This window comes from Rhinatrema bivittatum, chromosome 10 (genome assembly GCF_901001135.1).
Source record: "Rhinatrema bivittatum chromosome 10, aRhiBiv1.1, whole genome shotgun sequence".
In the NCBI taxonomy this organism is placed as follows: domain Eukaryota; kingdom Metazoa; phylum Chordata; class Amphibia; order Gymnophiona; family Rhinatrematidae; genus Rhinatrema; species Rhinatrema bivittatum.
Genome location: NC_042624.1, coordinates 8,367,257 through 8,439,345, shown reverse-complemented (window position 1 = coordinate 8,439,345; position 72,089 = coordinate 8,367,257). Strand labels below are relative to the sequence as shown.

Sequence of the window (72,089 nt, the reverse complement as noted above, 5' to 3'; positions counted from 1 at the left end):
CAACACACAATTAAACTCTGGAATTTGTTGCCAGAGGATGTGGTTAGTGCAGTTAGTATAGCTGTGTTTAAAAAAGGATTGGATAAGTTCTTGGAGGAGAAGTCCATTACCTGCTATTAATTAAGATGACTTAGAAAATAGCCACTGCTATTATTAGCAATGGTAACATGGCATAGATTTAGTTTTTGGGTACTTGCCAGGTTCTTATGGCCTGGATTGGCCACTGTTGGAAACAGGATGCTGGGCTTGATGGACCCTTGGTCTGACCCAGTATGGCATGTTCTTATGCACACGTATGCAGCAGACACCAAGAAAGCCACAGACATCACACAACTAGCTTTTATATACAGTATATCTTAAAATCAGCCAGACTAGGATGAGGGAGAGCTGGGCTTTAAAATTTAAAAGCAGCTTCAAGAAGATGGGTTTTTAGGCAGTGCTTTAATATGGCCAGAGGGAGTCTGACATGGCAGCACAATTAGACTTCACTAATAGCAGCACTGAGAGGTTTTCATTCATTAGCTGTTGCCAGAAACCAAAATAGAAAGTCTTGCATGGCACCTCCCCAATGAGCAGCTGAAATAGGTACCAATCTGGTGCTAAACTCCAGGAGGACTCCTATACAGCAACCCTGTTTTTAGTTGCATTAAAAACAGAACCATGGGGCAGGTAAAAGACGACCTTCCCCACTGCACACATGTATTATAATGTTAGAATAATAGTTTTAAAGGTTCTCAGCAATAAGGCAGTGGTGGAGAACACAACGCAGGCAGTAGCAATGCCCCTTCCTCAAAGAGTTTACAGCCTAAAAAGTGAATTTTAAAAGCCCGGGAGATATGTGAATATGTTGGGCTGGTGTGCGCCGAGCGGATTTTAAACGCCGCCCGGGTAAGCGTATCTCCCGCTGTGTGCACAAAAATATTTTTCCAAAAGAAGGGGCGGGGTGTCAGCGTGGTCTGGATGGGGCATGGCCTGTTCCTGGATTTCTCATTGAAACCAACGCGTAAATATTTATGGACACAAGTGCACGCTCGGGTCCCCTGCCACGTATACTTCTGCTATGAATGGCGTGTAAGTCATAAAAAAAAAAATACAAAGATCATTGAGATTTTAAGGGTTGGAGCTAATAGGGGAGAAGGGAGGTGATTTAACTAGGGGGGTTAGGAAGTCTGACTGAGAACGAACTGGGAAAATGACCAATTACGTCGGCGCATGTGGTTTCTAAAATCCCGATCAAAACCAATGGGAACTCCAAATTTATATGTTAGTAAAGCTGCCTAAATAGGCTTTACTAAGATATAAATTTGGAGTTGCCATTGGTTTTGATTGGGTTGCTTGGGTAACTTTAGGACTCTTCTTGATTTTGAGTTTTTAAAATCCCCCCCATTTACACAGTCGAAATGGCATTGGTACACATAGGCGTGCGCCCACTTAAAATCGCACGCACATGTGCGCGTGTTCAGGCTATTTTACAAGCTGGGCGCCTATACGCGCATATGTTATAAAATGGCTGCGTCCCAGGCCATGGGCCGAAGAAGGCGCGCACACGTGCGCCCACGCGCCTGTTTAAAAGTTACCGTCTAAACCGTTATCAACGTGCCCCACAGTCAATACAGCTATTGGTACTAATGGTTCCTACTGGGCTGTTCCAAGCTGGATAGCTGTTTCCCGGTACCGCCTTTACCTAGCCATGCACCATTGTTTCTTAAGATCACAGTTCACTAATGCTGCAGCAAGCACAGGATTTTTTTTCCCTCTGTTTGAAAATGCTTCAGCGCCAGATTGCTAAGAAAAAAAACCCAATTGTAATTGGTAACAAACAAGGGGCTGGAAATTCCTAAAAATAATTGTTTGCTGGTCTCGGTGTCTAGGTTGCAGAATGTTTTTTCCATACTTCAGACATGCATTCCATTACGCAGCAACTGAGCTTGCGTTTGCCAACATTTCCAGCGCTCTTAAGTGCAAGATAAGACTAATATTAGACTGCGATATAGCTTTAAAACATCACTTTTTTGTACCTCTCAGTGACTTAGCCTTCTGATTTGTAAAAGGTGGCTCAGTCTATGGTGACGCTGCTTCTCTCACTCAAGCATCATTTTATTTGATGCCCTTTGTACTGACTCAGTGGAAAGGAGAAGCTTTTTTTTGCAGTACAAAAACATGCAGCAGACCCAGTTATTTTCAGCTGTGTACAGCAACCTTTAAATGAATTAGTTTGTGCTGAACATAGACTGCTGGTGGATCAAGGACAGCTGCTGCACGTGTCTTGACCCAGCGTGAGTGCCAACAGTTTCTCTGGAGAATTTGTTATTTTTATATTTTGAAACCTTATAACCAGGTACTTATCCTATAGACTGCTGCTGAAATGAAATCTGAAAGCATGGTAGAGCATGATCTAGTGGCCAACTGCTACCCATTTGCATCTGTAACCTAATATTATTTCATTACTTCCTATTGTTTCTAGAACAAATTGTTTGCGTTTCTCTAGCATCATTTGTAGGTGTTTGGCCAACTGCCTTTTACTGAAGTGCATGGCTAAGAAATAGGGTGACCAACTGCCCGGTTTTGGACTGGACAGCCTGATTTTGCAGCCTGTTGTGTGGTGTAAAACACGGTCAAGCAAAGGCTGTTCGATCCCTGACTATTTACCAATCAATGGTGGCTGCGTAGCACCAATCAGCTGCCTGCTAACTTGTATTTGGCGACTGGTGCAGCTGCAAAAGAGAGAGGAGAGAAGCCCGCACCTACAAACACGATTTTAAGCTGCCCGGTGGTCGCAAATGGAGCCCATCCCATTCATGGCTGAAGACAGAGGAGGCCCCCGTGGGCCATGAACGGAACCCATTTCATTTGTGGCTGAATACGAGGGAGGCCCCAGTGAGCCACAAACGGAGCTCATCCCGTTCGCAGCTGAAGACGAGGGAAGCTCCAGTGGGCTGCGAGCAGAATGCCGCAAAGTGGAAGGAGGCCCCATCCCGCTAACGGCTGAAGATGAGGAGGGCGCCAGTGGGCCACAGCCGAGGAGGAGTAAGCAGCTAATGACCTCGATGCGGCCTGAGTATGCGTGTGTGTGCGCCGAATGACAGGCACAGTGACAGGACTGTGTGTGTGTGTGTGATTTAGAGGCTTTGTGCATGAGTGAGGGTGTGTGAGCGAGGGATTTTGTTAGGGTGTGTGTTTGTGTGTGAGAGAGAGAGGCAACCTGTGTAAGGGGTGTGTGTTTGAGAGAAGGAGAGAGGGAGCCTGCGAGGGGGTAGGGTGACCGACTGTGTTAGAGCAAGCCTGCTTGTCAGTGCATCCATTGAGAGAGAATAATTGAAAATCAAAAGTTCCCAGGTATAGAGATTTGGAGGTTTTTAAATCCTTAACTATTTGCTGTTTTTAAATATTTTATTTGTGGTTCGGAAATTTTATAAAAAGTTTTTAAGTTGAAATGAGCTTTTAAATATTGAAGGTTCTGCTCTTCAGATGTTTTGAATTATTTACTATATTTATTAATATGGTTTTACTATTACAATTGATGTTTTATATGACTTGATTTATTAGTAATTTTATGAAAAATTGTGATGTTTCCGTTTTTCCATTATTGCACTGGATATAGAGTTGCATTTCCAGTTCAGTTCCTGTCATATGTTTTTATTTATACTGTGGTCTCTTTATTCTGTTTTTGGCAAGTGTCTGACTCTGCATGTGTGTGACGGAGGTGAGGTAGCTAGCATGTTAGCATGTAGTTTCTGTGTAGGAATCTATTGCATCTTGATTTGTTCTTTTTCCATAATAGGAAGTATATTGGTGTTTTAGGTGTACTGTAATGTTTATAGTGTTGCCTTTTTATGAGTAAGGTTGTTACTGTTTGAATGCTGGCAATTCATCCTGCTTTTGTTTACCATTTTGTAAGAGTAATTTAATTTATTAATGGCTTTCTGAGGGCTTAGCCTACAAACAATGCATGTTACAATAGGCCTCATACCATGAGATCAAGGAGGATGCCCCTTTGCCCTTTCCATGTGACAGGGTATCCGTGCCATTGGCCGGCCCCTGTCACATGGTAGGAGCACTGGATGGCCGGCACCATCTTTAAAGATGGCGCCGGCCATCTTTACTCATTAGCCTCTCAAACAGCTGATGCCTGGGAACGGGAAATCTTTCCCCGAGGCCCCCCTGGATCTCTCCTCTCACCCCGAGGCCCCCCTGGATCTCTCCCCGAGAACCCCGAGGCCCCCCTGGACCACCAGGTAATTTTAAAAGGTTTTGGGGGGGGTCGGGAGGGGGGGGGTCGATTTAAAGGGTCGGGTGGGTTGTTTTTTTTTAGCGGCGCGGGCCTCCCTAAAAAAAAATTAGCGATGTGAATTGGAATCGGAAACGATTCCAATTCACATATCTTAACGATCAGATTCCCCCCCCCCCCCCAGCCGAATCTGATCGTTAAGACGATCTGGCACACGATTCACATCTCTACTGTATAGCGCTCTATACAGTAAAATGGGTTGCGCGGGCCTAACACTTCACGGACACTTCTTACCGTAGACGCAGCTTGCATTTTTTAAAATTACTGTATAAAGAGCGTCACTCTTCTTTTTCAGTCAATCTGTGATTCTGTGAGCACATAAGCCCAAAAGGAAAGAGAATGCAAGCTTTGTTTTGTTCAGCAACTGCCCTATATATTGGTGATATAATTGGACATCTAGATTAATAAAATCTCATACAAATTGCTATAAGAAGGAAGGAATCAAATGAATCAGATTAGTCTGAGTTTCCTTTCTTCTGCATTCTCTCAAAGATCAACAAATGAATGGAGAAGAATGGATGGAAATGGACAATGTGCTCAACGCCCCGTTCTCTCAGGATTCAGTAACATCAGTGGTCATTTTCTAGGTTTGAGTCAGCAGCAGCCTCCACCTTTCAGTTTTTCCCAATGGAGAAAAGGAAGCAAGTTAAAAATGATCCCAGCAGGCAGAAGTAGTTGAATACAGGCACCGAGGCAGGGAGAGCTTGGCCATCCCCGGGATCATCCATGCAGAGGCTCACCCTAGACCAGCCAAGGTCTCAACCTGCGGTGACCGAGGGCTGGTATTGGCAAAGTTCCTGCTTGCCTCTGCTTCCCGTCCGGCATCACCTCCCGACGGTGAGGACCTGTGTGTGTGTGTGTGGGGGGGGGGGGTCCTCCCTCACGGGTAGCGCTAACCCCACCTCAGGCCAAGGGTCCACCTCCTCAACACAAAGTACCCCTGAGCAGCACAATAGAGGCGGTGATTGATTTAGATTCTTTTTCTGCCATCTTGTTTCCAGGTTTCTATGTGAGAATGAGCGTGTATGTGTCTGAGAGCGACTATGTGCGTGTGTCTGTGTGCGAGAGAGGAGAACGTTTGCGCATTCCTCCTGCCCCTTTCCCCTTTATCACCTTCCCACTAATTGCCAAAATCTCAGTGACTCCACATCAAAAGTTCCCAGGTATGAGCGAGGCAGAAAGCATGGAGTCAGGAGTTGGCAGAGGAGACGGCAATACAAAGGCACAAATTGCTGGGCAGTTTCATTATCATTAAAAATCAACTTTTCTTGTGATGTTTGTACAGCTTGAATTCTCTCCATATATCTTCTTGCTTTTAAATATTGCACTAATAAGTGACCACTTTTATTACTCTCAGAACAATACCTACCTTTTTAAGTAGATTTATTTGCCCCCTTGTTGACTACAGATGGTGTCACATTTGTATATCAGCTTCTGACATTGCAACAATAAAGGGTTATCTTTCTTGTTGACTTGTTGCGTCTTCGTGTTTGATATTTCTTTTCCAAATTATGAAGTTCCTGCTTCCTTAGTTTATTCTTTCCTTCACTAAAGTTTATAATCACTCCACTCTGAGCTGCTTTAAAAGCATCCTATTTAACAGCGGGCAAAGCTTCACATCAGTCATGGAGTGAAAAATATTCCACAATTGCCTTGCTAATCAGCCTTTCCAAATTTAGATCCTCCAGAAGAATAGAGCAGCTACCCTCCCGGTTTAAAGTGAAAGAGATTCCAGCATGAACACACATTATAGTACTATCGATCTCTTCTGGAACCACTGAAAGGCATATAAGCATTTTGGATATCAAGATATTGTCCGTGCTGGCATATTTTTGACGAGGAAAGGAAAAATGCATAATCTCAATCAGTAGGATGTAAAATGCTCCATAGGTCTTAATACTAGGGAAGTGCTGTTGATTGGAGAAAAAAAAAAAAGGAAATGTTTGTTTCGTTTTGCAAATGCCTCTAGGGGCTGATTATACGTTATTCCATTTACATTTACAGGCACATTGGTTCAAATGATTGTGTTTATTGTTGAGTCTGTTGTAATTGTGATTTTTTTTTTTATAAAATATTTGTGTGCAATTTTATTATTGAACTGTGCTTAGCATGAGGTTTTCTTTATAAGCGATTTAGAAATGTTGAGATATGTAAATATTGTTCTCTGTAAAGCTTATTTAGCTACACTTTTTGTTCACTGTAAACCGATGTGATGTTCCCAACGTGCATCGGTATATAAAAGCCTCCAAATAAATAAATAAATGTGGGTTCCACAAGACCCCTGGGGCATTTTGCGCATGTTGGGGTGTGTTGGGGGGGAGGGGGCTTTTTTTTCGGGCTGCTCTGGCTCTTTAACATGATGGCAGTCCCAGGTGATGCGTTATTTTTGTGAGCAGCCAAGCTATGGTATTTTTCCCAGCAGTACTTTACTGCTGAGAAAATATCCCGGGATTTACTAAACCACAGTACAAAACACCTCAGATTAGCAAGCCCCTGTGGCATTCTTCCCTCCAGGGAATACACCGAGGCTTAGTAAATGACCCCGCTTAGTTGTTGTCATTTGTATTTAGACTGATGCCTGTCTAGCACCAAGGACCTGATTACTAAGCATTGTTCCCATAGCCATAAAATGGGGACAAAGCCTTAGTAATTGGGCCCCAAATCTAGCTTGGGATATATCCGTAGTAGTGCAAACTGGAATAGCTGGGAAAACAGGGTAGGGTATTTGGTCTTTATCTGTCTCAACTACTATGAAGGTTGGGCTGCACTGTGATAAAGATCACAATTTCTAATTGGCTGGCAGAGTGCATCTCCCATTGTTATGTCCTGGCAAGGCTGAGTCGAAGGGCACCCAGACCCATGTGTGTCTTATGTTGGTATATTAATGGATAATTTGATTCTATGGCAAACACTTCAATACTTTCATGTCACATAATATAACATCAGTATAGACAGGATTAAAACCTGACGTGTATTTCACCCCCATCTCATAAGAACATAAGAACATGCCATACTGGGTCAGACCAAGGGTCCATCAAGCCCAGCATCCTGTTTCCAACAGTGGCCAATCCAGGCCATAAGAACCTGGCAAGTACCCAAAAACTAAGTCTATTCCATGTAACCATTGCTAATGGCAGTGACTATTCTCTAAGTGAACTTAATAGCAGGAAATGGACTTCTCCACCAAGAACTTATCCAATCCTTTTTTAAACAAGCCTCTGAAATGCTGGGAATGCCTTCCTGGGTTCTCAACATAGGAACAAAAATAAAAAATATATGAATACAAACAAAATGGAGTATCCTCCACAAAATATTCTTCTCCCCTGTTGGTAATTGTGTTGTCTTTCTCTTTTTTTGTTGGACGAGAACCCTTGGTTAGAGAGACCCATCAGCGTGACTACATTATTATTGCCTGAATAGGTTTTCTCTGATGACAGCAGAGCAATCATCAGCCTCTTCTTGGGATTTCGCTACATCTTTCTTTTTAAAGACTTAGCCAGGTAATAAAACTGAAGGGTCGTAGGGCCTGTGAGAATCGAGAAACTGCAATACATGCTCGAATAGCTTTCATCAAATGCCCCCGACAGGAGATAGACGTCATGTGATCAACCTGCAGGGCTCATTGCCCTGCGGTCATCAGGGAACACCCATTATTGAAAAGTATTTGTTTTAACTCAGACACATACGCACTTCTCCCTGGGATCAATCTCGCCTTTCTTGTACAGCTGCTGCACCTAAGATTGCACAGTTGCTACCTGAGAGGTGAGTACTGATGGAAAGACATATGGAGGAGAAACCTGGAACCATGCAGCCGCATTTATTACAGTAAATCCTGTCCAGTGCTAACATAATTAGCCTATTTATAGCCCTACACTTATTTTGCAGTATTATTTTTGAACTAGTCAGCTCAAGGCAACTTTTAATAAAGTAAAATCCAAACCCTGTAAATAGACAGTTTCTTAGTGCTTTTGAAGGACTGAAGGACATTAATTGAGCTCTAAAAACAGCATAAGATCTCAGCTTCAGGCTGGCAGGACCTGAATGAGAAATGTGCTGGCTCCTCCATGAATCATATAAGGATTAGACGGTGGTCTGTGTTTGCTCAATGCAATTCCAAAAATAAGGACAGTGAAAGCCAGAATTAGAACTGACTACTTAATAAGCACTTTCTTTTAAGATGTGTTTGTCCCACATGAAATAAAGCACCATTTACACTAGGAGAATAAATAGGAACTTTCCAAAGTGTTTAAGGAAAAGACAAAAACTTCAAGCCTTGATTTTTCTTGATTCGATGTTAATGACATTTTTCCTCAGTTTTGCTTAAAAAAAAAAAGGAACAGAACTCATTGCATGTAAAAAGAGAGCCTTTCTCTGGACTGGTCCTGTTGATCTGGACTGGTCCTGTTGATTTCCCTCTGGTTAGTTAAAATGTCAAGACATTATTGACCAGAATGTGGCAGTTCATTGTGTTTCCTCAGGGTCAGGAAATCATCTTAATTAACAATGTATTTGTTGCCAGAGATAGTACTGACCAGGTGGAAGAAGAACATGTAGATGGCAGAGATAGGAGGAATGGCCGATTTGGATTAGCAATACTTATAATTATGTTTACAGCGACAGTAGAAGCGAGAACATTCAATGAAATGCAATAACAACTATCAAAATGGTGGTAATGTTCTGACTAAAGGCAGCCACTACTATTTTATGCTATGCTATATTTGTATACCGGTTGCCTCAAACAAATGTTTGACTTGAAGCAGTTCACAACAACACAGTGGAATCAGTAAATAAATCATACATAGCATCACAATAAAATACAATATAATATAGCAGCAAAATACAAACAACAAAATGTAAACATTTCTAATGTATAAATACAGTATGACAACAAACCAGGCAAATATGTTTGGTTTGCTTATGTGTAACTCCTTTGGAATTACAATAGTTTACAACAAAAATAGCCACATTTTAAACTGTTGCAATTTGCATCAAAATCCATCATGCCCAGAACTGTTAGACTTCCCCGATTCTGCAACCCTGTGGGAGAAACCAAATAATTAGTCTGTTCACATAATTTAGAACCTGCCACATAATCAACAAACCTGAAGCTGCTCCACCTCCTAATTCAATCATCTGAAGAAAATGACAGGGTGCCTGCCTACAATCTCATATCTCTCTCTCTCTGCTTCCTGCTCCAGCCCTCTCCTCACAAGCAGCCCACAGGGTACAGAAGGGGAGGGGATGAGATTGAGGCTGGAGCAGCCAGAAGAGGCACCTTTTCCCTAATCCAGCTCTTCCTTTTGTTATTCCATACTCCTCCTACTGTCCTGAAGGGAAGAGGAGGGGAGGGGTAAAGTTGAGATGGATGGAGAAAGCAGTCCAAGTGTTTGATCCTTCAATTAAATCAAACCAAAGATGATTTTGATATAATTACTGGATGGGGTGATATCTGTTTTAAAAAAAATGTCATCTTTATACATAGGTTCTTGCACCTATATATCTGGCCAACTATATACTAGCTACAAAGACCTGGATGTATTTTGGATCTCTGCAACTGCTTGTGTCCTACAAATGGCAAAGAGGGTATTAATTTCAATTTATAAAAGCTTTGATAACTGGCACAGCTGTTGACAAGTTTCAAGCATGTATTAATTCAAACCTTTTTGTGTCTGTTATCATGTGTCCAATATACAAGCACATTTTTTTCTGTGTAATTAACAGCATGGCAAACTGCTGATGCGGAGGGCATTTTCAGCATACTTAAAACTCATATACTCAGAAAGGTGACAAGAACTTTCTCATGAAAATATAAAAGGGATGGTTGCACTGTATTTCATTTCAAATTAAAAATGACATTATCACCAAGAAGAGTGAGCTCTTAGACAATGGCACTACCTCAGGCGAGGCTCACAAGCATGTGCCGTGGGAGGCGAGTGTATCCAGGCAAGGACTGGTTTTGGAACATAGCTTGGACTTGGAACGTGGATCTCTCAGCCCTCCGCTGAACCTGTACACTTCAAGAGTGAAACCCAACAATGCAATGCTGATGTCTGGGGTAGCCCTCCAGCCACTTGAAAACCCTTTTGGACCTGCCACTTGGGAATGGCTTGGGCATCAGGACAAATAGAGGTCGAGGATGGAAGATGATTCTGGAGACTTGACGAAGGCCCTAAGACTTGGAACTAGATTTGGAATGAAGAACATCACTTAGAAGGAGGAACATAGAGATCCGCTGACTGGACAAGGTCCACGAGACCGGAACTAGGAACATAAGAACATAAGAAACGAGGGTGGCTTCTGAGGACTTGAACCGGAGAGACAGACTTGGAACTAGGAACATTGCTTGGAACTAGGAACATGGTGACTGTTGGCTGAACAAGCTCCACGAAGCTGGGAATCGGTAAAGTGGTCTCCAAGAAGTTGAACCTGCAGGAACAGACTAGACTCAAGGACAGGAGCAAGGAGGTCAGTTAGCTGGTCAAGCTCCACGAGGCTGGGAATCCGGAGTATCAGAAAGGTGGCCTCCGAGGACTTGAAGTTGCAGGACAGACCTGACTTGTAAACTTGGAAGCAGGCCTTGTGCAATGAGAGCCTTACATAGCCTGTGGACTGGTCACGGACTATGACGCTAGCATGCCTACAGGGACTTGGAACTAGGAATGAAGACTTGGACTGAGGCTAGAGAGATGAAGACTAGGGCTTGGAAGACTAGGGAGACTTGGCCCCAGGATGTGGGAAGCAACATGACCTACACAGCCCGCTGTAGGCTGATCATGGTGCATGTACTCACAGGACTTGGGTGTAGGGCTCTGAGGACTTGGAATACTTGGACGAGGTGAAGACTTGGAAGAGGCAAAGATGCTGGAGACTTGGAAGACGCTGGAGACTCAGGAATCATTGGAGACTTGGAACCAGGAACAAGAACCCAATGAGAGACCAGGAACAAGGAATGAAGAGATGGATATCCAACGAAGATCAGGAACATGAAACATGGAAGATGAAGACCCAATGCAAAGGTCCCGAGGAATGAACGAGGAGCCCTTTTATAGGGCTGGAAATGTGATGTTATCTGACAGCACCTGCGAGCTTTTCCTGCTGTGGGCCATTTAAATTCCAACAGCAGCTGTGTGTGCACGACTAGGGAGGGCGCCGCACTGAAGGAGGAAGCCGGTGGCGTCTAGGCCATACAGAAGCAGGAAGATGTGGCAGGAGCAGCAGCAGGCTGGAGCAGCAGGAGGCTGGTGAAGAGGCCACGAAGAGAGGCCAGCAGAGCAGTGTCCCGCTGCGATGGAAGCGGTGGAAGCAGCTTTGCTCCATCTCTATCTGCTGGTAGAGGTGCAGAACCCACTGGTATGGATTAACTTGTCTGAATGCCATGAAAATGTACATTTTGTTGTGTTTCTCCAAACTGGACATTATATTTTATTTCTTAAATCTAGGTTGCACTCCTATAAGCTAGTTGGTGAACTAGATTGGGTCATTTCAAAGATACCTGGTGCTCAATACAATATTCTAGAGGTACTGATACTTTAGAGAGAATGTTTTTACTCTTTCTGTAGACAATTTTAGCCAACAAATTTCTTACTAGACATGGAAGAAATAATAATATCATTAGAACTTGGAAACTTTTTCATCTTTGTTTAAATTAACATTAGGCTCTTACACCAGGGGAAAACATTGAAGTTACTACATGAAGCTTACATGGATAGAGATAAGGGGTACAAATTTAAATGTTTTAAGGTGAATATTAAAAGCTGGATGCGTGCCACAATCGGGACATGTGCTCGCATGTAAGACATGCACGTGTCTACCCAATTTTATAAGCCTTCCCCATGCGCGCGTATATTCCAATGCACGGATATCTCTTATTGGGAAAAAAGGGGCAGAATATGGGTGTTTTGGGGTGGGTCTAAGAGATACATGCACAAGTACCTTCATGCCTTCGTGCGTGCCCAGGTCCATTGCCGTATAAATTTACTTCTGCTGTGGAGAAGGTGTAAGTCTCAATAAAATTGTTTATAGGCATCTCAGAGGTGTTTGAGGGGTTTGGATTAATTGGGAGGGGGGGGGTACAACCTAATCAACCTGGGGTTTTCGAGGACGTAGCTGTAGACTGGGCAAACTGGTGTACAAATTGGTGAAATTGGTTATAGTGTGGACACGTGCTTCCTATAAAATTCCCTCACTTACACGGATTAAAGCTGATTTACACTGCTGGGCACACACAAGTTTAAAATTAAGCACACATATATGTACATCTAGGCTATTTTATAACAGGAAAAATAAAGTCCAATAGCAAGAAAAGAAAAATGCAAACAGTAGGAAATGCTACACAACACCCTGGCAAGTGAGCTTTCTTGGTCAGGCATGCCCTCTTTTTGGACACTTTGCCTTGTACTAGGGATGTGTACTCATTTTAAATGAATCTGAAAAATGTAATTTGTTTCATTCAGGGGACCACCAAATTAAACAAACCTTATTTGCTTAATTTATTTAAAACTTCTGGTCAGGGCCTCGTCTAGGGCATAGGCTGCGGCCCAAAGCAAGGGCCATGGCCTACGTGTTGCACCAGAGGTGGACCCTTGGGCCGAGGTGGGGTTGATGCTACCTGTAGCAGGGATCCTACGGGTCCCCACCGTCGGCAGGCGGAGTGGGCTGAAGGACGGAGGCCGACTAGCACTTCACCAATACCAGCCCTCGTTCCCCGCGAGTTGAGCCTTGGGTACCGGGGCCAGCTAGACTTAGGTAGGCCTCTGTATGCCGTCGTCGGTGGAAAGACGGAGAGATCAGCCCAGAGGCAGCAACAGTGGAATGGAGAAGTCTGTACTGGATGAGGTGGAGTCCTGGAGACCCGGGCATCAATAGAACAAAAGTCAGACAGGGGGCACCCGAGCAAGAACAGGCTGAAGCCTGAATAGGCCAAGTCCAGGACGTAGACTGAAGAGGCGTCATAAAGCAAGCTGGAGTCAGGACCGGCGGCAATCAAGAAGCAGTGGCAAGACAAGGCTGAGGTTTGGATGAGGAGAGAGTTGGTAGCATAGTCAGAAAATGCAGAGAGTCAACGGTGTAGTCAGGCAATGCAGAGGTCTGGGCTTGGAGACAGTCAATAGAGTAGTCAGGCAATACAGAGGTCCAGGCTTGGAGAGAGTCAATAGCGTAGTCAGGCAATGCAGAGGTCAGGGCTTGGAGAGAGTCAATGGCGTAGTCAGGCAATGCAGAGGTTTGGGCTTGGAGAGAGTCAATAGCGTAGTCAGGCAATTCAGAGTTTCAGGCTCGGAGAGAGCCAATGGCATAGTCAGGCAATGCAGAGGTCTGGGCTTGGAGAAAGTCAACGGCGTCGTCAGGCGATGAAGGCTAAGGAATCAGGAATGCAGGAATGAAGGAGAACAGGAACAGGAACTTGTGAGGATAAGGAACCTGGAATGCAGAAGAATCACCAGGAAGCAACGAGCACACAACCAGTGTGGAGACCTGTTGCAAAGGTGATCATTGGTACCTTAAGTACCGGAGCTCTAGCCACGTCATCATCCAGGGCCGCTGCCAAGTTCCCGCCACGGGCCCTTCATAAGAATTACTGATGTGCGCGTGTGCACCTAGGGAGGGGTGCAGCACTGGATGGTGGCGTCTCTCTGCAGGTCACGCGGAGAGGTCCGACGTGGAACACAGGAATCTGTAGCTGAAGCTGAGGCACCGGGGGTGGCCCGAGGACGGAGCCGGCGGTCCACCACCACCAGGGATGAGGAACCAGGCACTGGATTCGCCAGAGAGGTGAGGGGCTGGGCTGCGGGTCTCCCACGGCTGGCACACGTAACAGTACCCCCTTATGCCCCCCCTGGAGGTCTGGGTTTTCCCGGATGGGCACGATGAAATTGAAGGAGGAGGTTTTTATCCAGGATGTTATGAGCTGGTTTCCACGAATTCTGTTCGGGGCCTTAACCCTCCCTGGAAAGGAGGTATTCCCACCAGCGGCCCTACGGTGAACATCATGGACTTCATGAACCTTGTAGGTAGTTGTCTTTGCAACCAGCGGAGATGGTTCGGAAGCTTTTCGTGAAGGCCAAGATAGGACTACTGGCTTCAGAAGTGATATGTGGAATGTATTATGAATTCCTAATGTTGGTGGCAACCTAAGCTGGTAGGTAACTGGTCCAACACGACGAATAATTGGAAAAGGTTCAATGTACCTTGGTGCACACCTTTGGGAAGGTATCTTAAGCCGAATATATCGAGTGCTTAACCAGACTTTCTGGTCAGGAAGGAACTCAGGAGCCGAGTGTCAATGGATGTCCGCAGACTTCTTGGCCCGGGATGCGGCTTGGTGTAAGTGAAGATTTGTCTGATTCCAGAGTGCCTTGAGGGCATCAGCAGTAGCTTGTGCAGCAGGAGAGGGTACCGATAATGGTATGGGTAGTGGTGGTCGTGGTCGTGGTCATGGTTGCTTCCCATAAATGATAGAAAAGGGAGACATACCTGTGGCAGCAGCAATATGGGAGCTGTGGGAGAACTCCGCCCAAGGAAGGAGTTCAGACCAGTTGTCTTGACGGTCATTTATGTAGGCGCGAAGGAAGGATTTTAAGGAGTGATTCATTCGCTCAGCTTGTCCATTGGCCTGTGGATAGTACGCTGTTGTTAAACTGATGTTCATGCCAAATTTATTTCTGAGGGTGCGCCAGTATCGGGCAACAAATTTTGGACCCCTGCAGGAGACAATGTCCTTGGGCAAGCCGTGTAGACGAAATATATGGAGAAAGAGCAGGCTTGCCAATTCGGGAGCAGATGGTAGGCCCGGTAGTGGAACAAAATGGGGCATTTAAGAAAATCTATCTATGGTAACCCATATGACCGAGTGACCCTTGGATGGCAGCAAGTCCACAATGGAATCTGTGGAGAGATGTGTCCACGGTTCTTCAGGAGTTGGAAGTGGCTGGAGCAAACCCCATGATTGACTGACCGGGGTTTTCTGTTGAGCACAAGTATTGCAGGAAATGACGCACGCTTTAGCATCAGAGAACATAGTGGGACACCAGAAGAACCGCTGTAGCAACGCTAGAGTTCGCGCTTGCCCTGGGTGACCGGTGAACTTAGAGTCATGTGCCCACCGGAGGACTCTTTCACAGAGGCGACGGGGCACAACGGTCTTCCCAGTCTGAACTGGGTGAGTCGCAGACAAACAAATACAAGCTGGGTTAATAATGTGACCGGGTTCTTCAGGAGTATTTTCTGGTTCAAAGGACCGTGACAGGGCATCCGCCTGAATATTTTTTCCAGCTAGGCGATAGCAAACTTTGAAGTTGAATCTAGAAAAAAACAAGGCCATCGAGCTTGACGGGCATTAAGACACTGGGCACGGTTCAAATGTTCCAGATTCTTGTGATCTGTAAATATGGTGAATTTATGTTGAGCGCCCTCTAGCCAAGGGCACCATTCTTCTAGAGCTAATTTGATAGCAAGCAATTTGCGATCTCCAATGCTGTAGTTTGTTCCACAGAAGAGAATTTGCCTGAATAGAATGAGCCGGAACTAAGGATCCAGAAGTTGAACGTTGGCTCCGATAGCAGAGGCGTCCACCTCGACCTGGAAGGGGCGGTTTGGGTCTCGATGGTGGAGACAAGATCCAGCTAGGAAGGCCTTTTTTTGGTGTTGTAAGGCTGTAATGGCTTCTGGGGTCCAGTTCCAGGTATCTTGGCCCTTACGGGTCAATGTGGGAAGAGGAGCCGCCAGAGTTGAGTAATGAGGGATGAAATGGTGGTAATAATTCGTGAATCCTAGAAATCATTGTAGAGCTTTAAGACCCATGGACTGAGGCCAATCTTGGATTCCTTTGAGTTTTTCAGGGTCCATAGAGAATTCTTGTTGTGAAATTATATAACCAAGAAAGGGCAAACTGGATTTTTCAAACAGGCATTTATCCAATTTCGTGAATAGATGGTTTTCGTGGAGACTCTGATGGTAGGTGGAACCCCATTCCACCAGCTGGAGTGACCCCCAATCAAATTGGGGGGAATGACGTTGGAGCCAGGGTAGTCCTAAGACTGCCAGGTGGATAGATCTATAAATCTATAAATAAATAAAAATAAAATCTCTAAAATCAATAGCTCGATTTCTTTAGTATGAAGGGCGCCAGTAAGAAGTTGAACTGGCTCAGTGGTCAGGGAAATTCGGCCGGGTAATGGTTCTCTGTAAATTGAAGCAATGCACAAGGAGGTCTCCAGAGGATGGGTATTTATACAAAGAAGTTGAACTAGATCCTTGAGGATAAAATTTCCTCCTGCTCCAGAATCCACCAGAGCAAGGACTGGAAAGTACCGGAGCTCTAGCAATGTCATCATCCAGGGCCGTGGCCAAGTTCCCGCCACGGGCCCTTCATAATAGTTAGCGATGCACGCGCGTGTGCCTAGGTAAGGGCGCGGAGCTGGATGGCGGCGTCTCTCTACGGGCCACACGGAGAGGCCCAACGCGGAACACAGGAATCTGTAGCTGAAGCTGAGGCACCGGGGGCACCCCCGAGAACAGAGCCGGCAGCCCACCGCCACCAGGGATGAGGAACCAGGCACCTGATTTGCCAGAGAGAGGTGAGGGGGCCGGACCGCGGGTCTGCTGCGGCCGGCATACGTAACACTACGCCTGAACACAACACCTCATCTAGGGCATAGGTGGAGAACCAAAGCAGGGACATCAGCCTAGGCCTGAATGTGATGCCAGAATCTCGACCTAGGCCTAGGTTCTGTTGATGCCAGGGCCTCAGCTGAGTCCCAAGCAAAGGTTCAGACCACCCCTCCCAAAAAATTACTTACCTGATCCATTGGGTATCCAAAGCCACAGCCAGACCATGTCCTTATGGCTGGGCCTTGATCCAGGTCCAAGCTTGACACCGGGGCTCGGTCTGGAGGTTGGGTCCCAACCTGGGCCTCAGGCTAGGCCAGAGCCTGGGCCTCAGCATAGACCAGGACCCAGACCCAGGCCTGACGCCGGAACCTGGTCCAGGTGCTGTGTCCTGATACCTGTGCTTCGGCCAAGGCCGGAGCCAGGACCTGGCCAGATGCTGGGGCCTTGGCCTAGACCAGGGCCCAGATCCAGGCCTGGTGCTGGTTAGGTACAGTTGTCAGATTTGTGTTTTTTTGGATTGGTTGAATATACAAAATCCCAATCTAAGGTTCCTGCATACCATACATAGCACCCAGATTTCTCTTATGGATGTATTAGTCTCAGTGAAGGAGGGTGTCTTGACTGAATCAATATTTTGGAAATCCATACATAAGAACATGTTCCTTCCATACACTAGCTACCATTCATGTACACTTAGAAATAACATTCTGGCTGGACAGTTTTTGAGGCTTTGCCACCTCTGTTCTACCCTGTCTGATTACATTATATTACACAATCTGCTACAATGTGCCATCAGATCCTAGATGGAGGCTACCTCTGTCAAATCATTAAAATGGCTTTTAATCAAGCTTTGTTTGCAGACTGCGACTATCTGTTCCCCCAGCACACACTGACTCTCTCACTTGTGTGCTTCCATTTTTGGGACGGTTGGTTCAATTTGTGCGATCAGTAGGGAACATTGGAAGATCCTGTCCCTTCACTCTATTTTTGCCTTTCCTCCATGCTTAACATTTCATAGAGGTTCTAATTTAAGAGATATTTTAGTCTCCTCAGAATTACACCTCCCAAACACCTATACTACACCCTCCAGATATAGACCTTGCCGCAATTGCCGGGCCTGCCTTCTGCCACTACCATTAAAAGATTTTCACCGCCCAGTTATCAACAGGACTTTTCACCTTAATTTTCTGTCCAATTGTGATTCAGCGGGGGTCATCTACAGAGTATCTTGTCTATGCTCCCTACTATATGTATGCAAAAGTATCCGGGAGGTGCGAACATAGATTCTCGAGTATTGCAGTTCCCCTTTGACATGTTCAGGCCAAAGCCCCATTGGTATCACATGGCACCAGCAGGCCACAATGTGATGGCCCTCAGATTTGTTGTTATTGACTTGGAACCTCATCCCACAAGAAGCAGGGATTTTAACAGATTATTACTGAAAGCACAAAGAGTTTTGGATTTTTGCCCTCAATTCTCTATATCCCCTTGGTCTGACCCAAGAGTCCGACTGGTCTCCCTTCTTTTAATTTTGCTTATTTTTGTCTGAATAAAGCCATTTTTATTTGATCTGTTTTTCCATTACCCTCTCTGTTTATCCCTGTTCAAATATGGCTAATGATAGCCGATTATTAGAGGCATACAGTGACTTTTGGTTTAGTTTACAAATGTGATTTTTCCTGCATTACTTCTGTACGTTGTCTTCATAGTAAAATGGCTTCAGCAATATTTACAGCCGGCTCTTCCTTTTCCCCCTTTCTCCCCTCCCCCTTTTTTTCTGTCTTTGACGCCTTCCCCTTGCTTCCCTCTTGGCCTTTTCTTCTGTGTGATGAGGTGATTTTTTTGGTGCCATTTTATGTAAATACTTTCACTTTGATGTTAGGTGTTACCATTTCTGCCAGCAGTCCTTCAGACGATTCAGTTTACTCTTCATGAAGGTTTGTTTTTTTTCGGGTATGTGGGCTTTGGTGGTGGCTCTTGTTTATTTGTTATTTTCTTCTGAATCCACCCGTTGGGTCAAACTATGGAGTTTCTGGTTTCATGTTGCACTTCCTGTCCGTCCCGAAGCAGCTCCTAAGTCAGGGGTGGGCAATTCCGGTCCTCGAGGGCTGCAAACCAGTCGGGTTTTCAGGATACCCCTAATGAATATGCATGAGAGAGACCTGCATACACACTGCCTCAGTTGTATGCAAATCTATTTCATGCATATTCATTAGGGGTATCCTGAAAATCCGACTGGTTTGCAGCCCTCGAGGACTGGACTTGCCCACCCCTGTCCTAAGTGAAACACAGATGTGACGGGCCACTGACAATTATTTGAATCTAATGGTTATGCGTAGACTTTTCTGTTTCTAATAAAAGATTTCTATGATTTTCCAATTGTGGATTACAACTCTTGACCGATTCCCACCTCACTCTTTCCTATCAATGGTTTAGTGTGCGGCTTTGGGTTTCTCCAATTGACATTTTAGTTATATTCTTAGACCAAATAAAGCAAGTGCCCTTTGACCCATTCTTTGATCCCTACCTGACCTCTAAATCCTTTCATTTGTCAGGTAATATTCAAACTCATTTAAAGTCAAAGGATGCAGGTGTGAAAAAGCCACTCTTCAGGTAATATCTTCCTGACTCCCAGGCAGATTCATTTTCTCTTGCAGTTCTGTGTTATAAAAACACGTCTGAGTGGTTTTTTTTCAAATTGAACTTTACAAAGATTAGCAAGAGAATCTACATTTGTGCAGCCTCACAGCCATGCAGTTACATGTTCTTCCCAGGTAATGGAACTGTACAGCCAGGTGAAGGACACAGACCTGGAAGAAGGAGATTATAGGAGCATCCAAATCTTTGCCAATTCATCTGCTCAGCTGAAAAAGAAATCGCAGCAATGCCTTCACAGTACTCTTTATAAACTCAAACAGACGGAGGTGGTTTGTAATCAGCAGAGAGGCATCAAAATATTTACACGAAAAGTTAAAAGTAGGCTTCAGCCTTTGTAGAAACATTTGAAAAAGAAATATCCATTCTGTGAATCAGTTTTGCCATAGAATTTACATTTCTTTTTTAATGAAACTGATGAGAAATAGAAAATAAACCCTTTCACTGATTCCATGTATGCCCCTGCTTTATTTAATTGGTGAAATGCTGCAGACCTGGCAAACGTCTCTATTTTCTGTTATTTCTTGCACAAATGCTCTCACTAAAGGCCTTTCACAAGATATCAGTGCTACCTTTCGCTCACTCTCAGCTGACAGCAGGGAGATTATTGATGATTTTTTCTAAGTAATTAAACAGTGTGAGGCTTAACGATTTGGTTAAAGTGATAACATGTGTGTGTCAGTTCTGACAAACAATAGCCAGGTTTCTGAGCTTTGTGCTCTGAACTCTCCACCTTCCACTTCCTGCCCTAGCAAGGCACTTTCACAAGATGAGATCTCCATAATGTCTTGTTTAGCCGGAAATCTCTTCTATTAAAGCTTAAAGCTTCAAGCTTCAGATAGCCTTAAACATACTTTTGATAATAACCGTTTTCCTGTTTTGAAGGAAATCACAATCACTGGTCTGATAATACTGTCTATTTCAAGCACTGTAATTTAGACTGCTTCACTACCTCCTTTAGAAGGCTATTTATCCTACTAGGAGATAAAAATAGTTACAGCATTGAAACAGGTGAGTCTGACAGTAAGGAATATTTCATTTAACTTCTAGAGAAAACTAAACTAAATGATTCACTAATTAATACGTTGACCGATAAAATGATTGGATGTGAAATATTCCACGCCATATGGTCTATATCGGGTTGAACGACTGAATTAAGCCGTTGGCCTGTTTTAGCAAAAGATTTTGGTCATTGATCTGACCATCAAGCTTCGAGGTTGTTCTCTATTGCATAAATACTGATCTGCTCTAAGGGGCCTATTTAGTAAAGGATAGGAAAAAGGTGCACCTTGGGTAAGCCGCTGGCATTTTGAATAGTGGCACTACAGGGCAGGGATGACTGAAGCTTTATTCTGCCTACATCAGGAGTTTATCTTTGCTGATATGCTAGGGATTCATGGGTGGCCTGGATTGGAGGGAGGAGAGAGGCCAGGCAGAGGGAAGGCAGAGACACTAGCAGGCAGATTCTCTTACCCAAAGTTGCACGTAACACAGCTCATTGATATCTTGCTCCTGCTAATCAGGTGTTTCTGGTGTTATCGATAATGCTTAAGCAAGCACTGCTGAAAATGCATGCTAATGTGCATTTACCGTGCATTAAGCACCTAATTTATTACTTATTGCACATCAACACACCTTAGTAAATAGGACCCTAAACTGGAAACTTATGGGACATGGAAAATGTGCCAATTTATTGAACAAATGCATCAAGGGTTCAACAAACTGCATACGAAGAGAGATGTAATAAATGAGCCATGTTGCAGATTCTGACCTGCATATCATGGAGGGAGTGAAGCAAAATACTTAGCTGGCTTGGATGTCCCTAACTGGCTATGAAGTCTGAACATACAGTCAGATTTTGATTCACTTTGGGGTTTTCAATACTTTCTTCTCCACCTTTTCCAGACCTTTTAGCAGCAGTCTTAGCTCCGTGAGGTGGCCAGATGCCTTACCTCCTCCCCGTCGGCTTCTAGCTCTCTGCTGGTCAGAAACGCCAGCGGGCGAGTGGTCCTTAAATCGGAACCTCTGGGTCCCGGCCCCATGGTAACCTCTTCTACAAAGGCACTTAAAGCTCCCGGGGCAGACTGTGCTGGGGCTTGCAGAGCTGCAGCTGAGGGTGCGACCTCAGAGACACCTGTTTCAAACATTGGCAGCACCTCTATTTATAAATGGTGTAAAAATGCTGTGCTAAAGAATCAGCTTCTATTTTGGAACAAGATGGAAAGAATATATCAGTCTGCAGGCACTATGGCACCTTTGGAGGTCCTTCTTTCTGATCTGGAAGGAAATTACAGAAAGCATGTGTTGTCTGTTAAGAACATAAGAAATGTCATGCCAGGTCAGTCCAAGATCCGTCAAACCCAGCATCTTGTCTCTGACAATGGCCAATGCCAGTCACAAGTGCCTGGCAGATCCAAAAAGGTTGATTTATTGTTTTGTAACTCACTCCAGGGATAGCATTGGGATTCTCTACTAGTCTACCTGGCTAATAATCTAGAAACTTGTCCAAAACTCTTTTAAACTCCACTATGATTGTGGCATTTACCACATTCTCTGGCAACAGACCATAGTTTAATTGTGTGCTGAATGAAAAAATACTTCCTACAATTTATTTTAAATCTGCCACTTGCTAGTTTCATGCTGCATCCTCTAGTCTTAGTGTTTGAAAGGATAAATAAACATGTGGATAAAGGTGAGCCGGTTGATATAAGATTTCTAGAAAGCATTCGACAAAGTCCTTCATGAGAGATTTTTTAGGAAATTAGAAAGTCATGGGATAGGTGGCAGTGTCCTATTGTGGATTGCCAACTGGTTAAAAGATAGAAAACAGAGAGTAGGGCTACATGGTAAATTTTCCCAATGGAAAAAGATGAATAGTAGAGTGCTTCAGGGATCTGTTCTGGGACAGATGTTTTTTTAATATATTTGTAAATGTTCTGGAAATGGGAACAACAAGTGAGGTGATCAAATTTGCTGATGACTATGTTATCTCACCCTAGCTTGATGGTACCCTGTTATAGTCCATCAAGCTAGGGTTGAGAGAACATAGTAGAAATGTAATCTTTTTGAGTCTTTCCTCACTCCAAATGACATCAAATATTCACCAAGGTGTACTGTGCTGTTCATACATCTCACTCTACATGCGAAACCTGCCCCTAAACCCTAAACTACCAACAACACCTCACATAGAACTCATTGTCTGAGAGCCAGGAACTCTTTGCAAAGATCATACATGTGGCACTGGATAGCCCCTGCCTCACTGCTGGACCTCTGGTAATTTCTCTTGAGGAAATACAGAAGGCTATTACCAGCTTAGACATGTCCAGGGCAAATCTTTTAGATGGTTTGGAGGCCTGTTGAAGGGACAGCAGTAAGAGTTCCTTCTCAGCAACAAACTTTCTTAAGAACATAAAACATATGGAAACCTTGCAAGAACAAACTGTTCCTCTTCAGGAGCTAAATTCTACTCAGGACTGAAAGATTGGAAAACTCTGACAGGAGAAATTATCTTTGCCTAATTAATCTTTCCCTATAATGTCCAGGCATTGTCTGCTGGAAACGTTTAAACTTTACTTGTGGGGCGTCCTGAATCTTCCTGATGAAACATTGCCATTTTTAATTAAAGCGATGGCATATTCTCTCCCTGTGGCTCGTTATCAGAAGGATCAGGAAGAGGGCAGGGCAGACAGTTGTCTATCCACAGTCTGGAGCTTACCCAGGTTTTGGAATCTTGCCGGAATGAAGAAATTAACAAGGTTAATCTGATGATGCGGTTTGTTTTTGCAGCCTGACAAAGAACTCACTCTGAAACAGTTTTTTCACCACAAAGATTTAATGTTTCTTGGTTTTAAAGCTTGTGCTTTTCTCCACGTGTGCCAAACAATTCAAACTAAGCATAAAGATCTCCCGGCACTGCGCCAGGAGATTATTTCTCTTGCTGGGGAGATTTTAGAATTTCCATCTAAACGTCTCTGTGTACAAAGGACTTGCCGACTTTGCATCTGCAATTTTAGGAAAGGACACATAGTTTGGAAAATCAAATCAAATCTGTACTGACTCCCCTAAAAGTGACAACAAATACCTACATTGTGAAACAATGCAAGCACTTTAATCACAGTCAGATAGGTTGTTTTCGAATAGGGACATTTGAAGTACTGACTGCAAGATTTTCACAGACGGGGTACTATACACACAAACACATGAAAAATGCCCAAAATATGCTAACACATTGGCTTTTCAGGCTATTGTGCATATTTATGCACAGAGGACCTGTTCACTAAATGGCCCCTTTGCATGTAGTAAACATATGGGCATAGCCTGTTATATGTATACATTTACAAATATTCAGAGTTAATGAGCTGTAAGGCAATATTATGCAAAGCAGCTCAATAACTCAGATTTAAGAGAAAATAGTATGCCAAGACATCTCTGCAGGCCATTTTTTCATGCAATAAAAGATAACTACACCTTAATAAAATGTGCTTGTTATTTTTGCAAAGACATCATACACGCATGCATATCCTGGAAAAACAACTCACACATATAAAATCTCAATTTCTGTGGGAATTTCAGATCAGCTTAGAATATCAATTTCTAGGTGCATTAATTCTTTGTAACACACTTAGTATGTTGACCTCTAAGATGCAAATGTATTTGTGGATGAGGGACTATGCACATAATACTGCATCATATATAGCTGGTAGAAGGCTATACGGGCAATCAGCATGGCACTCTGAAACCCTTCATTCCCAGCACATCCAGTGCCCTGTCTTCCTGCCCCAGAGAAGTGAATGTATGGGTGAGAGAATGCTTGGCCCTCTTGAGGGTGGACTCTACCACAACCGACTGGTGTGGGAGTTGACGCTTCTCAAAACCTGTAGAGTGCTGGAGCAAATTCACCCCTTCGGCCTTTTTACTCACCAGAGACACAGAAATGTGGTATTTCCAAATTCTAAGGAGCAACTCATCTTGTGTCTGGCATCCTCTTCCATCAGAAGTTGAAATGGAATGGCTTCAGCCATGGCTCGCACGAAACCAGAAAGGTCAAGTCCTCAGGTGGGAACCAGCGCCGCCACCGGAGTCATCAGAGGAAGACTCGGAGGTATCATTCCCCCACAGGTAATAAAGGGTGTCATCACTAAGATCGCCTGGAGACGCCAGTGGGTGGGCCCTTCCCAGGTCCTTCATCCTGGGCACTGAGGGCATCAAGGGCCCTGAAGGACCCGGTACTGGATCAGGCAATGCTGGCCGTAGAACCAAAGGCCTCGATGGTTCCTCCGGCATTGAAGGGCCTTCCTCCTCCTTGGAACCCATGATGAGGATGGCACCGAGAAGAGGAAGCAATGGCATCAATGGAATGCCAGGCACCAGCATCAACTGAATGGGGAGAACTACAAAATGCACAGAAACATCAGCATTTCAAATTTGTGCAAACATTAAAGCTCGCCGAGCCTGTTTGCAAAAACATTCACATGGCCTCTTTCAAGGTAATAAGTTTACTTTTGTGAAATCTCATGCAAATTCAATGTTAATATGCTGCTGTGATGCAGAATCATGCAAAACAACTCATTAACTATATTTGCAGCATTAAAATATGCATAAGCCAGGCCACCCTATGGTCACCAATGCCCATGGCCATTACCCTTGCTGCCGTCTTGAAAACATAAGAACATAAGAACATGCCATACTAGGTCAGACCAAGGGTCCATCAAGCTCAGCATCCTGTTTCCAACAGTGGCCAATCCAGGCCATAAGAACCTGGCAAGTACCCAAAAACTAAGTCTATTCCATGTTACCATTGCTAGTAATAGCAGTGGCTATTTTCTAAGTCAACTTAATTAATAGCAGGTAATGGACTTCTCCTCCAACAACTTATCCAATCCTTTTTTAAACACAGCTAAACTAACTGCACTAACCACATCCTCTGGCAACAAATTCCAGAGTTTAATTGTGCGTTGAGTGAAAAAGAACTTTCTCCGATTAGTTTTAAATGTGCCACACGCTAACTTCATGGAGTGCCCCCTAGTCTTTCTATTATCTGAAAGAGTAAATAACTGATTCACATCATTCAAGACCTCTCATGATCTTAAACACCTCTATCATATCCCCCCTCAGCCGTCTCTTCTCCAAGCTGAAAAGTCCTAACCTCTTTAGTCTTTCCTCATAGGGGAGATGTTCCATTCCCCTTATCATTTTGGTAGTCCTTCTCTGTACCTTCTCCATCGCAATTATATCTTTTTTGAGATTCGGCGACCAGAATTGTACACAGTATTCAAGGTGCGGTCTTACCATGGAGCGATACAAAGGCATTATGACATTTTCTGTTTTATTCACCATTCCCTTTCTAATAGTTCCCAACATTCTGTTTGCTTTTTTGACTGCCGCAGCACACTGAACTGACAATTGCAATGTGTTATCCACTATGAAGCCTAGATCTCTTTCTTGGGTTGTATGTAGCACCTAATATGGAACCTAACATTGTGTAATTATAGCATGGGTTATTTTTCCCTATATGCATCACCTTGCACTTATCTACATTAAATTTCATCTGCCATTTTGATGCCCAATTTTCCAGTCTCACAAGGTCTTCCTGCAATTTTTCACAATCTGCTTGTGATTTAACTACTCTGAACTTATTCACGGAAATGTGGTGTTCCCAAATTCTAAGGAGCAACTCCTTGAATATCTTGTGTCTGGCATCCTTTTCCATCAGAAGTTGAAATGGAATGGCAACACATCTGTTGACTCCTCCACGTGCACACTACTTTTGAAAATTATTATGGGATATTAATTGTTGGAACTTTTAATGTGCGCTGCAGTTTTGTGCTGCTGACAATAATCACAAGCGTTGACATTGATGCATTTACAACACTAGTGTGGATTTAAGCAATAAGTATACTTCTTATACTTAGTTTACAATGCATTAAAACTTCCAACAAATGCACAAATTTCAAATATATGTCTCCTACTAAATAAAGCTCAACTTTGGACAACATTTGGCTTCTAATCTACATTGTTGCCTAAACGGCTTATTGAATGAAGAACATAGATGCCCAAGTACTTAATATATTGAGTTGTCTTCCAAAAGGGGTGTTTCTTCCAAAAGGAATATTTCTCAGGGCACAGGAACCAATAGGAAATATCTCAGACTTATGATAGTTGACACAATAGTCTGCCACTCTTCCAAAGGCAGATAAAATCTGCAGTAATCGAGGTCTAGACCTTCTAGCTTTGGACAAAAGTAGGAGGTCAACCGCATAGAGAGAGATAATATGCTTCCTGCGCCCAGCCCAAAACCCCTGCAAAAAGAAATCAGCTCGTATCTGGCATACTAACACCTCTATAGCAATGTCAAAAATAAGTGGTGGCAATGGACACCCCTGCCACATGCCCTTCTGAATTAAGAAACATTCGACAAGAAACCATTAGTAAGGACCCGAGCCCTGGGCTTCACATACAATGCTCTCACCCACTGACAAAAGTGGTCAGGGAGACCAAACTTCCCCAACACTGTAAATAAGTATGAACATCTCAGCCTATCAAAAGCTTTCTTGATGTCAAGGCTAATAACTAATCCTGGAATCCTCTCTTTCTGCACCATCGAAACAACATCAAAGAATGCCTGGAATAATTTTATCAGAGCGCCCTTTAATAAATCCTGTCTGGTCTGTCCCAACCAAATCCACCATACAGCTCTCTAATCTCAGCTGCAACACTTTAGCAAGGACCTTGATATCCACATTTAGGCGAGAGGTGGGTCAGTAAGCTTCAGCCTCCAACCCATCCCTCCCCAGCTTAGGGATCAGGACTAATTGCATCCGTAAGACATCTGGTCTACTCTGGAAAACGCTGAAATGGTCAAAGACATATTTCAGCGCTCCAAACACTTCCTGTTTAAAACTCTTTGGGATATCTGTCTGGACCTGAACTTTTCCTGTTGGTAGTTGCTGCAGCACTGTCTGTATTTCTAGCGTGTTTATAGATGCTGCCAACTTATCACGCTGTCTATCGGTCAATTTGGGCAATTGCACCCCTCCAAGAACATAAGAAATTGCCATACTGGGTCAGAGCAAGGGTCCATCAAGCCCAGCATCCTGTTTCCAACAGTAGCCAATCCAGGCCATAAGAACCTGGCAAGTACCCAAACATTAAGTAGATTCCATGCTACTGATGCAATTAATAGCAGTGGCTATTCCCTAAGTCAACTTGATTAATAGCAATTAATGGACTTCTCCTCCAAGAACTTATCCAAACCTTTTTAAACCCAGCTACACTAACTGCACTAATCACATCCTCTGTCAACAAATTCCAGAGCTTAATTGTGCGTTGAGTGAAAAATAATTTTCTCCGATTAGTTTTAAATATGCTACTTGCTAACTTCATGATCGCCCTTCTCTGTACCTTCTCCAGTGATAGTCCTATCTTCTTTTCTAATCTTTGTTATTAGTGTCTTTTGGATCCTACATCTTAACAAACCTGCGAGCAAGGCCGCTGTTTTCTTACCATGCTCATATACCCTCTGTCACACATATCGCCGGGACCTTGCAATATCCTCTAACTGTATGCCTTTGAGATTTGCGTGACATTTCTCTAATGCTCTATAAAGTTTTGTCATCCAGTTCTGGCTATGAATACAGCATACCCTGTCTACTCACTGTCTATAGTTTCTCTACATCTCAGCAACCCTGGGATCGCTGTTCCAGTACCTGAGGGACTTCAGCCCTGCCGAGCATATCATCTCACTACTGCCACCTCTGGTGGTTCTACTAACCTGTCTAATAAAAGAATTATCTGTGTCTGTCTCCATACCCAAGCCTAGCTGGTGGTCCCTCTCAGGATATCCTCCTGGGGGCACTGTCATCTGCCCAAGGATCCACCTATCTACATTCCTCTACAGTTGAGTGCCCTCTCCAAGCACTCCGCTGATAACAGATTGCTACTCCTTCCCCATCAGGAGTCTTCAGTTACAGATTCATAACAGATTACTACCTTCGCAGATTGTTAACTGCTCCCTCTACAGGAGCTGAGCATATCAGATGGCTAACTCCTCCCTCTTCAGGAGCTATTCCATAACAGATTGCTAACTCCTCCCTTCTTAAGGAGTAGAGCACAACAGATTGCTAACTCCTCCCTTCTTGAGGAGTAGAGCATAACAGAAACCAGTTTAATTTACATAAAATCGGAGAAATATGCTCAGACCATTTTGTATGAGAAATGAGCCGTGTGGCAGATATAAGCAATAACTGAATAGGCTGTAATGTGACCTTGGATAGTCCTATGTAAAGACTATTACAGTAATTTATGTGAGGAAAAATGATCGCATGTACAACTGTAAGAAGATCTTGATCAAACAGTAAATGCTGTAATCCTGCGATAAGCTGTGATTTAATTGAAAATGTCTACATCTACATGCTCCCAATATGCAAAATACTAACAGAACTAGGAATAAACTTCTACCTATATGCTGAAGTCTTACAATTCTATATCCCATTAACAAATTCTTTTGAAAAAACAGCCTCATTAATCTCAGACTATATGAATACAATAAAAGAAAAACTAGTTCAACTCTCAATAAACACTAAAAAACCAGAAATAATTTGGCTAAGCAGAAAGCTACCTAAATCCATACCACCCGCTATAAATCTGGAAAAATGCCATATTAATCCAGTAACCCAAGTAAAGGATTTAGGGGTCAAATTGACTAAAAAACAATGAAAGCCCATATTAGTAAATTGATTAAATCAGGTTACAATAAGCTGAGGATACTGATCCAATTGAAACTATAACTGACTTTAGAACAGTACTACAAACATTATTATTCTCAAACCTCGACTACTGCAACTCCTTACTTCTAGGTCTTCCAACAAGCCATATAAAACCTCTTCAACTACTACAAAATACCGCAGCAAGACTAATATCTGGAGCAAAGAAATATGACCACATCACTCCAACTCTGATGGCTCGGCATTGGCTCCCAATCCAATCAAGAATTTATTATAAAGTTCCAACAATCATCTTCAACAGCATTAAGTCAGACAACAGTGATCTACTTAGAATAACATTTAAACTGCATAATCCTCCCAGAACTCTCAGATCACAAAACAAAGGTCTCCAGGTCTCCTAACAATCCCAAATAGAAAAAAATTCTCATCTGACACAAACCAGAGACAGAGGTATATCAAGTGCCAGCCTGAAACTCTGGAATTCAATGCCTGAGAACCTAAGAATAACAACTGACAAAAATAAATTTAAGTGAACTGAAAACATGATTATACACAAATGCCTACAACATAAACCTTCAGTACACTATAACTATTATAAAAAAAAAATGACATGGAACATAAGAACATAAGAACATGCCATGCTGGGTCAGACCAAGGGTCCATCAAGCTCAGCATCCTGTTTCCAACAGAGGCCAAACCAGGCCACAAGAACCTGGCAATTACCCAGCCCTATGCTCTTCCTTCAAAATCCCATCCGTTCCTAACATACTTATATATATATACACATGTTTGAATAATATGTATGCATTTTGTGTGTCTGACCTCTGTCCATTGGATCATAATCTTGTATGTCTAAACTATGTCGGATGATCTATTATTTTGAATATTTAAGTGTGAACCACTGTGATCTAGTGCTTCTCACATGGAATGATGGTATATACAACTACTAACTAAATAAATAAAATAAATATTAAAAGCCTGAGGAGTGTTTCAGTAAGTTTGCAAAGCAATGTATGGCCAAGTCAAGGCAAAAAGTGGGCAAGTACTGTAGGAGAAGGGGATTTGGCAAGAACCTTGAACACAGCTGGAGCAGTAGAAGAAGCACTCTAAGGTTCCAAGCCAGGTTTGGAACGGCAGAGGCAGCAGTGGTGGTGCTGCTATATCTTAAGAGCTGGAATGGTAGGAGCAGATTAACAGAGTGAGAAGGGTAGCCATAACTCCCCCAAAAGGCATTTGCCAGTTCTTGCACATGCATAGAGCAGCAGAAGGCGCAGGCACCATGATGTGGCAAGAATGGCTTGGAGCAGTGGCAGTAGAAGACGTGGTGTTGATGAATAATTTTTCAAAACTCAGATGCTAGGAGCAGAGAAAAGCAGCGAGAAATGTAGTTGTAAAACCCCAAAGCTGTGGTATTTTCAGTGTGAGATCCATGCAGAATTTGTAAAATACCTATGCAAGTAGAAAATGTAGCAATCTTAGGGACTGCAAAGTTTATTTGAAAATATTAAGGATCCTGAGCTTTTTAAAGATTTTTTTGATATGGGGTTGAAGCATAGCATTCTGTAGCTGAAAGTGTCAGGCCACTGTGCTTATGTTTGGAGCAAGACAAGCTTATGCAGGCTATGTCAGGCCTCAGTGGATATGGTAGAGCATGGCACGCCACAGCTGGAATTGTCAGACCATGGTGGTCATAGTTGGAGCATGGCATTTTGCAGCTGGAATTGTCAGGCCACTACGGTTATGTTTGGAGAAAGACAAGCTTAAGCAGGATAATTTAGTCTCAGTGGTGGTGTTTGGAGAAAAGGAAGCAGAGGATCTTAGTAGAGTCATGCTCCAGTGGTATTTTGCAAACACCACCATGGAGACAGAACTCTACTGACCTCCCCTGCCTGCTTCCCCTCAGCAACTGTTTGGCAGTGTTTTGCAAACACCACTACTGAAGCAAGACTCCACTGATATCCACTTCCTGCTTTACCTCAACAACTTTTGGGGTGAAGCAGGCAGGGGAGGTTAATAGAGTCATGCCTCAGTGGTGGAGTTTGTGGAAAAGGAGGCAGAGGAACTCAGTGGAGTCATGCCTCAAAGGTGGTGATTGGGAAAAAGCGGACAGAGGAACTCAGTGGAGTCATGACCCTGCAGTGGTGTTTGGGGCTAAGCAGGGAGAAGATCTCAGTGGAGTTGTAACCCTGCAGTGGTGTTTGGGGCTAAGCAGGAAGAGGATCTCAATGGAATCCTGACCCTGTAATGGTGTTTGGGGAAATAAGACAGAGGAACTCGGTGGAGATTTAACCATGAAGTGGTGCTTAGGGATAACCAGGCAGAGGAATAAGGATTTTTTTTTTTTGCTGGTTATAATGTAAACCGATGTGATAATTAATCCTGTTAATTGAACCTCGGTATATAAAAGCTATAAATAAATAAATAAATAAATACATAAATAAATAAATAAGTCAGAACCCTGTGGTTGTGTGAGGTGTATGGCAATCTAAGGCTGTGTCAGGTGGTAAACTACACCCAGAGATCATTCAGTACTAACAGTATATGCCCAAAGTTGACACTAGTGCACACTATAAGTAAAGCAGTGCACACACACACACAGAGTACAGAATCAGATGACAAATATACTCTGCTCTGTGTGCACTACTGACTTAGTCTGTCACAGCGACAGTGACAGGGATCCACAGAAAAGTCTGCTTGCCTGCTTCAGAAAGAGAGAGACACTAAAAGCAAAATATCTGGTGCACTTCAAACTCAAACAGAGAAAAATAGTACTCTGTCTTGTGCAGCGTGGCACAGTCTGCTGGTTGATGCAGCTACTACCCTACCCTCCCCCCCCTATCGCTCTCCTGAAGGGGAGAAAGACTGTGAGAAGAGAACACAAGCCTTTTTATCCCAGTGGGAGTGACAGGTAGGATCTTACCAAAACCCAGGGCAGAAGAACACAGTAGACAAAGGATGTTGAGTGTTTCTCTGTTTAAACAATAGGATTGCTGTAGAATTTCTCTATGAGGGACAGAGTGCTCCCCTGGGCTGCTAGTTGTACCTCTCAGAGCTCCGAAATTGAGTTTCCTAGTTTCACCAGCCATCTAGATTTAGCTGCTGAATAAGTGGGCCATCCCGGGTATAGAGATAGGTCAGGAGAGGGAAAATATGGTGTAGAATTGATTAGGAAATCTGTGCTCATGTTTTCCCCATGCGTGCTTGCTCCAGGAAAATAGCAGGCACTAGGGCCAAGGGTACTTTTGTACCCACAGACCTTGTAGCTAATTCTGAAGGGAAATTATTCACACAGGCTCCCTTTGAAAATTAACCTCAGCGTCTGCGGGTACAAAAGTACCCGCATGCTATGTAGCACCAGCAGTCATTTCTTATATTCATTCTTTACTTGCATTGTGGTTGTGTTATGTATATCATGTTTGATCATGCAAGGAAGCAATGTGTATTTGTATAAGCTGAACATCTGCTGGCTTCCTGTAATGGAGGCTCGTGATGGCAGGTCATTGCAGGAATGAATAATTTCGAGTATATAATGTAAAAGAAGCTTGGAAGCTAGCTAAAGCTGGCTAAGAAATGTGTTTTCTGTAAGTATATTTAAAAGGAATGTTTTCTATGGGGGTTTTTTGTGTTGCTTCTCTTATGGAAATTGGTGGTTATTTCTACTGTGGTACATACCACAATAATGCTCCACTTGAAAGGGGAGTGTGGGTAACAACATTTTGCACAGGACAGTTCTAGGACTCATGACTAAATACTGCATTCTGTCTGGTTTTGAATGATACAATTTGCTTGGTTCCTTACTGTTTTGATGTTGCCTTAGGATGTGAAATTCTGGAAACAGAGCAGGAGTAGGATACACTGGCAGGAAACATCACAGCTGGGATCCAATAACATCTGTCCCCTCCCTCTTTTATCTGTCAAACACCTAGTAAAATAATGAACAACCCAAGCACCTCGGACATGAAAACATCCTCCACTATAATAAAAAGCAATCGGGTGTGCTTTTAGTGTTTGTTTGGGCCATGACAACAAACACTAAAAGCACACTCAATTGCCAAGGTCAGCGAGGAGGTACCATGCCTGGGCAGAGAGAGCAGGTGCTCTGCAGCAGCCTGTTCTCCATGATTTGGGCCCTTGTGAGCAGGTGGCTGCCAAGACTTACCGAGCAGAAGAAGGAGAAAGGCAAGAGGCAGGGCAGCAGCAGGGAGCTGGACCCAAGAACGGAGTCAAGGACTTGGAAGCAGGACACAGCAGGAATCCCTGAGCAAGCAGGAAACAGACAGGACAAACAGTGGTATCACAGAGCAAACAAAGATCTAGCTGCCATACTGGGTTCGACCGAGGGTCCATCAAGATCAGCATCCTGTTTCCAACAGTGGCCAATCCAGGCCATAAGAACCTGGCAACTACCCAAACATTAAATAGATATATATTGTAAGGAGAAGAGCAACAAGCTCCTATCCCGGCAGGACAGTAAGCGGGTCCAAACTAAACAGTTGTCTAACTATCCCAAGGAGAAACAGCAGGAGGCGTTGAGACAACCTGTACGGACTACAATACCCAGAGTTCCAGAGCGGCAGTGGAAGGCTCGTGACCAGGATGAGGCTGAGGTGGCTGCTGAAGGTGATCTGGGGGAATTAGATTCAGCTGAGTCCATGCTGTGGGAAGGAGAGGGTGTGTCCCTGAGTGAAGAGGAAAAGGAAGAGAGCAGTTTCTCTGAGGAGGAGGAGATGGACTGGGAGCTGCCTACAGAGGACTCTTCTTTATCCAGCATGGAGATAGAGTAAGTGGGGAAGTAATGTAAAACTGAACTGAGAAAAAAACCTGTTGGGGGAAATTGTTTGTCTCACCTGTTTCTCCAAAAAAGGCACTAACTAAAGAAGGTGCTGACTGTGTGGTAGAGGTAAAACATTACTTATAGCACAGCTGTAGGGGAGAAGGGGTGAGTTGTGCTGGATCCCAAACACAAAAAGGCTGTCAGGGCCAGGATTAAAGCCTGACAGCAGACATTTGGATAAAGAGGTTCCAGGTTGCAGTTTTTCTGTCACGGGACTATAGAAGAAGGAGTACTGCACAACACTGAGAGAGAGGAATAAGCTGGAACAAATACTAAACTATTCTTTGTTGTTTGTTAACCTATGCCCTGTGGGGGAGGGGGGAAACTGTTATTCCCCAGCTTGTGTGGACCTTGAAAAGGGTACTGGCTAGAGTGACTAGCCCTGTTAAGGATTCGGGCCTGTTTTGAAAGGCTTGCAAATAACCACATTGGAGGGTTGTCAGAGCCACTAGGATTACAGCGGACACCAGCAGTTGCAGCCGTGCTATCGGGATTGGAGGGCCTGCAAAGCTTGGGAGGAAGAAAATAAGCCCCGCCGGGGAGCCAGCCGGAGGAGCCCACGACAATATTCAGCCCTCAATTTAGGACACACCTAATACTGGTCCCATAGGAAGCCTCTGGAGATGGGTCTCTCTAGCTCTGATTCGCTTGGTATTTCCTGTAGGATTCTTGATGATCCAGTGTTCCTGTGGCTTCACTGCAGGATCTGCTAGCCTTGAACATCCGGGGCCATGGATTCACTTCCCGCTGCCCCAACAGGTCTGTGCATGTGCAGCATGCATGCATACAGTTTGGGGTGCTACATGTGGGCCATAGCCTCTCCAAAGCATGGTTGGCAGGAAGCCAGGCCCTGCATGCTGAAGAGGAACTAAAGATGGGGGACTGTAGTAGAGAAGGTTATTCTGTATCCTGTGGATTGCAGCCTGCTTTCCTCCCTCTTCTTGTCTTGCCCAATCTCAGGGGTAAGGTTAGCACTACAGAACTGGCCACTTATTATCTCATATGTATGCAATCTGAGCTGCTTAGGAAAGGACACTGTTTACTTCAGTATCAGACTTTTTATCAGTTAGAATAAGACAGACTGTTTATGGACCTTAGAGATAAGAAACACATGCGGACATCCTGAATACAGTAGACTAACTGTGCATGTCAGAGGTAAACCTAGAGCCAACCACATCAGAGACCTTGACTTGCAAAAGGGTTATAAATAAACATGGCTAGCTAGCTATCCCCACTTTAGCAGGTTACCATCAGTTCTCACTCTTATAGAGACCAGGTTTACAGAGACCTTGCAATTCATGGAGGGGTCTGTGGGATGAGAGCACACCTTGAGATGTTTGCCTCAGCTGCTAACCAGCAAGCAGGGACTTCCCTTATGTGCAGGGACCACAGGTAGGCTGAAGCTGGTCCACTGGGCTGTAAGGAGGAGCAGGACGTGATGGCATAGGCATTGTTTTCCGGTGTTAATGGGTCTTCTCCCGCCGGCTGCCTCCCTGAGTCCTCTCCCCTGCTGCTTTTAACATGCAGGACATGCATAGGCAAGAGGTTTTTACACTTATTTTTTATTAAAAAATGTACGTATCACTTATCGACATTTCTAAAGGATTTACAATAAAACATTCACAATTCAACATAAACATGGATGTCATTGTAACACGGTCTAACTAAATCATAAAACAAAAAACATTAAAATATATAAAAACTGCTGTGCCAACCTGAAAATCTTGCTGAAATTTCCAAAAGGCCTGCTTAGAACTTACTATGAAAATGTGCTCAAACAAGAATGCCTTCATCATTTTCCTAAAAGTTAAGACTGTTTCACTTTTTTACTTGCTGCGGAAGTAAAACATTCCAAAGAGTGGGTCTCTGTATATAAAACAAGCGACCTCTTGATTCATCTAAATGAACATGCTTAAACGCAGGAATAACGAGGAGCATCTGTGATGCCGAGCGTAACTTTTGCCAAGGACAATATAATTTTACAGCAGCATTCATACTGAGAGGAGCAACATCCTTTAATTCCTTTGTAAACTAAAGTCAATATCTTAAACTTCACCCTGAAAGTGATAGGTAACCAATGATGTTTTACTAAGTAGGGCATGAGGTGCTGTTGGATAGGAATTCGCTCAATAAATCTGATTGCAGGATTCTGGATATATTGCGATGCTTACACAGAATGTTGCAGAACTCCTAGATCAAGCGAATTGCAATAGTCACTTGCTGACATCATCAAATAATGTATTAAGTTTTTAAGTCTGTATCCATCAGAAAAGGTCATATTATCCTCAACATCTGGAGTTTAAAATACAAATTTTGGACAACTTTTTAAATCTGAGAACAAGGATTAATCTGGTATCCATAATGATACCCAGTTCTCACTTCCTCTGAGAGTTCATCAGTAATCAAGCAGAGGGATGGATGGGGGTCACGTCTTCATTTCAGACTGCTGGCCCGCCTTTCCCATTGGGGGGGCACCTCTCCAGGTATGTGGCAACTCCTGACCGGGACGTGTGATCTAATGAACTGACCTGGCAGTGGCAGGGCTCACCAGTGAGCCGACCTGCCTGATAAGCCCGCCTTCTTGGATTGGCTTTTCTCATTTCCGGGCAGATTTGGGCTCTGCTTCAGGTCTGCTCTTTCACTCCTGGCTGTTGTCTCAGGATCTTTGTTTCAGTGGGGCCTTGGTAAATAGCTGTGCTGGCAGAACAGATATAGTAATTCAGGCACGCATTGTTATTCTGGCCAAAGTTCATCATTTCTGTATGCCTTTGCAGGAATACAGGCCAGTGTCCACTGTAAAGTCTCTATCCATACTTTGCTGCACAATGACATTTCTGGGATCTTCCTACAGGACCGGGGTTCTGTGCAGCACAGCTTGCAGGAAGAGCAGAGCCCACAAGCCAAACAAGAGGAAGCTCTCAGGCATTGAGAGTGTGGCAGGCAGGGGCAGGCTGACCCACCTACTGAAGCAGAAGTAACAATGGGGGGATGTGTGCAGCAGGACCCCCAGGGAGGTAAAAAGGAGGCAGGGAGCTCAGGCCCCATCACAGTAGTGGAAGAGCAGCTAGGGCTGGATGATGTGAGGATGCAGAGGAGGAAGGAAAGGGAGAAGGGGGGGAGGACTATGAAAGGGTTGGAGGTGGGAGTGGAGAGGAAATAGCATGGCAGAAAAGACTGGACGAAGGGGGAGCCAGAGACCACAGGGATGTGGACCACTTATCGCCCCACTCACACACTTACCCACTCATACACACACACAGTGTCCACACCCCCTACATCCCTGCACACGGAGGCCACACTCCTCTCACTCACAGCCAAACACTTGCACAGATAGTGCCCACACCCGTCATACACACACACACACACACACACATATACATACAGTTATATCATTCACTCACGTGCACATATTCTCAGCCATAAAACCCATGCATCAACTCACTCACACAGGCACAAAAACTCACATGCACTAGCAGACACAGACACTACCTACTTACATACACACACCAACCTCCCTCCCCACACATCCTCACTTCACACCCAACCATAATCCACACCACCCCACTCCAGATGAAAAGATATTTGTTAAACATTTCGAGCTTGCTTGCATCCATTATTCATGTTTGGATACAGAAAAAGCATGCACAGATCTAAAAATAAATATAAAACATATGAAAAGTATGAGATTAACAAAAACTTCCAAGAAATGCTATGCAAACAAGACATGATGCAAGCACCAGATGGCCAGCGCAGCTTCCTTAAAAAGACTTAAGCCTTCATAAGTGTACTAGTAAGGGTGGAGCAGAAAAAGGCAATTATGTATGACAATAAATAAAAAAGCTTTCAAATGCTTTTCAAACAGATTTGTACATGACATTTACCGGAGCTGCTCAAGTAAATCTTGATAAAGCGATCCAGCATAGGGAAAGTACATTCCCAGGTTTCACTCCAGATGTGCGGACTTTAGGGAAGATTTCCTTAAGAGGCCGTGGTGTGAGGAGCATAGGGGTAGATTTTAAGAGGCGCGCGAACAGCCTACTTTTGCTTGCGCATCAGACTCAAGCAAAAGTACGCTGGATTTTAGTAGATACGCGCGGAGCCGCGCGTATCCACTAAAATCCTGGATCGGCGCGCGCAAGGCTATCGATTTTGTATAGCCTGCGCGCGCCGAGCCGCGCTGCCTCCCCCCGTTCCCTCCAAGGCCGCTCCGAAATCGGAGCGGCCTCGGAGGGAACTTTCCTTTGCCCTCCCCTCACCTTACCCTCCCTTCCCCTACCTAACCCACCCACCCGGCCCTGTCTACACCCCCCCCTTACCGTTGTCGGGGGATTTACGCCTCCCGGAGGGAGACGTAAATCCCCGCGCGCCAGCGGGCCTGCTGCGCGCCGGGCCGCGACCTGGGGGCGGGTACGGAGGGCGCGGCCACGCCCCCGGGCCATAGCCACGCCCCGTACCCGCCCCCAAAACGCGGCCGACACGCCCCCGAAACGCCGCGTAGACCGGGCCCGCTCCCCGACACGCCCCCGACACGCCCCCCTCCGAAAACCCCGGGACGTACGCGAGTCCCGGGGTCTGCGCGCGCCGGTAGGCCTATGTAAAATAGGCTTACCGGCGCGCAGGGCCCTGCTCGCCTAAATCCGCCCGGTTTTGGGCGGATTTAGGCGAGCAGGGCGCTGAAAATCCGCCCCATAATGTGCACATGGGATAATATAAGAATTCCTCTAAAGGGATCCAGCATAGAGAAAGTACATTCCCAGGTTTCACCCAGATATGCAGACTATAGGGAGGGTTCCTGTGAGAGGCCATGGTGTGAGGAGTGCATTTTATTTATTTATTTATTTATTTATTTTATATACCACAAGGATCCTCCTTATCCCCAACCCTCTTTAACATCTACCTCCTCCCCCTTTGCCAATTACTAACAGATCTCAATCTAATTCATTATCTGTACGCAGACGACGTACAGATTCTAAGCCCAATAACAGATTATATCTCAAAAGCTCTCTCCCATTGGAATAACTGCCTCTTATCTATTACCAGTCTTCTCAACAGTCTAAACTTGGTCCTCAATGCCTCAAAAACAGAGCTCCTCCTCATCTCGTCAAACGAAGAAAACTTCCTCCCCTCATCCCTACACAATTCCCACATCACACATACTCATGTCAGAGACCTTGGGGTAATTCTAGATAATCGACTAAACCTAAAGAAAATGGTCAATACCACATCCAAAGAATGCTTCTACACACTACAGGTTCTAAAACGTCTCAAACCATTCCTATTTTCTATGACTTCAGGACAGTCCTCCAAGCGCTGCTATTCACTAAGATCGACTACTGCAGTGCCCTCCTTTTAGGCCTCCCCAAATCTACCACCAAACCACTGCAGATGATACAAAATGCCGCAGCGAGATTGCTGACCAACACCAGCCGTGGTGAACATATCTCTCCCATTCTCAAAAACCTACATTGGTTACCAGTGAATTTTAGAATATTATACAAATCAATCACCCTAATACACAAATTCATCCACCATCAACTTCAACTCTATCTTGAATTCCCCTTCAATCTACACTCCTCCAACAGACCAACTAGAGATATTCACAAAGGAACTCTGAAATTTCCCCCGACTAAAGCCACACGCCTCTCCTCAACCAAAGACCGAGCGTTTTCGATCGCAGGACCATCGATCTGGAATAAGATCCCTTCAGACCTCAGACTGGAACCCTGCCTTTTAACTTTCAGAAAAAATCTCAAGACGTGGCTCTTTCACCAAGCCTTCGGGGATCCCCCAGACAATCACTAGTTGCCCTTCTCTTACTTGGATGATGGTTTTTGATCTTCATGAACGATGGACTATGGCACCTCCAGGTTAAAGCACCTTATGCTTTAACCTGTATCCTCTATTGTATTTTCTTGATTATCACCTCCTTTTACTTCCTTCCAGCTACATAAGCTTCCAAGTTCTTTCTCCTTGTTGAATGTAACTTTGCCTTATTCATCTCTATTGTTTAACTTACTTTAGTTATGAGCCAGTTATACCCTTGTTAAATGTAAACCGATCCGATATGGTTATTACTATGAAGGTCGGTATAAAAAAGTGTTAAATAAATAAGGCCGGAGACCAGACTGCTGGGTCCCTCTTCCGGGACCGGACCAACTCCCCGCCCCTGCTGGATGTGAGTGGGAGGAGCCGCGAGCCACAAAAACGCCGCGGCGGCGTCCAAGGAGAGCCGGAGACCAGACTGCTGGGTCCCTCTTCCGGGACCGGACCAACTCCCCGCCCCTGCTGGATGTGAGTGGGAGGAGCTGCGAGCACAAAAACGCCGCGGCGGCATCCAAGGAGAACCGGAGACCAGACTGCTGGGTCCCTCTTCCGGGACCGGACCAACTCCCCGCCCCTGCTGGATGTGAGTGGGAGGAGCCGCGAGCCACAAAAATGCCGCGGCGGCGTCCAAGGAGAGCCGGAGACCAGACTGCTGGGTCCCTCTTCCGGGACCGGACCAACTCCCCGCCCCTGCTGGATGTGAGTGGGAGGAGCCGCGAGCCACAAAAATGTCGCGGCGGCATCCAAGGAGAGCCGGAGACCAGACTGCTGGGTCCCTCTTCCGGGACCGGACAACTCCCCGCCCCTGCTGGATGTGAGTGGGAGGAGCCGTGAGCCACAAAAACGCCGCAGCAGCGGCACACCACCGCCGGCGCGTCACCTAAGCCGTGCGCACCCAAGGGGTGCGCACGGCTTTGTCCGGCTTAGTCCGGATTAAGACGGATAGAGGAAGAAGCTCTCTGTTTGACTCTCCACAACTGAGATAATTGGAAACAGGTACAATTTAAAGCGTCTATTTTACTGGTTTGATTTTGTTGCTTACAATTAATATGCTTGCCAAGAGGAAAGGGAAGGTAAGGGTGTTTCCCTCAGAACCCCTGCCTCCCCTTTTACAACTAGAGATAGACCGCTTTATGACACAGTTCAAAAAAGAGGACGCCGAGGAATCCTTTGGAGGCCCTTTGGAAGGAGAACAGGTGGCCTCCCAGGAAGAGGCCTCTCTTAGCCCTGTCTACCGTCCGTCTCCCTTCCAACGTGGAACAGTTGGAGGAACTGAATCTTTGCCCACCGGTGAGGTGGAGCAAAAGAATGCATCTGGGGGAGTAAACTCCGCCTTGATATCGGGAGTTGAAGAGGTCCATCTTGGAGTAGGGGAACCTTCAATGTCCGGTGTAGGTCCACAACAACAACGATCTCCCCAACCCGAGAATCCCGTGGAAGTACGGCCATTAACAACAAGGCCAGAGACAGTTACATTGGGAGCTATCTGGGACTTGGTGAGTGGCCTAAATGCCACGGTGAATAGGTTGGAAGGGAAACTTGATACTGTTGCCTCTAATTTACAACAACAAGTTTCTACTATGCAGAATCAAGTAATTGGTCTTACTACTAGAGTGGATGAAATAGAAAGAAATTTAGAAGTGGTACACTCTGTGAATAATAAGCTGATTAGTGATTATTTGATATGTTCCAAACGTTTAGAATATCTCGAAAATAATGCTAGACATTTAAATGTTAGGATAGTTAATTTCCCCAAAATTGTAGGTGAAACTGTATTTCTATCTTTAAAGAGATTTTTGTCTGAGACATTAGGATTTTCTGAAAATGAAATTCCTTCTGTTAATTCATGTTTCTTTGTGAAAAAGAGATCCTCTGATCCGATAGTAACTATTCCAGAAAACCTTACTGGCTTTCTGGAAGACTCAACCTTACAGGTTCTTGACAGGAATACTTTAATTGTATCATTAGTAACCACTGGGGATATTACCAAATTAATGAAACATTACTTTCAAAAATTTCCGATCTCTTTTATGGGACAAGATGTAAAAATTTTCCCTGATCTTGCACCATCTACTCGTAGTAAGCGAAGAGAATTTTTGGCATTAAAGCCCAGAGTTTTAACTTTGGGTTTTTCTTTCCTCTTGAAATATCCATGTAGATGTTTAATTAAAAGAGGGAATGAATCTTTTAGTTTTAATCTGGTGGAACAACTGACCCAATTCATCGTCGCTGGAGAGCCAATTACCTCTTCCCCAGTGGCAACCTAGGTGTCAGGTAATATTAAATATAGAGCTGTGGAATGTACTTTAATTTGGTAAGATATTTCAAGTTAAATTTCTCCATTTTATCCTCTCCATTGATCTTCAGACGTAGTATTAATACTCCTGATGAAAATTTAATTAATAAGGATGGTAATTCAACATAAGTATATTTGAATGTTTATTTCGTATTTGTTTATTATTTCTTTATGTTGAATTGTGGAGATTGAATTTCAAATATTGTATTTGAAATGAATGATTTTGAAGAGAGATACTGTAATAATAATAAATAAATAGACTGTCATTCCACGTGAGGATCACTAGATCTTAATGCTTTGCAGGTAAAAATAATTATAGTGAGTGTTACAAGGTGGACAAACATTCATAATAAACATAAGTATTATAATGGTAGAAATATAACATGACAATAAAACTAAATTATAGGGGTTTGCTGGAGTGGAGGGGGTTATTGTTTAAAACTTAATTATGTTATATGAGTCATGGGGAACTGGAAGGTTCTGTAGAGTAGAAGGCATTATTGAATAGCCAAGATTTTAAGTCGCTCTTCAATTTCTTTTTGTCCGATATTGTTCAAAGTTCCTCTGGCATGGCATTCCATAGTTTTGGGCCAGCAATTGCTATCACTCTATCTCTAGTTTGTGCTAGTAGAGAATTTTTAAAGTTTGGGATTTCTAGGAGGCCTTTGTTCTGTGATTTAAGAGTTCGCGGGGGGAGTTGTGAGGTTTATTTATTTATTTAAGTGTTTGTATACCGCTTTTACAATTGAAAATTAATCACAATGGTTCACAATGTTAAAACATACATAATCTGTGTAAAATAATAAAAAGCATAAAACATAGGGGTAAAACAGAAATAACACAAAACACAACTCTGTTACAAAATAAATACAGACAAGTGCTAGTAGGTGAGGAAGTCAGGATGGGAGACACAGTAATACTTAAGAACCAGTACTAGCAGGGGAATTAAAAGCTTTCGGAAATAAATGTGTTTTTAATGATGTCTTAAATTGTTGTTTAAATGGTATAAGACAAAGAAAGTCTGGCAATGAATTCCACAGGATAGGCCATGCTACAGAGAAGGCTCTATTACGCATTATATATAATCTGGCAAGTCTGACAGATGGTATATCCAAGAGGTTTTTTGAGAAGGATCTTAGCTGTCAATTATACTTACGGGCGGATTTTCAAAGCCCTGCTCGCGTAAAACCGCCCGGATTTACGCGAGCAGGGCTTTGCGCGCCGGCGCTCCTATTTTCCATAGGCCGCCGGTGCGCGCAGAACCCCGGGACTCGCGTAAGTCCCGGGGTTTCTGAAAAGGGGCGTGTCGGGGGCGTCGCCGAGTGATGCCACATTTGGGGGGCGTGGCACGGCGTTTGGGGGGCGGGCCCGGGGCATGGCGCCGGCCCAGGGGTGTGGCCGCGCCCTCCGGAACAGCCCCCAGGTTGGGTCTCAGTGCGCCAGCAGCCCGCTGGGATTTACGTCTGCCTCCAGCAGGCGTAAATCCATGGATAAAAGTAAGGGGGGGGTTTAGATAGGGCTGGGGGGGTGGGTTAGGGAGGGGAAGGTGAGGGGAGCGCGAAAGAAAGTTCCTTCCGAGGCCGCTCCGATTTCGGAGCGGCCTCGGAGGGAACGGAGGCAGGCTGCGCGGCTTGGCGCGCGCCGGCTGCCCAAAATCGGCAGCCTTGCGCGCGCCAATCCAGGATTTTACAGGATATGCGCGGCTATGCGCGTATCTTATAAAATCCAGCGTACTTTTGTTTACGCCTGCTGCGCAAACAAAAGTACGCGATCGCGCAGTTTTAAAAAATCTACCCCTTAGGGAATAGCCACTGCTATTAATTGCATCAGTAGCATGGGATCTTCTTAGTGTCTGGGTAATTGCCAGGTTCTTGTGGCCTGGTTTTGGCATCTGTTGGAAACAGGATGCTGGGCTTGATGGACCCTTGGTCTGACCCAGCTTGGCAATTTCTTATGTTCTTATGTTTGTATATACGTAGTGAAGAACAAAGCCATGATAAAGAAGCATTGGGGTAGATTTTAAAAAACTGCGCCCGCGCAAACAGAAGTACGCCGGATTTTAATAGATAAGTGCGTAGCCGTGCATATCTTTTAAAATCCAGAGTCAGCGCGCGGAAGCCTGCGCCAAATCAGCAGCCTGCACGTGCCGAGCCGTACAGCCTGCCTCCGTTCCCTCCGAGGCCGCTCTGAAATCGGAGGGAACTTTCCTTACACCCCCCACACCTTCCTCTCCCTTCCCCTACCTAACCCACCTCCCAGCCCTATCTAAACCCCCCCTTTACCTTTGTTGGAAAAGTTACGCCTGCCCAAGGCAGGCGTAACTTGCGCGCACTGGGCCGGCCGCCGGCGTGCGATTCCATGGCCCGGGAGCTGTTTCGGAGGCCTCTGCCACGCCCCCAAAATGCCCCCCGGGCTGGAACCATGCCCGCGGCCCTGCCCCGATGCGCCGCCCCAACACGCCCCCCAGGAAAGCCCCAGGACTTACGCGCGTCCCGGGGCTTGCTCGCACTGCCGAGCCTATTCAACATAGGCTTGGCGCGTGCAGGGGGAGCTTGGGGCAGGTTTTCAGGGGGGTACGCGCATATCCCTTTGAAAATCTGCCCCATTATGAATAAGAGCATGGATAATGGACGAGACCTTGTATTGGACTCTGAATTTAGTATGCAACGAATTAAGTGATGATAAAACTGGAGTGATATGGGATCTGTGAGATGTACCTGAGAGAATGCGGGCAGCCGAGTTTTGAATTAATTGCAAAAAAAAAAAAAAAAAAAATTGCAAAAGAAATCATGGAATCAGGTAATCCCAAGTACAGCGAATTATAATAGTCCAGTCCTGAGAACACTGGTGATTGCAAAACTGTATGAAAATTGTGAAAGAACAGCAGAGGTCAAAGTCTTTTTAAAAGTTGCAACTTGTAGAAAGACTTTTAAGTAATGGTGGAAATATGCTGGGCCATGGATAAATCAGAGTTTATCATAACCCCTAGGCTGGTAGCATGAATACCGATAGGGATCGACATCCCATTAAAATGGAGATGTGAAGGAGGGCCTATAGTAGAACTGGAAATAGAAGTTAAGTATGTTAACTCTGTTTTTGCTGGGTTTAATTTTAGCCGGTTGTGTGCAAGCCAGGTATTGATTGTATTTAGACTACTATTAAGATATAATATTTAAATATTATTCCCAGCAGATCATTGTTGTTCAGGTTAATGTTGAATATTATTAGAACTTTATAATGTATTCTTGACTGTACAGGACGCCAATGCAAAGCCATCAGAGTTGGGGTGAAGTGATCAAATTTCCTTGCTCCAGACAAAAGTCTTGTTGCGGCATTTTGCAGCAGTTGCAGAGGTTTTAAGTGACTTGCAGGAAGCCCTAGAAGTAAGGAATTTACTGTAATCCAGGTTTGAGAATATAAGAGATTGTAATACTGTCCTGAAATCTGTTGTGTTTAGTGGAGTTTCAATCGGCTCAGAATATGCAACTTGTGGAAACCAGATATAATCAGTTTTCTTATCTGGGTTTTCTTTGTTTAATTTTCATCAATTTGGACCCCTAGGTCTCTTTGTTTAATTTTCATCAATTAACTGGTTAACTTTACCACCCAACCAGAGATAGCCGCATCAGTTAAGAGGAATATCGGAGTTAGCTGCTTAACTTGCAGTTAACTCTGCTCTTCCTCGGAATGCCTCTGGAACACCCCTTTCTTATCTGGCTAAATATAGATAGGTAAGCCATTTAAATGGATAACTATTACATTATCCATCTAAATGTTTTTTTATATGGACCTACTTGTGCTTAAAATTTGTTTAAATGGGAATCAAGACGACCTCTGCAAAATATGTATTATTTTATAGTACTCAGAATGAAAATCCACAGTCCTATGATATTCTACCTGAGAAACCAACAGTTCACTGGGGAGGTAATGAGGAGATTCCAAAAATCAGCTTGTGGGAATTAGATAATTTTTTAAATAAATAGAAAGTATTTATGACTCATCTGAAGTGTTCAAATATGGTGCCTGGCATACAGGATGAACGTATTACTGGGTAAGACTGAAAAGGAGCTGGTAATCATGTTGACGCCCATACTATCAGTAGGTGTATGAGAGAGGTTCTCCTATTTAATTATAGAGAAAGAGACTTGAAGTTACAATAGTGAGGATCTCCTAGGAAATATTTTTGGAAACATGACTTGTGCCATGTATTATACAAGCAAGACAAAGGATGATTAGGGAAATGAGTAAAGGCTGTCAATTGGATCCATTTTTTCAGGACAGGTTGATCCAGTTTTGGTTCTACCTCAGTACATGGCTAGACATGCAATTCAAATTTTCCATATAATTTTCTTCATGAAAAGCAGGCACAAATATTCATGCATGCAGTAGGCAAAATCAGGAGTGCATTAGCCTGTCCTGAAAACATGGAACTAACTGGAAAACCTATAAATCTGTGCAAGGCCTTAATCCCCCTACTTCTGTGTGTAGGGAAATTGTGTGCAGGGGATCTCTAGTGGAGACCTAGGAGAAGAGAGGACTTTTCCACATTAGTGACTTCACTGGCAAAATGCAATGCAAATTGAGTAGATGGATTATATTTGAGTGAAAACATACAATGTGCCATGCTGGATCAGACCAAAGGTTGATCGAGATTAGCACCCTGTCTCTAACAGTGATTAATCTGGATCAAAGGTTACCTTGCAGATGCCAAAGATTCAATTCTTTGTTGTTGACAACCAGGGATAAGCAAAGTGATAGGTTTTTCTGATATCAACCCGGCTAAAAACAGTTTATGGACTTTTCCTCCAGGAACTTGTCAAACCTTTTTTAAATCCAACTGTGTTAAATGCCTTGACCATATCCTCAGGCAAAAAATTCCACAGCTTAATTGTGCAATGAGTGAAAACAATTACCTTCTCCAATTTGTTTTACATTTGTTGCCTGCTAGTTTCATGGAATGTCCACTAATCCTACTATAATCTGAAAGGGTGAATAACTGTTTTACTATTTACCTGTTCCAGCCAACATGATTTTATAAACCTCTATTATATCTCCTCTTCATCATCTCTTCTCCAAGCTGAAGAGCCCTATCTTGTTTAGCCTTGTTCAAAACAGAGCTATTTCATCCCCTTTATCATTTTTGTTGCCTTTCTCTGCACCTCTTCTTCATCCTTTTCGACTTAAGAAAGGGAATGACGGTGAGTTAACTGGAGAACTGGTAAACCAGGTGGCAGGGAGGAAGTGCTATTAAGCAAAATGGGATTACTCACCAGTGGAAAGGAAGCATCTAATTATGTTTATAGATTTGGATTTAATTACTTACCATTGTAAGACTGAGCTAAAGATGCTTTAAAATCAGGGATTTCCTTGCAAATGAGCGCTTATAATCTAAAGGCCTGATTTACTAAGGCTTTTCTCCCATTCTGTGTCTGAGGAAAAAATTAGTAAATCAGACCCTAAGTTTGCACTTGAGGTAATGGAGGGTGAAGTGACTTCCCAAGGTCACAAGGAACATCAGTGGGAGAAGAAGGATTTGAACGCTGGCGTCCCTGGTTTGCAGCAACCGCCCTAACCACTATTTCTTTACAAATAGTAAAAGGGGAGTCAATAGAGTAAAATAGCAAAGAACAATAAACTAATCAGCACAGAGGCCAGTAATGGTAGCATAAGCCCAATCAAATCATGCTGAATTGAATGAATATATCTAAGGAGTTTTGTAAACCAAGGCAATAAAGAAAAAACAGCCATTCTGGGTAACAATTAGTACAAAATGCAGAAAGCTTTGTAGGCAAGCACAAGAAGTATGACAAATAAAACGGGAGAATGAAAGCTAGAGAAAGGCAAAGCAATTTTGATCCAGTATCAAAATACTACAGGTATCATTTATCTGATCATAGGTTATTATAATAACACCTCTTAAAATTGAGGAACTAAATCCTGCCATGTTTTTTTTAAATAAGAAAGCCATTAATTTGTTGTAAAATAAATATATAGTGAATACATTCAGGGGTAGATTTTAAAAAGCATTTACTCGAGCAAAACTGGTTTTTGCTCGAGTAAATACACTTTACTCAAGTAAGTGGGCTTTTCAAAATTGCTACAATATATGCCATTGAATTGTCCATAGGATTTACTCAAGTAAGTGCACTTTACTTGAGTAAATAGCTTTTGAAAATTGCTACGATAGTATGTCACATTTACATGCGTAACTCCTTTGAAAATGACCCCCTCAGTATATAGTAAGCTCCAAAATACACCTGCCTCGCCTTTCATTCAAATCTCAGGTGCCGGCATTGTGAGATAATAACATACCCGTGGGGTTACCGCCATAAATGATGATGATATCCTACATGGTTCCGAGACCCTGTTGTCAGGAAGACCTCGTGGTGCCACTGCCAAATGATAATGTCCCATGGTACCACAGGTAGATGTGCTCACAGGGATCCCAGGCCCTGTGGGCATGAAAAGGGTTCTGCAGCCAGCATGGCATGTTAAATTACCCATGAGGTTTTCACACCAAGCAGGCCAGAAGAAAATGAAGACCCAGTGGGGAGGAAGGATGTGACACTTGAAGGAAGAGAAAGGGAGCAATGAGTGGAAGGGAAGGGAATAGAAGGAGTGAATGAGTGAGAAGGTACAGAAGGGGGTGAGTGAGTGAGAACAGAAGGGGTAAGTGAGAAGAAATGCAAGAGAGGAGTGAGTAAGTGAGATAGAAGGGAAGGGGATGTGAGAGTGGATGGGATGGAAGAGAAGGGGTGAGTGAGAAGGGAGGGAGGAAAGGGATTGGGGTGAGTGAGAGGGGGATGATATGGGAGGGATGAGTGAGTGGGATGAGAGAGAGCATGTGAGAGGTGAAGGGATGAGAGGGAGGTGAAGAGAGGGAGGGGAGGAAAAGGATTGGGGTAAATGAGTGGGAAAAGAAGAGGGAAGGGAGGGGTTAAGTGAATGCATGGGGAGGGACGAGAAGGTGAGTGAGAGGGATGGAAGAAAAGAGGGTGAGTGAGAGGGGAGGGAAGGGAAGGAGGTGTTACTATATAGTACGATATATAGTATGATGGCAGAAAAGGACAAAATGGTTCATCCAGTCTGCCCAGCAAGCTTCTTATGCTGCACTGTGCAGAATACCGCCATGTTTCTCTTAAGGGTAGGCCATGCAGTAACCCTGAAGCCTTATGAAAAAGGTAGTAATATTTACAATAAAAAAACAAACTGTCAAACCCATAAAACATTGCTGCTAGCAACATTTTTACTAAGTGCCTTCTGGAAAATTCAGGCAACACAGCTTCACTTGTTTTGCTTTAGGACTTGATCATAGAAGCAATCCTGTGTTTTCTCTCTATGTCTGCATATCAATACCCCAGCCGTAAAAGTCAGGGCCCGTGTTGATTGCCATCTGAATCAAAATCCCCTCCCTCTCCATCAAAACAGAGAGTGATATTGCAGTTGTGTCAAGAATATCAAAGCTTATTGGTTGAGGGTAATAATCCCCATGCTTCTGCTAAGGGGAGAAACCGTTACATAGAGCAGGTTACCCCCATGCACCTTTTTCTTCATTTCTGTCTTCTGGCCTTTAGGGACCCACAGTATTTATCCCATGCCCCTTTGAATTCTTTGACTGTTTTTGTCTTCAATACCTCCTCCGGAAGGGCATTCCAGGCACCCACTACCCTCTCCATAAAGAAATATTTCCAGACATTGGTTCTGAGTCATCCCCTTTGAAGTTTCATTTTTCTACTGTTTCCCGTCTGATGGAAAAGGTTTGAAATTCATGCATCATTAAAAACTTTCAGGTATCTCTTCCAAGGTATACATATATTTAGGTCCTTCAGCCTCTCCTCATAAGTCATTTGATGGGGATCCCACACCATTTTAGTTGCCCTTCTCTGTACCTCCTCCATCCATTTTGAGATTCAGTCTCAGATCTGAACAGAGTATTCCAAGTGAGACCTCACCAATGTCCTGTACAAGGGGATTATCTGCTCCTTTTTCTTACTGGTTGTTCGTCTCTCTATGCAGCCCAGCATTCTTCTGGCTTTAGCTTTTGCCTTGTCACATTGCTTCACCGTCTTCAGACCATAAGACACTATCACTCCAAGATCCCTCTCTTGGTCCATGCACAACAGCCCTTCACCACCCATCACATACAGCTCTTTTGGAGATGCTTGACTCTGTACTTCTTGGCATTGAATCCTAGCTGTCATATCTTTGACCACTGTTGAAGCTTTCTTAAATAACGTTTCATTCTCTCTACTTCTTCAGGCATGTCCACTCTGTTGCAGATCTTAGTATCATCTGCAAAATGACAAACTTTACCTTCTATCCCTTCTGCAATGTCATTCACAAAGATATTGAACAGAACCAATCCCAATAACGATCCCTGTGGTACTCCATTTAACACCATTATCTCTTCAGAATAGGTTCAATTTACCATTACAAATTGTCTTCTATCAGCCAGTTTGTAATCCATGCCAGCGCCTTGGCACTCATTCTCAATCTTCTCATTTTATTCATAAGACTCCTATGTGGGACAGATTCATAAGTTTTGCTGAAATCCAAGTAGATCACATCAAGTGCTCTTCCTTGATCTAATTCTCTAGTCATCCAATCAAAAAAATCTATTACATTTGTCTAACAGGATGTTCCCCTGGTGAATCCATGCTGCCTCAGGATCAGAAACCCACCCAGTTGTAGACAGTTCACTATCATTTCCTTCAGCAGAGACCATTAATTTTCCCATCACTGAGGTGAGGCTAACAGGCCTGTAGTTTCCAGTCTCCTCCCTGCTACCACTCTTGTGAATAGGGACCACCATTGCTTTTCTCCAGTCCCACGGCACTGCTCCCATTTCCAGGGATCTATTGAACAGGCCATTCCGCAGACCTGCCAGCACATTTCTGTGCTCCCTCAATATCCTAAGATGAACCTCATTTGGTCCCATGGCTTTGTTCACTTCCAGTTTACCTAGATCTTTCCCACACAATTTCTTCTATAAACTACATGACCCCTTCAAATAATCCAAAATGTTGCGGCGAGAGTATTGACAAACATGAACAAAAGTGATCATATTACGCCAGTATTAAAATCGTTGCACTGGCTACCTGTGGAATTTAGAATAAAACACCAGACTCTCTGTATGATTCATAAGATCATTTACGGAGACAAAACAGATTGTCTGAATACAACCGTTAAATTGCATCTACCTCAACGAGACCTAAGATCATCTAATAAAGACTTGCTGTCAGTACCCACTGTCAGATCGGCACATCTGAGCAAGGTCAGAGAGAGGGCCATTTCAGTTGCGGGACCGAAACTCTGGAACAGTTTTCCACTAAATCTGAGAATGCAGGACAACCTGAAGAAATTTAAGAAAGATCTTAAAACATGGTGTTTTTTACAAGCATACAGAGATTATACTCAAGAGGTCTTATAAGTCTACAGTTGTTTTTTGAACTTTATCTTAACTTTACTAATGCTATTTTAGTTTTTTAAAATAATCTTAACTATCTTATTTTTATTGAAGATTTTATTGTATTTATTTCCGCTTTCTAAACTGTTTTTATACTATTTTATTATGTAAACCGTTAAGATAGAACCTTGTGTTCTGGGTAACGGTATATAAAAACTGCACAAATAAATAAATAAAAATAAATTATCTACTCCATCCCCCATCTACGGTCTTGTGAACCAGCAATGGTCCTTCTCCAGGGTCTTCTTTAGTGAATACCGAACTGAAGTATTTGTTTACTATTTCTACCATTTCTTTGTTTCTCTCCTCTCAATGTGTATCGTCACCTTTCAATTTCAATATACAACTTCAGACATCCCTTTTTTCTCTGATGTATCTGAAAAATGTTTGTCACCTCGCTTTACCCTCTTTGGCAATCCTTTCTTCCGCTTAACCTTTTGCTTTAATGATTAATTTTTTGTCTCCATCAGTTTTAACAGATATTCTTTGGTTTCTTTTTTTGGGATCCTTTATACTTCTTGATTGCTGTTCTTTTTGCTTTTATTTTTTCAGCCACCTCCTTTAATAACCAAATCAGTTTCTTTTTCCTCTTACTCTTGTTTACTTTTCTAAGGGATAGATTTAGTGCCTTGAGAATAGCTCCTTTTAATTTGGCCCACTATTCTTCCACCTCAACTAGTTTCTCCTCTTTCTTCCAGTTCTTTCTCCTGGTATGTCCCTATTTTGATAAAGTCTGTATGTGTGAAATTCAAAACTCGGGTATTTGTGTGACTTCTCAGTATCCTATTGGCGATATCGAACCATACTTTCTGATGATCACTGGTGCTTAGGTTACCCCCAATAGTAAGCACTAGATCAAGAATCACTCCCTCCCTCATGGGTTCCATTACCATTTGTTTGAGCAGAGAACCTTGAAAGGCATCCACTATCTCTCTACGTTTTGTAGATTCCACAGAAAGGATGCTCCAATCCACATCCGGCAGATTAAAATCTCCAACGGGCAACCCTTCTCCCATCTTTCCCACCTTTTGAATGTCCTCTATCAGATCTCTGTCCAGTTCTTCTGTTTGAGTGGGAAGCCTGTAGATCACATCAGTAATTTGGAAGCACCATCTCCTTTTTTTTGGAATGATCTATAATGCTTCTTCTCTATCCCTCGTTCCTTGTAATTCAGTAGCTTAGATATTCCTTTTGACATAAAGAGCTACTCCTCTCCCTTTTTTGCCCTCTCTGTATAGCCCGGTATTGCCGTATCCCAATCATGAGAATCAGTGAACCATGTCTTCGGAACAGCAACAATATCCAAGTCTGCCTCTACCATTAGGGCTTGCAGGTTGGGGATTTTATAGCTCAGTCTATGAACATTTGTGGTCATAGCTTTCCAGCTGCTCTTCTTAGTCACCTTTTCTGTTTTTTGAACTGATTGATTTTGTTATTTTCTCTTCCTACTTCCTGTATTGCTTGAGGGTGACATAACAATTTCACTAGCCACCTCCTGCTATCCCCGCTTCCTAGTTTAAATGCCTGCTAATATACGATCTGAATTTTTCTCTTAGCATCCTCTTTCCTGCCACAGACAAATAGATGTAGACCATCCTTACCATTTAACCTCTTATGGTCCATACATGGCCCTAGCCTCCAATGTATCCAAAACCACTTTCTTTACATCAGGTTTAGAGCCAGGAATTTAAATTATGTATTTGGCATAGCATTTCCTTTCCCTTTGTCTGAACAGATAATACTTCAGAAAAGACAATAGTCTTTGCAATGTAATCCTCTTCCCTAGCTTTTGAAAATCTTCCTGTACTTCAAGGATACCATTTCTAGCAAAGTCATTCATCCTCGTGTGGATGATAACATTGATATCAAAGTTTCTGCCTTCTTTTGCAATTGCATTGACAATCTGATTGATAGTTCTACTGGCTGATGTTCCTGGAAGGCATTTAACTGCTGCATCCCAATCAAAATGTTTTCCCAAATTGGTTCCTCTGATGACAGAGACTCCCAGGAGAAGAAGCTTCTTCTCATGACATTTAATAACGTTTAAGGGTTCTGGGTGACTACATCCCTTTCAGACATTGCTTCATTTTCTATTATTGGAGCTTCTTCATTATCCATTGTAGAAAAGGTATTATGTAAGGGTAATGTGGGGAGAATGAGTGTCTCTTCATCACCGGCCTTATTCTGCCAGAGCCCACTGTAATCCATTTATTCCTGGGTTTCTGAATGCTGGATGTCTGACCTCTCTGTGGGAATGTGGGTGAGTATTCAGGATATGGGGAAATTGGGTGTCACATAGTCACATGTCTTGTTCCATCAAAGCCCACTGTAAACCATTAATTCCTACGTTTCTAAATCTTTTGTGGAAGCTGAGGAAGATATTCTGGATGCTTCAAGAAAGGGGAGATTTTTTTTTAAACCTGAACAATTCCTCTTTCAAATGAATCACCTGCTTTTTCATTGCAGACAGCTGAAAACAAATTAGACAACCCAAACAACTCCTGTAGATACCAGCCCATTGTTCTTTAAATCAATAAACACATTTAAATATACATTAGCATAGATTCTAAAAACATTAAGTAGTTAAAACAGAGAGATTTCAAACCATGCAAAACTGAGGAAATGCAGAAGAAAATAGAACAATGTCAGCAAGAAATCAGTCTATATTATGGCTAATAAATTTAAATTAAACGTATCTGGCTCAGGTATGTGTGTCTTTTGGAGAAGCACGTGTACAATAGGAATGAGAGGGAAGGAAAAGGAAAGTGCTGTTAGCAAGGTGCAAAAGTAGGGAAAAGGGTGGGAAGTAGAGAGGGACAACGGGGCAGACGGCCGGAAAATATCAGACTGGGGGATTTTATTCAGAATAAACCCATAGGGGTAGATTTTAAAAGAAGCGCGATCAGCCTACTTTTGCTTGCGCATCAGACTCAAGCAAAAGTACGCTGGATTTTAGTAGATACGCGCGGAGCCGCGCGTATCCACTAAAATCCTGGATCGGCGCGCGCAAGGCTATCGATTTTGTATAGCCTGCGCGCGCCGAGCCGCGCTGCCTCCCCCCGTTCCCTCCAAGGCCGCTCCGAAATCGGAGCGGCCTCGGAGGGAACTTTCCTTTGCCCTCCCCTCACCTTACCCTCCCTTCCCCTACCTAACCCACCCACCCGGCCCTGTCTACACCCCCCCCTTACCTTTGTCGGGGGATTTACGTCTCCCGGAGGGAGACATAAATCCCCGCGCGCCAGCGGGCCTCCTGCCTATGTAAAATAGGCTTCCCGGCGCGCAGGGCCCTGCTCGCGTAAATCCGCCTGGTTTTGGGCGGATTTACGCGAGCAGGGCTCTGAAAATCCGCCCCATAGTGTATCTGTGACTCCATTCTGTGCTTTCCCTGCAGCAGGTGCTTCAACAGCTCCGCAAAGCATGCCAAGTTGACCATTGAGAGGTACATCATATGACTTGAAACCTAGCAGAACTGAGAGAAAAAAATCTCCAATAAATTTCACATATTTCCTAAACAACAAAGTACAGCACATCTTAGCCCAGGGGTGAGCAAACAGCGCTATAGCCCCTTTCCATCCATACAATCATTTGGTCCACCCCCACGAGTTTGGTTATGTCTCTCACATATACATCCCGGATTCCTGGATGTATATGTGAGAGACCTCACCTTGGATGGGAAGGATTACAAAAATAACTCCATCTCTCAGCTGTGTGATGAGAGATGGACACATGTCATGTGCCCATCTCTAATCACACAGGGATGAGGAGGAGAGGCTGGAGCAGAGGATAAAACAAGAAGTAATAACAAAAAGCCCGCCATATGTGGCTATTGCAAGCAATCCAGATAAAATGTGCTATATAAATGTGCATGCACATTTATATAGCACACAAGGATTCTTTTAATCTACGGTAAACACAGACAAATGGCATAATAGTATAGAAAAATGAAAACTTTATTAATATTGGAAGGAAAATCAGGTTGCAAGATATAAAAGAAAAACCATTAGCTCCACCCTGTATCTCAGTTCAGTTCACTTGCAAAATACTTCAAACTTCCCCCCTAGATTCTGGCCAAAATAATAGCCTAAGTTCTCAGTTATGTCTCACATGAGTTCATGTTCTTTTTTCTAGACAAGCTGCTCCACTGTGTGCTTGATGAAACCGGTACACATGCTTGAGACCCTGTGCGCAGCTCAGCTGCAGGGCTCATTTCCTTCTGAAGGCTGAAAGTCCCAATTCTGACAGACAAAAATTAAATTAAATTCCCTCTCTACTCTGCATAAGATTGTGATAAATCTTCTGAATTTCCCTGCAGCTAAATCGGCCTGATACTGGTATGTATGCAGATACTATTCTAAAACTGTTCTTCTAACTATAAATAAAACAAATGAGGAAATACTCTCAACTCACATTCTTTCCCCTCCCTACAAAATAGCTAACTACTGCTTTCTCGGCACTACTTTGTAATTACTATTTTCAGAACAATACCATCTAACTGCAACTGCTCTCTCCTTTGTTGTAGCTGCCATGCAGCGGGGGCAGGAGCCTCGCCTTATTGCTAAGTCCTGCCTTTCCCTCGTTCTGCCTGTCTGACTTTAAACAAAAACCAAACTTTCCTTTATAACCTAATGTAAAAAGTTCATTAGCAATTGATGCCCTGTTCCTTATTGGCTCCAGGCAGAGATTGCACATCCCAAGTTCTGATTCCAAGACCTGCCATCAGCCCATTCAACTCAAATTTTCCTTCTGGGGAAATATCCATGTAATCCTAGCTGCAATCCAGGGAATAATACCACTGGCTTCCAGCCATAGTGTGACACCCCCACCCCCCATTGTAATGGAAATGGAGGTGATTTTACATTTGCATAGGTGAGAAGGACTTCTGCAGGCTTCAAAGGAAAGAATTTGCATTAGTATCTCTCTATTTCAGCCAACAAAAGTACTACCAAGTAAGTCACATGACACCATTTGTCTTTACTGTTCTTCTTTTGTATTTTAGGTAAACATGGGTTCTCTCCTTTGCAATTTAATTCACTTTTGCTAGTTAGAGCAAGAGCAATACCTTAAATTTCTGGCTTACATCCCTCCCCACTAAGAATTAATGTTGTCCTCAGCATTAACTCATAACTCAACTTGATAACATCATAAATAAAGCCACATTTCTTTGGTAATACAAAGAATAAACTTAGTCACTCTGATTACTCTTTCATCAGAGTAAAATTCACAGAAAAGCAATTTTATATTGCTAATCAACTGATATACCCAATAGTATTCCTTCAGAGAAGTGGACATTTTCTCTTTGTTGGACCTCTCTGACTTTCTGATGTTTGATTCTGAAATTGGCTTGGAGCTCCCAGAAGCACTATTTTCTCCTGGGATTTCCCTTTCAAGTTCCATCTCTCCCTCTGAGCCTTCAGGTTATAGGCCACCAGGATTGTCATGTATAGTTCCTGACTTGATATCTGAAACTCTGAGCCTCTCAGCACTAAGCAGATTTGATCAGAATTTGAATTATCTTCCTCTAATATCTCAAAATTTTGTATTTGCCAAATTGCATCCTCAGGTTGGTTAACAATATTACTAACCATTACATTGTCTTTGTCTACCAGAGTATACAGCTTAATTTGATTACAGTATATGACTTTCATCTCCCCAGTCTTTGAATATATTCTAAATGGATTTTAATGGGGTTCAAACACTTTTATCACTTCATAGGGAGCAAATTCCTAGACATCTTTCATCTTATGCCTACCCTGGAAGTTATGCCATATGAGGAGAACTCTATCACCCACATCTCCTATCGTCCTTCGGTCATAGTGTCTCTTCTGAATCTCCGTTCTTTGTCTTGATGTTTCCTTTGTTTTTGAACAGGCCGTATTTAGACTATGTTATGCGACCGAGAGTACTCACTGCTTGCACCGTGCTCCTACCCTCCCCCGTACTGCTCGCTGCTTGGGCCTGCCTACACCGCTGCGTTCCTTAGGCCTCCTTGCGGCGGCATGGACTAATACTTCCTACTTCGATGTCGGGCCTTCCTAGGTGCACGCGCGAGCATCACAGGCTCTGCCTTTGAAGCCTCCTCATTGGGAACCTCGGGGGCGTCCCTCATTGATGATGTCATCGGACTCCTGTACTTAAGCTCCACCTTCGCCCCCAGCTAGCCGACTTGGCAACAAGTTCCATACGAGTCCTTAACTCCTGCCTTGTGTTCCTAAAATGCCGCTATCTGCCTAGTTCTTGGACCCTGTCTGGCACCCGCTCCTCAGGGGTCAGTGTGTGCTCCTACGGGGACTTGCTCCCCTGGCCTACCACGCTCCTTGGGCTGGCTCCATTCCTCTTGGGTCCTATCCAGCTACCAGCTTCTACCACTCGGGTCTCCCTTGGAACTACAGTGGCAACTAGCGAGTTTCTTGGCTGGCCTTCCCCACTCCTTGGGGTTGCGCCTTTGTTCAGCAAGACTGTCCATGCTCTCCCGCTCCTCGGGCTGCGCTCACCACTCTAGAGACTATCTTGAGCTCCCCTGCTTCACGGGGCCTTCTTCAGGGTATATAACTACTGTTAGCTGTCCCGCTCCTCAGGCCTGCTTCTCTACTAGTCAGCCAGTTCTCCTCCGATCTCCAGGTACCTGTCTACATAAGCTGCTGAGACCGGGCTCGGGCTTCCCTGCCTTGTGGGTTGGCCTGCGCCTTCCAGTCTACACCCACTATACTGCAGCTCCGCCCCTCGGGGCTGTCTTCCTGGAGAACCTTCTACATGGCTAATCCTGCACCTACTGCTCCGCGGTCTGCCTGGTGCCTCTCTCTTCAGGGCCTCACTCCAAGTATTGCTTACAGTCTGTCACCCTACGGGGGTCACCTCCTGGTCTCTGTGGATCTCCACACTACTGTGCCCAGAGCTTCCTGCTGTACTTATACCTCGCCTCCTGATGGTGCGGATCTGTGGGGCTCCTCCCCATGGGCTGTAACAACTCGCACCTCAGGCCAAGGGTCCACATACCAATATACAATAAGGGATTGCCAAGTCCATGGAGCCAGCAGAGGTTTTGGCTCTACAGGCCATTCCTGGCCTGGCACAATGGATCAGTGAACAACAGAAATTCTTGGAGTCCCTGGCCGCTGCCATAGACAACCTGAGCTCTCGCTTAGATGCAACAGTGACTGCCACCACTACGTCTATCAAGCTCAATACCTCCACCTCTTCACAGGCTCCTCGGCTGACTGTGCCACTGCCGGCACTACCACACTTCTCAGGAAACCCTCTCATGTGTCGAGGCTTCCTGAATTAATGCAATATGCATTTCTGCTTGCAACCCGCATACTTCCCAGATGTGATCACCAAGACCTCATCCATTCTGGCTCTTCTGGAAGGCAAAGCCCTAGCCTGGGCATCACCTCTCTGGGATCGAGCAGAACCAGTCCTTCAGGGCCTTCCAGGGTTTCTGGCGCTGTTTCAGTCTGTCTTTGAAGACCTCAGCTGGCGTGCTGTCTCCGGGTCAACTCTTCTTCATCTTCAGCAGGGCTCTTGCCCTTCAACAGATTACGTCATTGAATTTCAAACTCTTGTGACAGATTTGCATTGGGACTCTGTCTGTACTCTATCTTCCTGGAGGGCTTGAGTCCTCGCATAAAAGATGAGTTGGCTGCTCGTGAATTGCCCACCTCCTTGGACTCTCTCATTGACCTCACTGGGCGTATCGACCGTTGTTTACAAGAATGCTCCCTTGAATCCAGAGCTACCCGGAAACTGACTTCGGGACTGTCCCAAGCTCGAAGTTCGTCCTCTCCTAGACCAACCACTCTGCCTAATCCTACAGAGGAAGAACCCATGCAAATGGGTAGGAGTAGACTCTCTCCCAAGGAACATCGTCATCGACAACAGTCTGGCCTTTGCTTGTACTGTGGTCAGCCCGGGTATGCCATTGCCTCATGTCCAGTCTGTCCGGGAAACTGTCAGGCTTAGGATCTGCTGGAGGATTTCTCCTAGGCCTGACCTCACTATCTCCTCCATTGACCGTCCCCATCTCCATCTGGTTGAACAAGTAGGAATTCCACACCTTAGCCCTCATGGACTCCGGTGCTGGAGGGAACTTCATCTTGAAGCAGCTCACCGAGCACCTGTGAATCCCCACCATTCACTCTCCGGTTCCCTTGCTTCTCTCGTCTATCCACGGGGAACCTCTGCCTAGTGAAGTCACGCACAAAGCTTAAACCTCTACTCCACTTTAACGACTTCTGCACCGTCCTTCAAGCCATAATATTCTCCAAAATTGACTATTGTAAATCCCTCCTTCTAGGCCTCCCCACATCCACCATCAAATGCTACAAAATGCCACAGCCAGAGTACTCACTAACACCCACAGAAAAACCATATCACCCCTATCCTTAAAGACCTTCACTGGCTCCCCATCCCTTTCAGAATCTGCTACAAGAGCCTCACTATCATACACAAGACACTACATAACCATGACGTACACTGGCTCAATGACTCCCTACATTTCCATACCTCCATTAGACCCACCAGATCCGCTTACAATGGTATATTACACTCACCCTCATCTAAACCTACCCGCCTTACTGCCACAAAAGAAAGAGCTCTATCTATAGCAGAACCCTCAAACTGGAATGCTATGCCCCCTGACCTGTGGCTGGAGCCCTGCATCCATAAATTTTAAAAAAAAATCTAAAAACCTGGCTCTTCAAACAGGCCTTTGCATAATCCTCCTCCCCCTGCTCCCTTTCCCTACTGTCTCCACTACAAGTACCATGTTATATTTATTAATATTGTTTTCTTACTTTATACCACCCCCCTGCTCGTATAATCCTTACAGTTTATCCTTCCTGTTCCATATCCAGGTTTTTCTTATGTTTTATTGTTTCTCACCTATGCTCCTTATCTTGATATATTTTGTTACACCTCCTTTTTTATCATCCTTTTATTCTGTAAAGTTACCTAGTTTTATGTATTGCTTCCCCAACTGTTACATGTAAACCGATGTGATGTCCCTTGAACGTCGGTATAAAAAAAGCTTCAAATAAATAAATAAATACTGCTCACATCTGGTTACGCACTGGAACCTTGTATGAGGAGACCATTTCAGTCCACATCTTTTTTCGGGGGACCCTGATTCGTCCATTATTTACACACCGAAACCTCCACACCTAACTTCAAAAAGAAACTTAAAACCTGGCTCTTCCTCCAAGCCTACCCCCTTTCATCATCAATTACCAACCCTCTTCCCTCAGTACCCAGCACTAACACTTGCCCCCTCTAGCCCTCCTCTCCTCACCTTACTTTGTATATAAAGAATATTATATAACCATGTATATAACCTCTTTCCCACGAGTGTTGTATACAGGGTTATATAACCATGTATATATCCTGTACATAACAAATGTTTTTACCAAATCCTGTATATAACCTTCCCCTTTATACCGTGGAGGGGTAACAGTGAACCCCTCCCTCCCTCCCTCCCTCCTTTGTCTCTCCTAGTCTCAATCCCCATCTCTAATTTATCTAGTTGTTACTGATCTGTTATTGCGTTTACTGTTCTTTCTAAAGGCACTGCCTATATTTACATTGGTTGTAAGTTACATGTAAATCGACACGATGTGCAAACGGTTGTCGGTATATAAAACTATCTAAATAAATAAATAAATACATATGGTATTCGTTTCCTATTAAAGTTGGAAAAAACCCCATTCCAACCCTTTAAATTTAATTAACTACAATCCCCCACCCTCTTGACCTCCCCAGGACTTGCCAAAAGTCCCTGATGGTCCAGCGGGGGTCCTGGAGCGATCTCCTGCACTCGGGCCGTCGGCTGTCGGTATTCAAAATGGCGCCGATAGCCTTTGCCCTTATTATGTCACAGGGGCTACCGGTGCCATTGGTCGGCCCCTGTCACATGGTAGGAGCAATGGATGGCTGGCTGAATTATGAATTGGTAGGCGCCATCTTGTGCTCCTACCATGTGACAGGGGCCGACCAATGGCACCGGTATCCCCTGTGACATAGTAAGGGCAAAGGCTATCGGCGTCATTTTGAATACCGGCAGCTGACGGCCCAAGTGCAGGAGATTGCTCCAGGACCCCCGCCGGACCACCAGGGACTTTTGGCAAGTCTTTGGGGGGGGGGGGGGGTCAGAAGGTGGGGATTTTATTCGTTAATGATACATTGCATTTGTGGGGGTTTGTCATACGTTTCGTAACCGCACGAATGCAACGAATAGGGACCTATACGTTGTGGATTGCGCATTCGTTCAAAATGAATACACATCCCTAACAGAGACTGCAATGATATTTTTCAGGCATACAGCAACCTCCCTATGTAAGCCTATAATGAAGTAGTTTTAGATGAGAATAGAGACTCCTAGTGAAAGAGATCATATGTGTCAAAGCAGATAGGGCCACCAGAGCCCTGGCCTGTCCAATTTTTGTCTTGACGATTCTGGAAATACTGACCCTGGCCTGACTCCTTGCAGGTATCTGCATCCTTGCACTGACAGGCAACATAACGAGGTGAACTCGGAAGTTCTTATTAATCAGTGACAGTGCCCAAGCAATTTCTGCATCCTCAGGCCACATTTTCTTACTCTCAGATTACATCTCTTGGTACTTGATGATCTCTCTCCATACATAGAACCGAATAGTTGCTTGGTGTGGATATTTCTGTTGGTGATGCTGTTTTTGTCATTTGCCACTATATCTGCTTTCTTAGTATCAAACTTTTTATTGCTTGGTCTTGGAATGAATAATTATACTCCATGAATCACATGAAGAATGTATGTAAGAAAGAATGGCATTAAATGTAAACATAAAGTAAGAAATTGGCACTGGGAGCTGGCGATAGAGTTGGGAGCAGAGCTTGATTGTGAAAAGGCATTTCACTGTCCCATGAGAAAATCTTCAGGTAGCAGGTGAAAGCAGGAGCTCTCTTTCCAGAGAACAGTGGGGTACTTAAAGTATTTTGCACCTGGGGTGGATACTTCATTTCGCAAACCCCCCCCCCCCCCCCCCCAATATATAAATTTTAAATTTCCGAACCTATAAAATATTTAAAGCAGCAGACAAATCCAAAATACCCAATAATTAAAACTAATAAGGATTTTTAAAAATCTCCCGCTCTCCATATCTGTCATGCTAAGGTTGTTGTAGACGGAGGGTACGCATGCACACACACACACACACACACCCTCTCATACACACACACACACACCCTCTCATATACACATATACATGCACACAGGCACGGTCTCCTATACACATATACACCTTCTCATACACACACAGGCACCCTCTTCTACACACATATACATATACACACACACCATCTCATACACACATACACACACACACACATCCTCTCATATACATATATATATATATATATATATATATATATATATATATATATATATATATATATATATACACATGCACCCTCTCCTACACACATATACATATACACCTTCTCATACACATACATACACACACAGGCACCCTCTTCTACACACATATACACATACACACACACACACATCCTCTCATACATACATACATACATATACACACACCCTCTCATACACACACACACACACACATCCTCCCATACACACCCAGGCACCCTCTCCTACACACATATACATATATACACACACACACACACACATTCTCTCATACATACATATACATACACATACACCCTCTCATATACACACACACACACACACCATCTCATACACACACATTCTCATACACACACACACATACACATCCTCTCATACATACATATACACATACACCATCTCATATACACACACTCACATACACACATCCTCTCATATATACATATACACATACACATACACCATCTCATACACACCCACACACACATTCTCACACACACACACACACACACACACACACACACACACACATCCTCCCATACACACACAGGCACCCTCTCCTACACTGGCACTTACTCTCACAGGGCCAGTCTCTCACTCTCTCACACTCATTTTGGGGCTTTTCTTCGGCTGCTGGCTGCACAGCAGGGCCTCTTCTTCTGCCGCTGGCTCTGGGACACATCGGCAGCACCACAGGGCCTCATCTTCATCTGCCGCCTGCCTCTTCTTCCACGGGACTTCTCTCTTTTGCTGGTCACTTCTTCGCGCTGCTGCGGGGCCTTCCTGCTGGCGGCAATGGCAGCCCTCCCCCTGTTGTCACCTGGGGCGGTCCCCTCCCCTCCCCTCACCCCACATCCCCCCCCCCCCCCCCCAAAGGAGGAAAAGCAGTGAAGCCTCTTATTGATCCCAGAGGTGTTCACTGGCAATTCTCCAGAGGATTTCAGGAATCCTAAAGCAGCAGCCCAGCTGTTAACCAAGGAGGTGAAGAAGAGAGCATGCCCAGCCTGCATCACACTGTCAGTGCACCCTGTCAAGAGCCAGCACGGGAGGGAGATATCAAGCTCTGTATTGCATGCCTATGAAACAGGAAAGGCAGGTACTACTGAGGTGGTCAGAGGGTACTAGTATTAAGTGATTTGCTTAGATCCACCATGGCAGGGATGATTGTTTTTAGATCTTCTTGAATACAGATCATACCCTTAACCTTTTTCAAATATCATTTCGGCTCCTATTTGAATAACCTTTTGAGCTTTTTAATCCGTTGTTGATATAATTACTATTTTTCCTATATTTGTTACTTTCTTATTCTAATGCCGTTTGAATTTTTCAGTAACCTCATTTACAATGTAACTCTGTGCTAAATATGTAAACCGTTGTCATCTACCTCTGGAACGATGGCATATAAAAAGCACAAATAAATACATCTTCATTTTGTATTAATAATGAAAGGGAAACAAAGGGAACAAAGCCGAGTCGAGCTGCTCACTTGCCTATGTGAAAATTTGCTGTCTCTTGAGGATGTGACAGTTTCCCTGATACTGGGCATGTGACAGTAAACCAGAAGTGCTATGGACTCAGGATCTTCCAGTGCTAATATCATTTAAGACAGCAGAAAAGCACTAAGGGAAATAAATCTTCCTCTTCATTTATAGCAACCACCAATCAATACAGTCATAATAAAACCAATAAAGAGTTCTGTAAACATTAACAGGGAATGCACAGAACAGAAGGCAAACCACAATGAATAGGTGAATCAGTATGAGCCATAGTTAATAAGCCTGTTTTCTCCTGTAGACCAGCAAGGAGAGGACACCTTTAGTAAACAGTAGGAGAACAAAAGCATAGGGCTGCCTGGATTCTTCCAGCCATCAAAGCACTTAATATTCAGTCACTGGCCACCTAGCAAAGATAGCCATCCAGTGGCATGGATAATGATGAGATCTGGCTTAGCCAAATAGCTGACCCCACTCTGGAATGCCCTGCCTCCCTCCTGAGTTAGCTGCATAACTTTAACTTTTTAGCCGTATAAAAATAATAATAATAATAATAATAGGAATAAGTTATCCAGCTAACTCAGGGCCAGTCAATGCAGCGGGAGGACGTTCAAATCTTGCCAAGTCTGGAGGGTTGCCAACTGGCTCCAGATTTTCATGACAGGTTTATCCAGTCCTGGTTTTACTTCCCCCCCGGCATGCACTTATAGTCTTGCTTTTCTTAAGAAATGCAATAGAGAGATCAAAACTAAAAGTCCCTGTATGCAGTGAGGTGAAACCAGGACTGGACTGACCTGTCCTGAAAATCTGGAGCCAGTTGGCAACCCTATAATCTCAGGAAGTCAGACCGCATGACTAATTATGATAGAGGCCATTACTCCAAGCTACCATTAGGTGGTGATTTGATGACTCTGCCAAGCTGGGGTTAAAAATTGCTACCTTAAAGTACAAACTCCTTCTTTTAAAGTATAACCAGATTGCTAGCAATAAATACAACAGATTGCATTGATATCTGTCCAGTGACAAGTCACTTAGCAAACACGAGGCCTTTAGCTGGCAGTTGTTTTATAACTTTCAAGTCATATCCACCCAGTTAACTATATAAAATCCCTCTTACGTTACAGTCATTTATTGTACGGCATTGCTGGATTAGGCAGTTCAAAGTGTGAATAACTAAGATGATGTGTTAGACACTATAAAAGGGTAACTATCTCTTCGAAATATACTGCTAATTGAATTTGTGCCTCTTCTTCTTCTAATGATCCTGAACACTGGTATTCATCCCTCAGTTGCTATGCTGAGAGCTGAGAAGGTCCCTTCCCCAAAGTAATCTGCTGCCTGAGGCGAGGAAAGCGATAGTGTCCCTCAAGCCTTGGTGCAGCTACAATCAGCGAGAGAACAAGAGGGTGCTGGTCCCCATTGCTGTCTGGCGATTTTGGGAAAGGTGGGATGCGGCGTCAGGATTCCCCAGAAGAGTAGCTAATGATATTTCTAGGAAGCTAACAATCCTGTCACATTCCCAGAAACCCTGCCACCTGCCTCCCCCCCCCCCCCCCCCCCCCCCCCCTCACCACCATCGTGGGCACATTATCAGCATACACTGCTGGTGACATGTCTGCAGACAGGATGAGTGTTTTAGGGACACTTTGTGCTGCCCCAAAATTCTGCTGCCTGAATCGCCTGACATATCCTACCTAATAGGAATGTGCAGGGAACAAAATATAGTTTTGTTTTTTGGGGTTCCCCCAGTATCATTTAATTTAATATTTATTTTGTTTCTGCCCTTTGCAATAACTCAGCCCCCCCCCCCCCCTGCACCCCAAGTGCCAGGGTCAGAAACATGATTTGTGGGGGGTTTGCCATGGCCTGGTCTGTCCTTGACGCATAGGCTCGACACTGAGGCCCATTCTGAGGCACAGTCCCAATGCCAAGGCCTCGGCCTGACACTGGGGCCTGACCTGAGGCCTGGTCCTAGTATCAAAGCCTAGGCCTGTCATTGGGGCCCTGTTTCTATTTCTCTAGAGTTACACTGTGTGCAGAGTGTGACTTCAGTATTTCTGTATCCAATCTGAGGTCTCTTATTGTGTATTTGGTGAGAGCTTGTGTTCTGCTAATGTGTAGCTTATGTATGGATCTGTAGCAGCCTAACTTTTTCTCTTTTCCCAGTAGTAGGTATATTGATGTTCTAGCACCTGGTGTAATATAAGTGTACAAAGTAGGGTTGTTGCTGTTTGAGTCCTGGGAGTCAGTGCTGTTTTGTATGGTATGTTTCCTATACATATGTTTGGTAGTGCAGAAATAATGGGAGATTTCAATTACCTGATAATCCACAGAAGCCAACCTTGCACATAAGCAAGTACTCAGATAGACTGGTGCAGGATAGAATATAGAGTTCCATTCAGAAGTTAAAGTTATTTTATTTTAAATCCAAATAGTCACAACTCATTCAATACGGCAACTCCATTCAGGATGACAGGAGGAAATTTTACAGTCCCCCAACACGGTCCCGTGTTTCGCGGTGGCTGCATCCGGAGGGACCAAAACGTATTATAATCTGCAATATAATAACATCTATAAGGAACGGAACATTAAGGCTGCAAAACAGAATATAACATGGTGATTACATACCTATAAGGATAACCTCAGGAGCGCAACATCAATAAAGGCGACGACCTAGATAAGTATAAAATAGATACTGAAGAGGGTCAGAAAAGCAGCAGGGGAGAAGGGATTTTAAGAAGAATTTAAGAAGAAAAAATTGGAAAAACTAAATAAAAAATTGAATATACTTTTTGAATTTAATAAAAAAGCAATAGACGGAGGTTAAGGAAAGGACAACTGCAAATCGGTTGTCCTCATTACTAACCTCCGTACAAGACAACCACCAAATAAGTATTCCCTTATATGTTCAAGGTGGAGAATTAATTGCATCAGTAGCATGGGATCTTCTTAGTGCTTGGATAATTGCCAGGTTCTTGTGGCCTGGTTTGGCCTCACTTGGAAACAGGATGCTGGGCTTGATGGATCCTTGGTCTGACCCAGCATGGCAATTTCTTATGTTCTTATATAGCATGGGATAGACTTAGTTTTTGGGTACTTGCCAGGATCTTATGGCCTGGATTGGCCACTGTTGGAAACAGGATGCTGGGCTTGATGGACCCTTGGTCTGACCCAGTATGGCATGTTCTTATGTTCTTATATATTTTTTGGAGGGTTTTGTGTTATTTCCAAGTTTGTGTTGCCATTACTGAGGGGAAGTATAGTATATATAATTGTACTTCACCTGTGAAGGTGTAATTGTGTATTTTTGCTGTGGCACATGTTTTATAGATCAATAAAGTTAAGAAATATAATGGTTGGGTGGTATATCTGAATTAATATAAATTGGTGTAGTTCTGTTATGTAAAGTTTGTAAAATAATGAAGTTGTAGATGGAACAAGCGGTATATTTTTCTTTTTAATTTAGGGTGGAATAAGAAAACAGCTGTCTATATCCCTGAATGGTCCAGTCTCCCTTGCCCCAGTGTGAAGGCTGTGCACAGAGGATTCATCCTCCTACACATGCTCATATGCGGCCACCACCAGCTCTATAATTTCTTTTTATTTATCATGTTATATACATTTATATTTATGTATGTATATGTTGTGTACAGGGAAAGAGTGCACTTTTTCACTTGGCCATAGATACTAAATTGCCTGTTTATGGATCTGCCAGCAATCATTTCATTTCATTTATAGCCCGTTTACACAGCGGCATTAAGCTGGGAACATGAAGTACACACAATTGTTAAAAAATCATAAACAAAATAGTGATCTCAGCATAGAAACAATACATGCACTAATGATCTGTTATATAATTACATGAATGTAAAACAATACAATTCAGAATGAAATGTGCAAGTTAAAAATTAAAACAAACAATCGTGTAGCTGACCATTGTATATGATAGAATAAAATTCAATAAAAGCTTGTCTGAATAAGGCGGTCGGCTCTTGAATGTTTAGGGCTACTTTCTTATCACCTATCTTTCAGCGCTGTACCCTCTTCATTCACTGTATCACATGTGATGTAGAACTTAAAAATTGCATTTCCTATTTGTATGCAATTTTGCAGTTTTATAAAATTATCTATACCTATTTAATACAATCACAAGGCCAGTAATTATAAAGCTATACACACACATACCTAAACATAGTGAAAACAAAATAAATCCAAACATCTTTATTAGCAAGACTGGTCTAGTGTTAAGAACTTGGGACTGTGATTCAGGAGTAGCCTTGAGATGCGAGTTAAAAAGTCTTCTCTGTTACTGTGGACCAAGTTATTTTATCTCCCTGTTCCTCTCTGAGAGACAGTTGAAAACAAGGCATTCGTCTTGATCTGCCTTTCCCGGTCCACAAATACATTATGTTTATTTTTAGTAGGCAGTTGGCTAACGCCATCAGACCTACCTTCTTTACAAAATGGACTCCCAGCCTTTAGGCACTAATGAGGAATGAATGAAGACAGAGCACTAATTGCAGGAACCTTGCTATTAAAAGCACAAGCTCATTTTTTCCATTCTTGTACTTAGTCACAGTAAGACACAAGGCAATCAATCCTTTCAATTCATTCTTGAAAATGCCTTAGCAGCACTGCCACTTATTCATGAAACAACAGTGTCCAGCTATTAAGCTGGAAGGCTAGCCTTGTTTTATCATGTTACTCCTGAGTGCTTCTGGTATGTGTGGGATGGCAAAGCACAAATGAACTGCTCTAACTTCCAATGGCTTCAGGACACCCCCCCGCTAACAAGAAAGGCGCTTCCAGCCTTCCGAATGCTTGCGGAAAGGGCTTGTGGTAGTGACGAATACAAAGCTTTTACAAAATGAAATGCATATCAAGCCACCGTATATCTTAAACATCTTTTTAAACATAGACAACAGAATATCAGTGCAGTGACCTTTGTGTAGTCCTGAAGTAATTCCAGTGTAAGCACATTTTGTCTCTTGAAGCTGGAGATGACCCAAATCTGGATTCTTTACAAGTTGTGAGCCTTTTTATTGGGCCAAGATGGAAATTATCCAAATGTGCGGGAGCCAATGAGACCGCATAGGTTCCACTTCTAATCTGGTATGTAAGTGCCAGGGCTTCTGATTAATGATTTCATTTACTGTCTTGCTGGCAGAGCTATGCAATCTCCACTGTAGGTACTAAATTGTGTGCTGCTCTTGGCATTCATTAAATACAGCTCCTTCTTTCAGGGTCCTTTGTCATTTCTGCAGTTATTTTGTTTGATTTTATTGTTTCAGGTCTAATTGTGATGTTATTAACTGTGCCCTGCTTTGAACATTGGATATGTGTAGGGCATAAATCTTTTAAATACATAAATAAATAAAATTCTCTTGACCACTTCTCTACATTTTCTGCCTCTTTAATACTGGACACATGGTAAGATAGAAAGACTAAACAAATTCTTTGCTTTCATGCTACTGAAGAGGATGTTGGGGAGATACCCATTCTGGAGATGGTTTTCAAGGGTCACAATTCAGATTAACTGAACCAAATCACAGTGAACATGGAAGATGTGGTAGGCCAGATTGACAAACTGAAGAGTAGTAAATCACCTGGACCAGATGGTATACACCCCAGGGTTCTGAAAAAACTAATAAAATGAAATTTCAGACCTATTACAATTAATTTGTATCATATCATTAAAAGCATCCGCTGTGCCTGAAGACTGGAAAGTGGACAGTGTAAACCCCATATTTTAAAAGGATTGATCCAGGAAACTATAGACCAGTGAGCCTGACTTCAGTGCTAGGAAAAATCATGGAAACTGTTATAAAGAATAAAATCACAGAATATTTAGATAGACAAGGTTTAATGGGACACAGCCAGCATGGATTTTCTCAAGATAAATCTTGCCTCACAAATCTGCTTATTTTTTTGAAGGGGTTAATAAACATGTGGACAAAGGTGAACCAGTAGATATTGTGTATTTGGATTTTCAGAAGGCATTCAACAAAGTCCTTCATGAGAGGCTTCTAAGAAAATTAAAATGTCATGGGATAGAAGACGATATCCTTTTGTGGACTGCAAACTGTTAAACGACAGGAAACAGGATTAAATGGTCTGTTTTCACAGCAGAAAAAGGTAAACAACGGAGTACCTCAGAGATCTATGCTTGGACTGGTGCTTTTTAATATATATATAAATGATCTGGAAAGGGGTACAACGAGTGAGGTGATCAAATTTGAGCATGACACAAAATTATGTGGAATAGTTAAATCTTAAACGAACTGTTACGACCTTGTGAGGCTGGAAGATTGGGCATCCAAATGGCAGATGAAATTTAATGTGGATAAGTGCAAGGTGATGCATATAGGGAAAAATAACCCTTGCTGTAGTTACACAATGTTAGGTTCCATATTAGGAGCTACACTCAAGAAAGAGATCTAGGTGTCATAGTGGATAACACATTGAAATTGTTAGCTCCGTGTGCTATGGCAGTCAAAAATGCAAACAAAATGTTAGGAATTATTAGGAAGGGAATGGCAAATAAAATGGATTACATAATGCCGCTTAATCGCTCCATGGTGAGACTGCACCATGAATACTGTATGCAAAAAAGATATAGTTGCACTGGAGAAAGTACAGAGAAAAGGGCAACCAAAATAATAAAGGGCATGGAATGGCTGTCCTATGAGGAAAGGCTAAAGAGGTTAGGGCTGTTCAGCTTGGAGGGGAATAAGATAGAGGTCTATAAAATCATGAAAGGACGTGAACAGGTAAATGGAAATCGGTTATTTACTCTCTCTCAGACAGTAAAAGGACTAGGGGGCACTCCATGAAGTTAGTAAGTAGCTCATTTAAAACAAGGTTTGGATAAGTTTCTAGAGGAGAAGTCCATAAACTGCTATTAATCAATAAGGAATAGTAGCTTGAGATCTATTCAATGTTTGGGTACTTGCCAGGTACTTTTATCCTGGATTAGCCACTGTTGGAAACAGGACGCTGGGCTTGATGGACCCTTGGTCTGACCCAGTATGGCATTTTTTTATGTTCTTATGTTCTTATAGTAATGTACAATCCTTTTAAAAAATGTATTTGCAATTTACTCAATAATAAGAAGAGAGCTCTTGTTATAAACAACACGAGTGGCTGTGTTCTTTCCAACAGAATACAACAAATTATTCAAAGAAAAAAAAATGAAAAATAATCTCCATTCTCATGAATGACCAGTCCACAAGTTATCACAGAACAAAAAATTACATCCAGTGAACTAAGTGCCATTGCATCGTAAGAAAGGAAACCCTAGAAGTCATGCAGCTTATCGTTCAAAAAGTGAGCATCTATCAAGGAGCAACAGGAGAGCGAGACACAGCAGTTACCAACCGGGAATTCAAAAGAAAGTCAGATGCAATACAAAATATGCCTTTTAGACTGGTGCTTCACCCCACTCCTGCATGATCTGGTTCTCCTTTCTTGTTGTAAGCGGGGCCTGGCTTCCTCCTCGAGCAGGA

At 43.6% G+C, this 72,089-nt stretch overlaps 1 long non-coding RNA gene across 1 annotated transcript; it reads left to right on the top strand.

The window, feature by feature from the left end:
- Nucleotides 1-33,701: 33,701 nt before the first annotated feature.
- Nucleotides 33,702-68,558, top strand: LOC115100140. The gene is made up of 3 exons (XR_003858970.1): nt 33,702-34,051; nt 45,482-45,607; nt 68,051-68,558. It is a non-coding gene; the product is annotated as an uncharacterized LOC115100140 (long non-coding RNA).
- The last annotated feature ends 3,531 nt before the right edge of the window (nt 68,559-72,089 follow it).